This window comes from Rhizophagus irregularis, chromosome 15 (assembly GCF_026210795.1).
Source record: "Rhizophagus irregularis chromosome 15, complete sequence".
Classification (NCBI taxonomy): domain Eukaryota; kingdom Fungi; phylum Glomeromycota; class Glomeromycetes; order Glomerales; family Glomeraceae; genus Rhizophagus; species Rhizophagus irregularis.
This window is the reverse complement of record NC_089443.1, coordinates 1,348,659-1,420,747: the sequence shown is the minus strand read 5'-3', so window position 1 is coordinate 1,420,747 and position 72,089 is coordinate 1,348,659. Positions and strand designations below refer to the sequence as shown.

Here is a 72,089-nt window from a genome sequence, read left to right as displayed (position 1 = left end):
TTTATTGATTAATAAGATTAATCCAATCATACCTTTACCTCCGAACATCACCTCTGAGATTGAAAATACAAGAATTAGGGAAATTATTACTACACTTGAAAACAATATCAAAAAGCAACTAGACAAAGATCGATCACGTTGGGATACAGATCAAATAAACAAATTTATCAACAGAAGGGATGACGACATCAAAAATAATAACAAGCGTATGTTAAACTCTATATTAGAACGCCATCCACGCAAAATCACATTAAATATACAGATGAAGAAAATGATGAAATTAAATTTTCAAATGATAGAGACACGATAACTCGTATTACTAATTCACATTTTCAAAATATTGGGTCAAAAAATAGTGGTGAAAATGTTTACAATCACTTAACAGGTTTTGATACTTTTTGGAACCCTATTTATCAACCGCGAACTAATATTCCATTACAAGAAAAAGAATTCTTATCTTCAACAATCACAATTGAAGAAATGGAAGAAATTTTAAGATTGCTCCCTAATAATAAAGCTCCCTGGATTTCCAAATTAACATACGAGATATTTAAGAAGATACCAACAAGATTCTTAAAAGAGATAGTTTATCTTTATAATTTTTGTATTGACCATCAGGTTATTCCAGAAAGTTGGCAAAAAGCTCTTTTATATCCAATTCCGAAACCACAGTGGTGGGACAATGTAGTTATTCTCTTTTTTATTAATTGTAAATATCAGTAGTTAATCGGTGAATCGAGGTTTGAGTTCTTAATTTAAACTACATAATATTATGAATTAAGATATTAAAACATCTCGTTACTACAACCTTGGTAACAACTGACGAGTGTTCAAAGGATGAAGAAAAATCATCAAAACCAATAAAAAAATTCTTGGACATATTGCAAAAAGTAAAGGTCGAAAGTTAGAAAAATGAAATTGTTATATATTTGCATATTGCTATTGAGAATTCAAGATCCGTAATAATATAAAAATATACAGTATTTGTCAAGCAATAGCGAAAGAAATTAATTTTTTCTCAGCCTACGAACGTCTTAAAATAAAAATTATTTGGCATCCACAGCACTGTTAGCGTCAGTCTCAAGCCTCCAGTCTCCTTCAGGAGTGTTCTTGACTTCTCTGCCTCGTGTAATGGCGCGCAGGTTGTCCGACGTCTGTCAGGCTGGTTGCAGTTGCGAGGTTGTCGAACAAATTTTTCAAGATAAGTAATATTATCCTAAATATGAAAATATTTCGAAATAATTTAAAGTACAATAAGTTAATTATTGTATGATAATTTTCGTATCTTTCCGTGATACTGAAACAAAAAGCTAACGATGTTAACGTGTTAAAATGCAACATCAAATTTACATTAGAAGACTTCTTTTTAACTTTGTTTTAACAATGATAAATAATGGTTTAATTTGTATATAATTAACTTTATACATAATACACATAAAAAAAATAATACTTTAAAATATATATTTTTTTAAAAGAATAATTTTATTTTACTTTGTTTATAATTGTGAAGAACTAAATTTAAAAAAAAAAAATGATCGTGAAAATGAAATATTATTTGTTCCAATATTATTCGTTCTTGTAATGTCTCCAAAGAAAAAACTATATATTAAATCTATTTGAAAGTGACATTATCAATCTAATAATTTACTTGAAACTAAATGAAATTGTTCAATAAATCATATCCTCCTTATCCTCCTTGATTATGGACGAGTATCCTCTTGTGCATTTTCATTTACATCCAAATCGTATTTTATATTTCTATTATCTTTATTATATAGTTTAACTCCATTCGTTTCCATAACTTTACGTAATTCTTCATATGTTTTCGAAGTATAATGAGTACACAGATATGACCTAGTACCAAATGGAAGCAACCAATCACCATCCCTATAAAGAAGATCTTTTCTTAAACATTTTTGACTAGAATCTATTCTTAAAAAGTTTGGACTAGAATCTAATTCTAATGAAATAGTTCTATCTTTAACTATTATCGTTGGAAGAATAGTACTGATACGATCAAATATATAATTCATATTATTCCAAGAAGGTCCAACATCAGGAGAGAAACGAGTACGATAAGTCTCGATATCATTATGCATTAATAAACCTCCAACTTCTACGATATTTTCTATCATCCACAAAAGAGTTGCATTAGTTATTCTTTCATTGCCTTTAAGTGATAAAAAAGTTCCACCACCTATTTCACTATGTACACCCGGAAACCAAGTCTCTTTTACTTTAGTACCAGATTTGTTCGGAAGTATACGACAAGGTTCAAAGAAAGCATTGTTTTCATGAATAGCTAAAGCTTGATAAGCATTTTCAATTATACTAGGTACAGTTTGATCATAGAATTCCAAATATTTAAAACCTTCACCAATTGCATAACCGGGTAAACCATGAGCGCCAACAGTATCCCATAATCCAAGGAATTTTATAGTGTATTTTTTAGAATCAGGATAACTAAAAGATTTTTTAAATTCTTCAGAACCTTTTGCTTCCGGGTGTTTAGCTAAATCTCTATCACGATAAAAACTATAAGCGAGATCAACACTTTTGTCAATTTGATCAGGATTGATTTCTCGATTTATTATTCCACAATTTCTTATCATTCCAGCAATACATCTCGCAGTGTAAGCACCACGACTAAAACCAAAAATCCATATATCATCATCAGGATGACGATAATTATCAACTATAAATCTATAACCTTCTTTGATTTTATTATCAAGACTTAGAGCTATAGCTCCATCAACGATAAAATTCCAGGTCAATTCACCAACTCCAATTCCGTCTATATACAAAACATGTTGTTGATAATCTCTCTCAATTAATTCTTTATATAATGTAAAAACGTTTGTTTGGGAATTTGGATTATTCCATGTTCCATCACACATTACGACAATATTTCTACCCATTTTTACAAAATTTTCTTATTTTTATTGAATATTTGTGGTTATTTTTTTGTATATAGAAAAAAAATAATACTGAAAAGAAATATGAATGAAATTTAAAACGAAGAAATTATCAAGTTCAACGGGGTAATATTTATAACATTTTGAGGATTTACGAAAATACACATGATGATCACCAAATGACGACAGTCGGAATTCAAATTCCAGTAAAATAAATTCCCTAATTTGTTTCAAATAACATTTTATCCAAAACTAAAATTAGAAAACGGCGAAACAACAAAATTTAAAAGGATGATCACTAACCAAAATCAGATTATTGATTGAGAATGATTATCCTTTATCAGTTTAGTCAATTTTTTAATCGGTTTAGTGAATTTTTTAAAGGTAATTGGTAAAAAAACAAATTTATCTTTTTTCTGATTGGTACAATTGTTTATTTTTATTTATAAAAAAATAATAATTTTCTTAGTCCTGTTTTTAAGTATAACTTTTTTTTTAGCATTTAATTTCAATCGGAAATCGGTAACGGTAACTCGTGTGACATAAACAAATCAAACAATTCTTTGCAAATGAATATATGATTATCATATGCCGTCATTTATTTATATCGAAAACAATATGAAAATATTGTGATATCAAACACCTTCGAACGAGTTTGAGGCCTATTCATTCAAAATATCAAAATCATTTTCTCATTTCTTCAAATATGACTCGTCATTTATTTCGTCATGTATTTCGTCATTACTGTATTAAAAGGATTATTCTATTATTCAGCCAATTATAATTAATTAATACTGTATTCAAGAAAAGAAGAAACTTCCTATGTATTTACAATTATGATTTTTTATGAATAATTTTTTATTGTTGTCGTGGGCTTTGATTTTTTTTTTCTAACCAAATTATTGATGTTAATGATTTTTAGACGCAGTAAATTTCTAAAAAAAGAACATAAAGAAAATAAACATAATATTATATCCAAAATTTTTTTGCTAACTAATAATAATTATTATTAAAAATAGACTACATAGATCAAAAGATTTAAAGCGGTGATTTCTAAAGGATATTTTGTGTAACCGCAGCATGATCAATAAATAGAATATCCGTTATAAATTGGTTTGTTTTAGAAAGATATTAACCGGATATGTCTTAGGTTATGTCGCAAAATTGTTTGATTACCGGATTTTCCGTAGAACTATATTTTTTTTCAATGAAGGGTAAAAGGTTAAATGAAAACTGTGTTTAGGTGGTACATAAAACATTTAAATAAATAAAATTTTATTTATTCCAAAAACATAATAATTTCAGAAAATAATAATTTATTGGTATCATAATATATTTGGCTCATTTTTATAACGAATTCGAATTTTCTAATTAAGAGACGCTTGTTATAACGAATCTATCATTAAAATTCTTCAAATTTTCGTTATAAAAAATAAAATCACTTCGCTATAAAACCGACTATGGTTTTAAATTTTAAGTTTAAAAAAAATTGTGAACAAATTAGGCACAGAAACAATTATTATAATTTTTTATGAGCGAAATAATGTAATTATTATTATGTTGTAAAATAGGATCAGGGTTCTTTTAATTGTCCTGAGCATACACTATAGTTTATTTTTTATTTATTTTATGTGAAGCAGGAAAGACTAACTAAGAGAGCATATAATCTAAAAGACATTACCCTACATCTATTCTATCATCCAATACAAGAACGGACCTTACGCCCATTACAAGACCAGACCCTAACTTCTCTTTATATAGACTGTCTAGGGATCGGAAAAGATTCGATTAAAATCGAAACTATCGAAAATCGATAAGAATCGATTTTAAATCGAATCTCGAATAAAAATCGAATCTACTTATTGTGGCGCAGTTTCGTTAATTTGACCGTAAATTATTATTTGTTCATAATAGTTAATTTTGGCCAAATTCATAATTCCGCCCGCGAATCACGTGACGGAACACAAACTTCCTAAAAAGGAAATTTTATCTCCCAATAAAATTCAAGTTGCTATCGCACAAGGTTGTACAAATTTCCAAAAAAGGAAATTTGTTCGTCGATCACTGTAATTTTTCGTAATCACGTGATATGTGTTTAAACACACCTATTATAAATAGTATAAAAAAAAATCAGTATTTGCGAAACGATTAATCACGATTAATCGATTTTAGAATCGATTCTAATAATGGGAATCGATTCCAATCCCTAAGACTGTCCCTAAACCACTACCGGTGAAGGAACAGGTACCCCGGAAAAAAATAAACAAAAAGAGCAAGTACCCAAAATTAAAACTATATAAAAATTATAAAACTATCTAAGAATCTAATGCAAGAGAAGAAGTGGCTAACTACACATTATAAAATAAAGAAGTATCATTATTGTTAATAGGTAAGTATTTCACATATTCATTACATTCCAAATGTTTGAAGAAAGGACCGCTATGTAAAAAATTTGACGAAGTAAATAAAATAAACAAAAAGTCTTGCTGTAATTTAAAATTACGATAATCGTTAAAAGGGTTGATGTATATTGAATCACGACCTCGTCTCATAAATTGATTATCAGGGCGTATATCACCTGGAGTTCTCGATTGATTAAAATCCTTGTAATAATTTTTAAAAGATTTTTTTGACAGCCCTAACTCAGACCTTAGATTTTTCCATTTGGAATTACGTTCCTTCTATATATTAGTTTTAAACAACACGCTGGAAGTGCGCATAAAAGGTAATAAAAACCGCAAAATCATTTTGAACGTATTGAAGTGTGATCTAAATATTCTGACCAAATCGTTGGTGATATAAGATTTGAGAAAAAGTAGTGCCACTGGGTGTATTTCTTCGTTACGATAGGCCCATCTAAAAGTTGGTGAAATTTTAACACTATCAGGTACAACTAAAGAAAGTTTGTCTGCGTTTTTTGTTAATAAATCTATAAGAGTGTTTCCCAACGTGATGAAGCAATTTCTAATCAGACTTCTTGTTTCCGGACAAATCCATAAATGATGGTTAGATTCAGGAGTGTTAAGACAAAATAGACAATTAATGTTATCTTTCATAATTAACGGATAACGGCGATTTAGAATATCCAAAGTCGGAAGGATTAGCGTCGAGCATCTGATTTTCCATTTCAAATCTTTCGTATGTGAGATACTTGTGGAATCATTACGTCCATTGAAGTTAAACCATTTAGAAGATAAGGACCAATCGATTAAGTTGTCTTTAGTTGATTCTTTAACGGAATTAAGTGATGGGCGATTAAAATGATTTTCTATTCGTCTATAATTAAGGATAGTACCAATGCATTTGTGAACATCTTTATCTTATGGAATTTCCTCATTCCATTCAATGGTGAGAGATTGATTTGGTAGGTTATTATGTTTAATAATCGTTGGGGATACTACAACATGACCAACTTTTGCTAACGCATCCGCGATATCGTTAAATGGGTCACCTGAATGTGCTTTCACTTTTATGAACTTTACATTTAATGATAACGTGTTAATGATTTGGTGAATGGTCGACCATAAAATATTATTATTGATCTTGTTGAAACGTCTAGGGGAGATCGAGTGGAGATTTTTGGATTTATGAAATGCGTCGATCGCAGCTTGAGAGTCTGTGTGAATCGTTACGTTGCATTTAGGCGGACAAGTAATAAGCGCCGTAAGTATAGCCATTATCTCCGCTTTAGTTGATGATGGAAAATATTTTACCGATCCTGAATATGTAATATTCGCATTCTCTATGTTTGAAGTGGTCCAACCATAACCCATAGGGTATTCATTAGATAAAAATTCAACATTATAAGAACCATCTGTATAAAACACTAATACATTAAAAGGATTAAGAGTTCTAGCTATATCCTGTAATTCTTTCACTATCATATCATCTTCAAGAAGTTGGTTAATAAATGTATTATTACTAAATGTGGGTCGACTCAACTGAGGAGGAGCAATAGGTCTGTCAAGACGTGGTGGTATTTTCTTTTGTTGATATAAAAAGTCATTGTATGCTAAAATTCTATAATGAGGATGGCTATATTTAAGCAAATGAAAAGAATTGATATTTCTATTGGATGATGTCGATAGTTCTTGTCTCTTCTTTTTACTAAGTACTTCTGTCAACAAGAGGTCTTGATGTTTTAGTTGTAAAATACATTTTGGCTAAAATGTTGACTACATCCTTGACAAGGAATGATAGTGTTCCGTTGAGAACGCGGTGTGTCATTTCTAACTATTATTGAAATATCTCGATGAACCCAATGTTCAATATATGAAACTGGAATGCTATTTGGAAAGTGATTAGTACTTAAATTTTTGCCATAAACAATATCTGATATGCTTGGAACCCAAGCTACAACCCATTTTTGAGATCGTTTCGGATGATGGAGTGTGTCGATTGATATGGGTGGAATAGCTGGTCGAGCAGCTGATGAATTTTGAATTAATGGAACCCTGAGATCGATACTTAGTCTATTACAATTATTAATAGTAGCTATATGTTCTTTCAGGAATTGATACCATCTAGGTTGCGGTCCTCCTTTGTGGATTAGTGACTCTTTGATAACATTATATTCGTGTAAATAAGCGTGATCCTTAGTTATAATATGGTCTAAAAACATGATTCCTTTCTTTCTCAAACTATTGATATGTACCATTAAAAATCTCTGATCTATAATAAAGTGAGAAATAGGATAATTACCTCCTTTAGTAGTAAATTTAAAATTTGTTGAAATAGAAAGATTATAAAATTTAAAAAAAGTAAATAAAGATTCGATACGAGAAAAATATTTTAAGAGTTTATTAAATAAATCAAAAAAGTTAATAATAGAGTTTGGGAGCCAGAATTTTTGTTGACTTAATAAAAAAGGAATTTAAGGGTATTTGAGGTATGAGGACAATTTACTTGAGCAACTAATAATGATGACTGAACTTTTAGTTAATGGTCGAAAAAATTAATAATATAAGGGTAGATGCAACTATGTAAAACAGAATTATAAATGTTTTTAGGTAAGGTTAATGCATGTTTGAGCGTAGATCGTAAAGTTATATTGATTTTGTTACATTGATGATTGGAGAGAATAAAATGTTGCGAAATATATTCGATCCTCGCTTTATTAATGACGTATATCACGTGATCATGGGTAAGTTTCTTTTTCCGCATTAACATAGTGACGTAGTTAATAACATTATAATACTCATTTGATGACCATCATCAGGGTTAAAATATACTCCTAATATTCGAGCCACCTTATTTTTTCCCAATAAAGGTACTTTGATAACTGTTCCAAATTCTATTTCTATGTAAGAAGTAGGAGAAGGTGAATCTCTGTCTATGATCTTTTTTGCGTGTTTGTTGGCTAAGATAAGTGTTTTATCTTTGTTAACATGTATATTAGCTAGTTCATAAAATTGATGTGCAATCTTTAAGTTTTCTTGTAAGTTGTCTAGGTTTCTGCTAGCCATGTCGTGTCATCTAAATATCCTAATACTTTGTGCGACAATGTTTCTTTGATGATGTCGTTATCATCATGATTTTCAGGTTTAGGGAAAAAACATGAACGCGGAATATGTGAAGTGTATTCAATGCCAGGGAAAACTGAATTATTAATTGCCTCGAACAAAGGATCATAATATATGACCCACAAGAGCGGACAAATTGATTCACCTTGGTCAATGCCAGTAAGAACGTCATAAGGGTCTCCAATCCAATCTTCAAAAATTACTTGATTTGTTCTATTCGTAAAAAGATTAATTATAAAAGTAATTATTGGTGACGGTATACAAATACGCTGTAAAGATTTTTCCAATAACGGAATATTTACCCGATCATACGCTTTTGAGAGGTCTTGAATCATGATGAAAAGTGGCTTATTAAGATTTTTAGCCGCAGTAATGGACGCCTGGATATTAAAAATTATTTCCATACATGAAGAACCTTGAACTCCTGCTCTGTTATTTTTTTGTAAAATGCTGTTATTGCTTAAATATTTATTCAATCTATTATTGAAAATTTTTGTAAGAATCTTTCTTATTGCTTCTAAAAGGACTATTGGACGCATATGTTTAATATATATTTAACCGAGGGAAAACCAATCGGTGGGCAGAATTACATAATTCCTAGTCAAGCTTCAAACCCAGAATTAACGTAATTCCTTACCCGGTTTATTAATGTTTCTGAATATTGGCTAAGTTACTATTGATTATGACTTGTATTTTGGAAAAAAATTGGCACTTGTTGTAAGTCATAAGACCATAACGTAACGTTCACCTCTTCTTTTTAAACTATACATGTAGCCGAAACTTGCCGAAAACATGGCCGAATCCGAAAGTTCCGAAATCTGAAACGAAACTCTTGCCGAAACTTGAGATCAATGTCCGAAACTATTTTATAATTCTGGCCAAATTTTTTAGTGCTGGCCAGAATTATATATCACGTGACGCAGGATAAAAGTTTAGCCATCGGGAAAGAATGTTACACAAAGTTATAATGCGGGCCAAAATTCATAATGCCGGCCAGAAAATTTCGGCCCAACTTTCAACTTTCGGCTGGAGTTTCGTTTTGGAATGATTGGCCAAAGGCCGAATCCTGAAATTATTCCGAAATTGCCGAGTTTGGGCAACATGTATATTGTAAACCGTTGGATAATATATATGGGTTGCCCTATAAAAAAAATTCTGGAAAAACTCAAATGATTCATTTTTCTAGTTTTCATTCCGAAAAAACCCAGACACGTGAACATTTTTCTGAAAAATTTTTTAAGGGTTGATAAATTATAATAGATTTAATTTATACACATTTGTAAAAAAAAAATAGATACTTGTACCTTTTTTTGCTCGCCTTAAAGAAGGCACGACTGTTATTTGCTGCTTGCGAATAATTCCAAGTCATCTTCACCGAGTTCCATGTCGTCTTCTTTCTGCAAAACGATTTTTAATATGATCATCCACTAAAGGAAGTGAAGAAGAAATTGTAACACAAGAAGGTGTATTACTAATTAAACCGAGCCATTAATTTACTTTTTTTAAAAATGCTTTATTAAATTGATACCATTCAATTACTGGTTTGGAAATGTTAAGTGTAAATCTTTGTCGTATATATATAATATATTACTATATATATACGTATATGTGTTGTAAAAATAAATTGCCATATTCTATTTCTCTGCAATTTTTTTACCCAGTTTTGCCTAAGAATATTCATTGATTTATTTACTATACAATAGAAAAAATAATAGCCTTAATGAATAGAAAAGCAGTCGGCATTGATTTAGGAACGTCATATTCCTGTGTTGGTGTTTGGCAAAATGATAGAGTTGAAATTATTGCAAATGACCAGGGTAATCGTACAACACCATCATATGTAGCTTTCACTGGTACAAAAATTCTTGTTGGAGATGCAGCCAAAAATCAAGTTGCTATGAATCCTCATAATACTGTATTTAATGTTCATCGTCTCATTGGTCGTAATTTCAATGATCAGGACGTCCAATCTGATATGAAGGTATGTATGTTCTATATAAAAAATGAAATTTTATAAGATAATTAAGAAGTTTTACAATCATATAAAATATTTAATGTATTAGAATTGGCCATTCAAAGTTGTAAACAAGAATGGCAAACCAGTTATCAATATAGAATATAAAGGAAAAAGGAAAGATTTCACACCCGAAGAAATTTTATCCATGGTATTGACTGAAATGAAAAAGACCGCAGAAGCATTCCTTGGCACATGGGTTAATAGTGCTACAATTACAGTACCAGTTTATTTTAATGATTCTCAACGTCAAGCTATAAAAGATGCTGGTTTGATTGCCGGTTTAAATATACTTCGCATTTGTACTGGACCAACTGCAGCGGCTATTGCTTACGGATTGAATAACCAAGCTCATGAAGAACAAAATGTTCTTTTCTTTGATTTGGGTGGTGGTACCTTTGATGTCTCTCTCTTAACTATTGAAGAGGGGATTTTTGAAGTAAAAGCTGTTGCTGGTGATAATCATCTTGGTGGTGAAGATTTTGACAATCGTCTTGTAAATCATTTTGTACAAGAATTCAAAAGAAAATTTAAAAAAGATATTTGTTCCAATGCACGTGCTGTCCGTCGTTTAATAGCAGCATGTGAACGTGCGAAACGTACACTTTCAACATCAATAAAAGCTTCCATTGAAATTGATTCTCTTTATGAAGGTATTGACTTCTATACCTCTTTGACGCGAACCAGATTTGAAGAATTAAATCAAGATTTATTTAATTCTACAATGGAACCTGTTGAGAAAGTACTTCGGGATAGTAAAATTGACAAAAGTCAAGTCCATGAAATTGTTTTAGTTGGTTGTTCAACTTATATTCTTAGGATTCAAAGAATGATATCTGAATTCTTTAATGGTAAAGAACCAAACAAATCTATCAATCCTGCTGAAGCCGCAGCCTATGGTGCTGCTGTACAAGCTGCTATTTTATCTGGTGATACTTCTGAAAAGACTCAAGATCTACTTTTACTTGATGTCGTTTTTTTATCTCTGGGTATCGAAACTGCTGGTGGTGTAATGAAGCCATTAATTAAACGTAATACTTCAGTACCTACTAGGAAATCTGAAATTTTTTCTACATATAATGACAATCAGTCTGGTGTGGGAATACAAGTATATGAAGGTGAACGTACTCGAGTAAGAGATAACAACTTGCTGGGAATATTTCATTTGACTGGAATTCCTCCAGCACCAAGAGGTGTTCCGCAAATTGAAGTTACCTTTGATATTGATGCAAATGGCATCTTGAACGTTTGTATTTATGTATAAATATTATATAATTTATTAAATTAATCGTATTTTAACTTTCTAATCAATTATAGGTTTCTGCTGTTGATAAAACAACAGGCATGTCAAATAAAATTACCGTCACTAATGACAAAGGACGATTATCAAAAGAAGAAATCGAACGCATGGGTTTGAATCAATTTTTAATATTCATGTTTTAATAATCATATGTAATATAAGTTATTTTAATAATTACAGTTACCGAAGCCGAAAAATATCTTGCAGCAGAAAGAGAACAATATGCACAAAAAATAGAAGCACAAAATTGCTTGGAATCCTATGCATATAACTTACTTAACGTTGCTCAAGTAAGTTTCTCAGTTATTAAAATTCTCTCTACTTGATAATTTATAATTTCATTTTTAAAATGTACCTGAATTTAGAGTATCGATAATATAAAGAATAAACTTCATGATGTAACACAAAAATCGGTTGCATGGCTTGAGAATAACCAAGATGCAAGAAAAGATGAATATGAACGTGAACAAAAACTACTTAAAGGAACTGTCGACAAAATAATGAATAAACTTTATAACGTAAATATTTCTTCATAGCTTCCCTAATTCAAGAATATTAAGTACGGTTTATCTTATACTGAATAAAATCGAAGGTCACATTGTATTTAACAAAAAAGTTGATAAGAATAATACAGTATTCAGTTAAAAGAATGATTATTTTATAAATGATTAATTATTTTGGAATTTGTATTTTTTTATTGTTAGAAGATTATACATTAGTCCCATATAGTCTCTGTATTTTTTTTTTTACACTTGTACAACGAATGATGGACTTTTAGCCCATGTAAGCTCCATTTAGAAGTGGAACGAATAGATTCGGGACTTTAACACTAAATTAACGGTTACTAATTTCCTAGTATTATAAGACTCAGCGGCCTGAAAGACTGGCAAAATATTTTACAAGATTTAAATTAAAACCTTGACTCTATAATTATTTTCATAAAATTTTAATACTCGTTAGATTTTAGAAATATGTAGTAGAATTCTTTTTCTAAATCGAAATCAGTCTTAGCCTTTAATTCTCTATAAAGTATAGTAATGTTTGTCTATCATGAATCACGTGTTTTATAATAAAACAATTGTTCTCAACACAACTCTGCGTCCGAATGGATTGTATACAATACAATCATTTTATTTTTCAATGTATTAAAAATGCATTACATTGTGCGAATAAAAAATTTTTAACTGCTCATTAGGGAAGAATTCGAATGTGGATACGGTCTTCATCATCAGGCGTCTCGTTAAAATAGGAAAAAAAACTCTATCTTCTGAGTTCTGGCCGCATAGGTTTCTCTGCGGGATAAATTTGCGGAGGAAGTCGTTACGATTGATTGGCGCCAGCTTCTTTCTTACTTCTTCTTCAAGATCAGAGACTTTTTTATCCTTAGAAATCTCAATCGCGAAAAGTATATTTTTATTTCCCGCATTACGATAGCGGAAGTTAAGACTCACTGGTAGACATCTTGTTTTAAAATAAAAATAAAGTAATGAAATTTTAAAAAATTTTTTTTTTTTTAAGAAAATAACGTCTTTAAATTTACCAAACATAGAATAAAATTAATTTCTCCCAAAATTAGAAGTAGTCCTGACCATTTCACTATTATCACCAATTAAAATGATTATTTCTATCATAGTCAAAATGACTCATCTCCCTTTTACCAATTAAAATAAAATTTAAATTCAAGAATAGCCAATAAAATTTAGATAATAGTTTAATGTCATTTCGGACCAAAATAAGTTCTCCAATAGTTTAGGGCCGGTAATAAATTTAAAACACTTCAAAAATTTAAACACAAAAAATAAATAATAAAACTGCGCCTCATAAATAATATCTACAGTATGAAGCCATATTAAACATCATTAACTATCGTAAAAGCGTTGCGTGGAATTATGATTATAACAGGCATTTCTGAAGGGAGTATGGCAGTTAGTGAGGTTTAGAAGGACCAGGTAATGTCTCCTCGATTCTCCCAGAATTACGTGTAGAATAACGGAAGATTGTGAAAATTTTAAGCGCGCTTTCACAGTGCGGAATTCTTTAAGGCGTTCAGAACTGATCTGAGGAAAGTTCACTTTTATACTTGGAGGAGGAACAATCATCGGAATCGGAGTGAATTGATCCATGTCAATATATACAGTGAAATTCGATATACCGGAATCTTGATATAACGGAACATAAGTAAAGTCTTGATATATCGGATTATCATAATCTATAATTAATTTACCCTCGATATAACGGATTTTTGACAAATTTTACTAATGGAAACGGATGGTTCCATTATATCAAATTTCACTGTGTAACTGGTAACGTTGTCTACGTCGTCAGTTCTTGACGTTTTCTTCTTTTCTTTTATTCTTCGGATAACGGAGTAATAAATGGCCAACTAACTTTGCAGGTAAATGTTGGATTTTTTCAAAATTACACCATTGTTCTTTTACATCAATTGTTCATGTTGACTGGTGTATAAATTTTCAGATAAGTAAGTATAAATAAATTTTTATGCTTTTATTTTATTTCGATTTTAAAATTTCTTGGTTTAATTCTTAGCGATTAATTCCTTTCAAAGGTTAAGAACACTAGGCTTGCTTATATTTGAGTGGAGAGTTCATTTCCATTGATTCAATATCATTTTCTTCTGTAAATTAAGATTATCAAATATTTTAATTCTATAGTTACCAATTTTTTTTTTAGAGAAATTCAACTCCTCCTCTAAGTATTGAAGGATTTTTTCATTTTTTTTTTCTTTTCAAGTATTTCCCTCAACTCTATAAAATTTATCATAATCAAAATCTCGGATTCAGTTTAATAATTATCATGTTTCATTGATGCAGAAATAAGCATTTGAAATTTAGTCCCTCCTACTGGCTAATTGTGTCATCCAACTTGATCATTTTTAGCCGATAAAGTCAGAACTATGGTGATATACTGTATACTTTGATAACCGCATTGAAATATTCTAATTTATCAAGATCATTTTGTTATGAATATTGTTAAGTCTTTTCCAAGAACTGGATCAAATTCATCATCTATGATTTTAAAAAAGAAATTTTTCTAAGCACGTTTTAAATGAAATTCAATAATTTTCTTACGGTAGTTCCTCCGAGCGTATATTACTACAAATCTCATTATCAGTTTTCGGTCTGAATTGGCATGTTTCGCAGCGTTTATGTCACGCGTGAATTCGCAGTTATAAAAGTTATATTAAAAAAAAAAAAAAAAAAAAAAATAGAATAAAATAAAAAAGAAGAGTTTTAAAAAAAAATAAAGAAAGAAAGAAAGATGAAAGGAAAATGACATATCGGTGACGAAATAGCTGATCTAATGGTGTATTCTCATTTTAAATCTTATTGAAATTATGAAAGGAAATTTCTAGTATAGAAATTAGAATCGATTCTGCCAAAATCATGATCAGTGGGCAACACTGGTGTCAGCCACTAATCCACGTGACTAGATAGATTCTGACTGGTAACGTAATATCAATACTCTAATCATCTTAAGTTTGCAACATATTCATTTCTTATAAAGTAATTATTCATAAAAAAACTTCACCTATTGTAAACGAAACGGCAGTTCAGTACGATAATAGAACAAAAGATTGTGATGATAGACTTGAATCCTAAAGTCACACAAAGTTTAAGCGCAATCTCACATGTCAGCATGTCACATTGTTTATTGATCACCAGTAAATCAATGTGTAGTTTTATTTCATGTATATTAATAATACACAGAAATCTGCATAGGGAGAATTCTTATAAAATTATTTGCTAAAACAGAAAATTTTTGCTACCGAACTTATAACATGCAAATCAGAGATTTATTTGTGCTCAAGTAAATAATCTTTGGCGATACAAACGAAAAAGTGCTTTTGTAGTAAACTAATCCAAGAAGTATTGTCTCAAAAATTTAATTATTTAGCAAGATTATTTCTAATTTATTTAATACAAAAAAATTAATACGATTTATAAAATAAATATAGACACAACACTCAGCATAACATACTTACTAAATTATAGTAAAAAGTTAATAGAAAGGTGCTCCATTAAAAAATTTGATTTGCAAATGAATCATTTGTGATTGTAAGGTATTTGACTTAATAATGTGTTTGCATTATTGTCTCGTGCACGTAATTCAATAAATTCTAGTAATAATATTACGTCTTTTACGTTTTACGTAGAATTCGTCGTTGATTTCTATTTGAGTTTATACGTACATTTAACAACATTTCTACACTAAAGATGAAAAAATAATTTAATTGACTGGTATTTGTATTTGTATATGACATAATCGATGCTTACGATTGATAAAAATAACGCGTCGAAATAATTATACAATAATAAATCATAATATTTATCTTGTGATATTTAACAGCTGATATTTCCGCTTAAATAAAGAAATTCTAATAATATTATAGTATACTTATTAATCGTCATTATGTCATTAATATACTCCATAAAGGTAACAACAATTTTTTTTTATAAAGCTAATATTCCATTTAGCGCTTTATTAACAATGCTATTATATCATATTGCGCAGAAAAAGAAAATATTGTTACACAACAAGTGTTTGGTAAATGCACATGCGTTTAGTATCAAAAGAGTTACTAATGAAAAGAGTTACTAATGAAAATGATGATGATTCGTCTCATCATTCATTAAAAATTTTAAATTAGGATCATATAAAAAATGTATAACATTAGCTTGGATTATATATAATTAGATACGTAATTAATTTTCTTTTATTTAATACATACTAGCAACAGCCAATCATATAGTAAATTATGCACACAAATAATATTCTGGAGACAAGCTATATAATGAACAAAATATTAAATTTATTAAATTTATCATAGTTTTAGTGATATTACTGCTGGCATTACTCCTTTTTGGGTCTGGTTCATTTCGCCGAAAATCATTTCACCGACATAAAAAATAAATATTGAATATGAGATATTTTATTATAAAAGCTTTTTTAGATATTTAGTTTAGATCTAATAAGTATTGATACTTACTTCCATCTTAGACGGGTTAGTAGATAAATAAGAAATGCACGTTACTAACAAATATATATATACAGTATATATAAACTTTTTAGTTTTTGATCATCACAACTACATTTATTAAAAAAAATAAACTATTGTGAAAAGTATGTGCTATTCCCCTAAGGAATTCTATAGTAGTAGTTTTTTTGTATTTTATTAAATCTAACAAGGAAATATATTTAATTCTGTATATATGTCAGTGAAATGTTCGTCGGTGAAATGAATTAGATCCGTAAATTCATAGAAAATTCAGACGTACAATGAATCCTAATATCCGTTGATACTTGATATAGCAATTTTAACAAATTCTAATTCCTGATTTTTTTTGAAAAAGGATAAAAATTAAAATTTTGTAAAAATTATATACAGTAACTGATAAACTCTGAATTGGCACATGTGTTTACTGGTCGGGGTTGGATGTTTGTCCATGACTAAAATGGTCAAATATAGCCAAAAATCTACTAAATATCATCGGAGGTGACGATCACGACTACCAAAAATTAGGGTTGAGTTCCGAGAAGAGTTAATTAAAAATTCCGTCTGAAATTTCGCTATGGTGATGATAGGATCCAGAAATATATATATAGGTCAGGTGATGAAAAATTTTTTACTATGAGTTGTACGTATTTTTTCAGGGCCGGAATTATGATAATGTCAGTCGGTTACTATAATAGGAAATAAAATTCTGACTGGCATTATCAAAAATTATCTAAAAAAGAAAGATTTTCATGATTTTTTTAGTACAAAATGCGGCAAACTCAAACCTGACTTTTATATATATTTCTGGGTCCTGTGATGATTACCACTGTGAGATTTAATCTTTTGAACGCCAATTATCATTTGGCCAAAATTTGACTCTTGCAACCTTCAAAAAAAATTGTTAAATTAAATATTCGAATCCTTAAATTTTGTGCATTAAAAGCAGCTTATTGGTGTTAGGCTATAGTCTACATTTATTGGTAACGTTTCAAGTATATGAGTTGTTAATTAATCTTTTTTAACCTTATCTTATTTTATTTAGACTAGTATGTGATACCTGCGTCAATTTAAATTATGCAATTTATCTGTAAATCATATGCTGTGTAAATCATATGCTGTGTGCCTGTGTAATATTTCGATATGGATCTGTATAGCATAAAATTGTATAAAAAGACCATTATTAACTATATTTCAACGTCAACATCTGATAATAGACAATCCTTCTTTAATTCTGCAGTGCGGAAAATCGTCTTTCATTTTTACTCTTAATTCCTTCACCTTTAACCTCCTACCTCCTTTTCGTTTTTTTTTTACGAAACTAGAAAATAAAATTTAGATTTTTTTCTTTCATAAAAATTTGCTTTTATAAATAAAATGGCAAGAATTTCTTGGATTGTACTTTTAGTCTTTGCTGTTTTACTTGTGAATTTTATCTCCAATTCTCCGGTTGAATCCGCTACGAAACGTAGAGCTTTAAATTCTCGTAGTGAAGTATTACGGTAGGCAAGAAAAGAGGCAATTGTTTTTTTCTTTGAGATTTTTTAATAATTTTTTAATCATTTTATTTAGTATGGTAACCAGAAACATACCAACCCCATTCCGTGGAACTAACCAATCTCAATTATTACGCAAGAGAACAACAACTACTAACAGAAAACGTTACAATAATCCATTTCCAAATTATCATAGAAGAAGTGTAAAATAAGTCATTTTTCTAAACTTGAAGAAGCATTAAATAATAATGAAAATTTCGTTATTAAACAGAATCTTTGACTTTTAAAATTATTATATATACTGTAAAAGAGAAAAAATTTTTAATAATAATATGTATATTTTTTTTTCTTTTAATTATTTACTTATTCAAATATTGTAACGGGTCCTTTTTTTTTCTTTATCATAATGTAATTTATAATGTGGCGTATGAAAAAATATTTTAGACTTAAATAAAAATCAATATGTTTATATTTTTGGGGTCCTGGTAACAAATCATAACAAAAATTGTAAAAAATTGTGCATATTATTTACTGTAAATCAAAATTAACTTAATACAAACAAACACAAAAAAAAAAATAAAATAAAATAAAATAATTTTCATATATTTTCAGTAGTCAAAAGTTTTTTTAAAAAAAATTAGACAAATAACTTTATTTGATAAAAGATTTATTACGTTAATTAAAAACCATGAAACAATAATTTTCAACGTGCATAACTAATATGTTAATCCGCATTTTACTAAATTAATGGAAACTTCTAATTTCTAGGTTTTCCATTTATAAATTTTTATTATTAAGTTCTTATAATTTATAATTACTATATAAAGGAATTTTTTTAGGGGGACTTTTTTCACAATTTTTTAATAGTAAAAAAGAAATACGTTTTAAGGATTTGTGATACAAAAGATAAAACATAGTAACGTAATGCTAAATTCTATTGCACGCACAATTGAAACCATGTTTCTTTTATTTTTGCTTCTTGTTATTTTTGTTCTAATTAATGTAATAATGCATTATCAGATATTACAATCAATAATGTACTCATTTAAAATAACTATCCTTTGAGGTTTTCGATAATTCTTTTAGTATGGACAAAATTAATGATTGACATTCACGTGAGTACGAACCTTACTGTATTAACGACTGCGGTAATCGGCATGTACAGTAGAAATTTCTGAGAAGGAAAAATTTTCCGAATATTTTAATTCAAAAACTCCATCAATTCACATGTACACAATAAGATTGGCTTGAGAAACTTTTTTATATTGTGAAGCTGATACGGACTTTATTCCGATTCAAAAGATAAACGTTAATGGTCTACAAATTATTAACCAAATATGAGCTATTTATTTGCCTCATATTTGGAAAATACTTTAGTACGAATTAAGAGGTTCATTTGAAAAAGATTTACAATTTATTTTTATACCTTTTCTTTTTTTTTTATACAGTAGGACAACAAGAAAAAATTGAAATGAAAAAGGGTGAGAAAAGGAATATGAAAGGAAACGAAATAAGGAACTTTCTTCCACAAAGTATTATCAATTAATTTTTAAATAGGTTAGAGTCGAAGGATTATTCATCATAAATATTATTATTACCAATGAAAGAACTACGATTCTATATCAGTTATATATATATATATATATATATATATTGATGATAAATAAAAATTGGCAAGGATCGATCATCATGGACGAATAAATGAACAGAAAGATGAATCTTATTTATTTTAACCTAATTACATGCAGAAATTGGCTGGTCACTCACCCATAATAAATTTTAACGGTAAAGTTTTAAGTTATCAAAAAAGAATTTAAAATTTTATAATTAAAAAATTACATTTCTGCGTTTATTAATGAAAGGAACAATCGCTCAGTCTTCTATCCGAAAAAAAGTTGATTTGCGCGGATAAATTAAATGAATATTACGCTCGTAAATTTATAAATCAAAAGATGATTTTCTAGATCATCGTTTATGAGCATAAGCAAGAATGCGTGTAACCAAAGAGTCAAAAACCTAATACCACTACTTGATTATCAATGTAAAATCATCATTACTTTAATACTAATAATTTTTAAATTTATATTTTAATCTCATAATTTTGTAATTTTAAAATAAAAATATTCTACCAATAGATACTGTAGTCTTGCGCCATGCATATGAATTTTTGGTAATTACCAAGTTAGGTCTATGGCTTATTAATAATTGGTATTTCTTAGTTGAAACGGATGTTCACAAATTTGTTGCTTTTAAATTTACAGTATTAACCAATCGTCAATACAGTACGTAGCCTTCTTTAGAAGAATGAAAAATTAAATGCTTGTTATCAACAATTGAGAAATTAAATTTTTGCGTGTTAGGTTAGTATTTACAAAGGGAACTATTATTATTGGTAAATAAATAAATCAAATGGTCGTAACCAAATTATATTATATATCAATGTACTGAGGTTATACAACTTTGAGCCCCTATAAAAAAAATCGGGAAAAACTCCGATAAATGATCATTTTTCTAGTTTTATTCCGAAGAAACTCAGACACGCGATCATTTTTCTGAAAAATTTTTTATAGGGAGCTCATATAAAATAACATTATTTATGCTTTAGAAAATCGAATTGAAACCAAAGAAAAAATTAATAACTATAAAATGATTCGATAATTTAAAATTATAATCACAATATAACAAAATAATCAAATAATTTTTTTTTTAGCTAAAGTTGATTCAACATTGATCATATTGTACATAATAAATGTAATAATACTAGCTTTTTTTTAAAAAAAGTTATTTCCATTGTCAGTATATATTTTTATTATCCATATTCTTTTGTTATATTGATCGTTCATTGGTCCTAAATATTTTATTATTTGAAAATAAAACAAAGAATACAAAGAATGTACCGTCGTTACTTGGCATACACATACATACTTTATCTATCGGAGTCACAATATTTTCAACTCCGATTAACTCCGCGATCGAAAAAAAATTAAAATGTCTTTTATTTAACAATCATTATACGGATAAAATATTATCAAAAATGTTGGTATGTATATATTTGGTGAACTGATTAATTATGAACATTCGAAAATCATAAGTAACAATATATTATAAAACCAATCATGAAACACACACGTTTCAAACTTGTGATTGAAATCGATTCTACCAAAATCGAATTAATCGAAAATCGAATCGTATCTAGTAGAATCGATTAATCGAATCTAAAAATCGAATCTCAATAAATCAATTTTTTTTATATTATGACGCAACAAAAGTAGTCTTGTCATTTCTATAACTACGTTACGCCGTTACGGTAAAAAAAATAATATCGGAATTATCAAAATTGCTGGAAAATGATCAACATTTGATGATCAACATATAAATAATATCTGATATACATATTTTCACTTTTTCTCACCATTACGAAAAACATGGCTACCACTACAGTTGAAGAAACAGAAGACAAAAATTAGAGAATTGCCAGCTTGAGGAATATGATTCCCTTGCATGGTGGCCAACAAACAAAGCCAATATCCTATATTGCATAAAATGGCAATGAAATATCTTTCCATTCTGGCTACCTCAATACCAGCAGTTACTCAAAGAAATCGCCTAGATTCAAGCATCGTTAATAAAATTATGTTTTTAAAAAGAAATAGAAAACATGTAGATATATTTAGGGTGAAAAATAACTGATTGGTTTGGAAACGAATTTTAAAACCTTGATTTTTTTTTTGATAAGTTTGTAATAAACAATACAATATATCCAAATAAATAATAACTTATTATAAAATAAAAGATAGATTAGTTAAATCACTTGAAATTTTGTGCTGCGAGGTCATCGAAATTGCTGCGCCACTAATACATTTAAAAAAATTAATCGAATCTTTAATCGATTCTCAAGATTCGATTTTCGATTGAATCGATTCCAATCCCAATTCAAACGACTACGAAACGTCTTAAATGAGAATTGGATCAAGCGAGGTTTTGTAATTATAATTATAATACTGTAATAATAAAAGAACTAATTTAGAAGTTTTTTAAAAAATAAATTTTATAATGGACTATATTCATTTTAAATCAATATCGACGAATAATAGATAGTTCTCGAGTTTGAATCCAATTTAGAGTATACTATAACGTCATAATGTGACACGAAAGATTCAAAAAATGTTTGGATGATTTTATTTTTAAATATTTGATATCTTTTTTTGGATTTATTCACTAAAAATACAATCACATATATTAAATATTTCTATTTCTCGTTTTTCATAATTATTCATAATATATACCATATTTTGCGGTTAGTAAGCACCCCCAAAAATAAGTACCCGGCCAGAATTATGGCGATTTTGGCCAGAATTATGAGGATCTAGGCCAGCATTAAGTGCAAAAAAGGGTGCTTATATACACAAAATACAGTATTTAATATTTATAACGGAAAATGTCAAGTATCATATTATAAATAGGGTCGAGTACATATTATCAAGAACCGGTAATTATTACAAATAACCTAAAAATTTTATAGTGATAACGGAATTAAATGCTTAATGCATCTTTATTTCAAAAAAGGTTAAGTAATAATATACAAAATTACGAAAAAACAATATTTATTTGTTAGAACGAATAATATGAATTGTTTTCTTTTAATGGTATTAATTATTAGCATTAAACGTTTAATGATTTATTGATTGTTTCAATATTTCATATACCTTTCTGTATTACAGTATTACAAATATTTTTATTATAAATTTTTTTACGTGCCGATATTATTTCTTATAGAATGTTTTGACATTGATGAATAAAAAGTTAATGTAATTAATCAAAATTACAGTATGAATTGCCGTGATAGGGATTTGAATTTTACTCTGAAAATAGGATCGAACTCCTAATTTTCTCTATATAATACAAAGAAAATAAATAATCTACCCTATATTTTATTTAATATGCTATAAAATATCGAGATTTGATATACAATTTATTTGAAATACTTTTGATTGATCCACATTCATCACATTTATTCTAAACTTTTTTTTAAAATTGTTCAAATCGATTATAACTACAAACAATCGCTCATTAATTACTAATAATCTAAAATTTTCCATTTTTGTTTAAAAGCATTTTTAGAAAAAATTATGAAGTATTTAACTAATCAATAATACTCTATACATAGGCCCCATAAAATTTAGACATCTCAAGCTTCAAAACGTGCAAAATTTAGTCGTATGATTTCTGTGTTACTCAAAAATCATCTCTAAATTAGTCATGACCAGTTTTGCAAGCATACGTGTCAAGTGAATTACACAACTGCAAATTTATTTGGTGTTCATATTATGTTACATATTCGTAATTATTCTTATGATCTTTATAAGGTTATGATTAAAAAATAGTTGAACATAGTAAATTATTTGAACTCAATTTTTTAAAGAAAATTTCCCCATTGACTGTTTAACGAATATATAATGTAAATATTTTTTTATTAGACAGCTTTCCAAACTCCGAATCAATTTCTGATTCTGATAGAAAATAAAAATTGTCATTCCTAATTTCAATGACCAATTAGTAATTCTTTTTATCATTTAATTGAAATATTTCAGGTAATTTTGTGAAATCGATCTCTCAGTCGATCGAAATTATTAGGAGGACCCAAGCAATACATAAAAAGGTAACAATATAGAGTAGAATGAACCTACGTGTAGATCTGGCTTGAAGCGTAGAGCTAAAGTAAATGAGTACCGATCTCTTGTTACCTATTTATGAGGTCTTGGGATGAATTAACCAAACATGTGATTTAAAATTGAGTTGGGTGATCACTGATCACAAAATTTAATAATAACCAATGATTTTCTTATTTTTAAATTGCGGTCCAAAAATAAAAAATCTATTATTTATCCATCATCCCAAATCCATCTAGGTCCTTCCATCCAAAGAGCTGAATAAACACTAAATATACCCTTACCAATATATTTAACAAGTTCAAAATTCTCAAAAGGTACTAGTATCCAAGTAATCACAAGCTTGAGTAGCAGCATTTAATTGAGTGTAGCGAATTAATTTGTCAATCTCTTTATTTCCTGATGTCCAATTAGGGATGGCAACGGTCGGTCATGGTCGGTCATCGGTCGGTCATGACCGGTCAAGAACCTTTGACCGACCGACCGACCGTTTGACCGACCATTTGACCGATCATTTTTTTTATATTTTCGCAGTGTTTTTATTAAGGCAATTGAAAAAACGTGCGAAAACGTTTATTTTTTATTAAATTATTAATAAAAAACGTTTTCGCAACGTTTCTATTAAAATAATTAAAAAAACGTTGCGAAAACGTTTTATTTTAATTATATTATTAATAAAAACGTTTTCGCAACGTTTTTTGTTAAAATGATTAAAACGTTTGCAAAAAACATTTTTTTTTAATTAATTATTAATAAAAAACGTTTTCGCGACGTTTTTTATTAAATTTTTCATAAAAAAATTTGGTCGGTCAAACGGTCGGTCAAACGGTCAGTCAAACGGTCGGTCAGAAGTCTTGACCGACCGATATCGGTCACGGTCATGACCGGTCATAATCGGTTAATGACCGTGACCGTTGCCATCCCTATGTCCAATGTCCAATATGGCAAGTTATGCTTCATTCAAAAGAAATTCGAGGTTTACCGCATTCTGAACAATCTTGGAGTAAATTTGATTCTTCCAATTGTTCAAAGTTATCAATTATATAATCACGCGTAACACGATGATCTGTTGAATTCTGTAGAAGAAGAGAAGGTCTGATTTTAATCTTACTAATTTTACTAATTGAAAATTGTTGGAAAGGGAATTAATTATATGGTGTCCATATATTATCAAAATTTATTATAATTCCTTGAATGGCAAATCAATTTGTATTCTAATGATTAAAATGACATAATTCTTTGGCTTATAAATTAACTGGTTTCGACTGGGTTGATGATAAACTCTAATAAAAGCCAAAACCAAACATTTTCTCGTAAAAAATACAACTGGGTGTTCATACACGTATCACGTGACTTTATTAAAAGTTGCGTAAAAAAAAAAATTTTTAATAAATATAATTTTAAAGGAATGCCGACAATTTTATCTTTATTCCTGAACTTTCAGACGTTGGTCCTCTTGAAAGTGATATTCAACCCGAAGATATTATAACTTCAAATACTTTCTTTGATAATACTCCTTCTTCCCCTAGTGTGGATAATTCTTTTCTCGTCTCTTTTAACAAATTTCACGTGACCAGAAATAAGAAAACTGGGTTTTAACAAGATTTATGAATTTAGGCGTTCAAAAAAGTTTCTTTTTTGAGGTTGTCGACCAAATACCCGACACCAATGAAATTCATCTTAAGATCATGTCATCTACCACTCGTTATTATTCCACGAGTCAAGTTCTGAATTACAAATTTCAAATCAGCAAAAGCCTCACTCACTTTTTTTCTGCACAAAGAGTTATTCCTCGGCGTATTCAACAAAAATATTTTAATCTTATTCGTAAAAAAATTACCGGAGCGTATCTTATTATAAGATCACGTAGACAAAATCACATGTCGAAATTACAGGACAAAAACATTCTTTAATTTTTCGTACAAACGATATAGGTTTTTACTTTGGCATTTTTCTTCCATGTCAGTTCGCTGTTCCTCATCTACATAATCCTAAACAGACTTGTGTCTGTTCCGTACCTAGCCCTCTTATTATGTCAGCAATAGATACGCCTGCGGGATTCATTTGTCACAAGCATTTAAGGAGATTGTTATCTCGAAGGCTCCAAAAGTTAAAAAAGATACGACTGTGGATTTCACTAATGATAAATCAGCCCATGCTAATCTTTTATTTTGTCGTTGGCAATATGGCCGGACAAAAGAGGTATTTTCTAATCGCTTAGGTATATCTTATAGTAGTGAAACTTATCACGCTGCTCGTGATGCTACTTCTATTTTACATCTTGGGAACAAGCATATGTACCGGAAAACATTATCGAATTTTCGAGTAACTACAAGTACTAATTTATGTACTAAGAAGAAACAAGAAAAACGATTTGAACGATCTTGCAGACGTGTTTTTAACAGAACGAAATCTCAACCTGGGATCGATCACTCTCCATCTGATCGACTAGCTATCGCTAAAAGATACCATCTTTTATTTCTGCCATCGCAGTATATCAACAAGCCCGTGAAACATATCATTGTTCAGGAAGCGCCCCGGACGCCGAAAAATATCGTTTTCTTATTCCTTATTTTCTCAAACGCAAGCAAATAAATTTTGCTTCGCTTGGTAACAAGATCTCTTCGACAGAAGTTGACATCGCACCTGTTGATTCCTCTTCCTCATCATCGACTTTATGCTCAGTTGCACCTTATAATCCAATTCCGGATAATGTTCATTCCTCATAAATATCGTGATATTATTCCGACAGAGCCGTTATATAGTACTCCTGATGGAGTCTTTATTGTTCCAGGTTCTCGTGAATGGTTTACTTATATGTCCACTTTAGAAAAAAAGATACGAGCTGATATTACGTTTCAACGAACTTGGGAAAAAGCTTTGGCACATCAACGCCGTGCAGACGAACTTAGAATACAACATGAATTGGATAAATCTATATAATTGGCTCGTTATACAGCTGAATCCGCTAAAAAAGAACTTGAAATCGCTCGAGTACAGAAAGAGCGTGCTGGTTATCTTGGTATAAGTGTTAAACATCTTCGCGTGCGTGAACGAGAAACGTTACTGTTAACGGGTTTTAACGACCGTTATTATGAAGGGAATGGCGAAATATCGCTCAGTACATCAAACATCATGCTAATCTTACAAAGCAAGAGCAAATACGTGAGGAAATGTCTTCTTAAATACTCTTCACCGGAGTATCTTCAGAAATATACTAAACACCGCAAAGCGCATACACCTGAGGATGATTCATATATTTTAGAGGAGACTCAAGCCCTCGAATTCCGTCCTAATAAACGGGACGTGGACCATAATTCTAACCTTTTATCATATCATGTTTCGATCAAACAGAAACGGCTTCGCTCTGTTCCCATTTTTATTGAAGACTCCACCATCTACAAATTTAAATTAGTTTTAATTAATTGTATTAATAGGAGTCAAGTACCCTTTTAAATAGGTTTTATTTCTAATAGTTTTTATTTTTCACCCGAATGGGTAAGGTTATATATTAACAATTTAGAATAGTGTGAACCACTCCACCTATGACAGTATTTACAGGTAGCGACTTCTGTCGAAATAAAGAAAAATACGGATCTTTAATTTTTTTGTTTTGGGTCATTTTTTTATTTTTTTATTTCGTTTTTATTTCCTCCGCTGATTCGGTCGTGTTTCAGTTTGAGTCATTTTCTAAATGTAGTTTGAGGCCTGATTTTTTTGGACGACTCTTTATTTAGTATTATTTTAACTGTTCTCATTTTTAATGCTTTCAGTTCTTTACTATAGTAATTGTCTCAACTATCCATAAAATAAATATAATTTTAAAGGAAATGCATTATGTGTATTTATTTTTGTCTGTTATGCAAGTTTACTTAAAGCGTCAAAGTTGATTTTGTATGCCAATTTTGATTTATTTAACAAATTCTTTTTTCTTTTTTTTCGTTAAATTTAATTCTGCCCAACATTAAATGATCAGCATAGAAATTTACTTTTTTGGAAACCAATCGTCGTTAAATATTAAGCTATTTAAACAACCACATAAAAAACGTACAATACCATGGTGAATGTCCAATAAATGTCAAGTAAATGTTCGAACGGGTCGATTTTCCGAACAAAAAACCGAACAGTGTTTGAACAATATTTTTTATAGGGTTTATGTAATAAAATTAATAAACCAAACTAAAAGACTGACAGGGCTGTGATCAGTGATCAGCATTAATAATGTACTGCACAGCCAAAATCTCGACACAGCCCATTAGAAGCCACCTTATTAAGTAAATTACTTTTTTTGATTGGTTTGAAATCAAACATCGGAAATTTTATTTACTTAACCGTAACAACAAAGCAGTGCCCCGATTTTAACGCGTCCATTCACGTTTTCTGTTTCAAAATACCAAGACGCAACAGAGTTAGACCGATTATTTTCTTTTATAAAAATCTTTAATAATCGTTCATGTAATAAATTAATAATAAAATTAATATAGGCAATGCCCCGATTTTAACGGTCCATTCACGTTTTCTGTTTCAAAATACCAAGACGCCAAGAGTTGAACAGATTATTTTCTTTTACAGAAATCTTTAATAATCGTTCATATAATAAATTAATAATAAAATAATAATTATAGGTGCAAAAACCACAATAAAGCAGTGCCCCGATTTTAACGCGTCCATTCACGTTTTCTGTTTCAAAATACTAAGACGCAACAGAGTTAGACCGATTATTTTCTTTTATAGAAATCTTTAATAATCGTTCATATAATAAATTAATAATAAATCAATATAATCAATGCCCCGATTTTAATGGTCCATTCACGTTTTCTGTTTCAAAATACTAAGACGCCAAGTCGCCAACAGAGTTAAACAAATTATTTTCTTTTATAAAAATCTTTAATAATCGTTCATATAATAAATTAGTAATAAAATCAATATAGGCAATGCCCGATTTTTAACGGTCCATTCACGTTTTCTGTTTCAAAATACTAAGACGCCAGAGTTAAGACATTCTGTCTGCAATTGGTGAATTTCACTTTGAAAATTGGAAAATTATATATAGTATATTTATTCGGATCTTAGTATTTTAAAGTAGTATACATGTTTATTGCATCAATTATCTGTCGTTATCTGTTATTATTTAATATGTAGTTTTGTGCAATATTATAAATATTTAAATGTTATAAATACATCGTTTTTTTGTATCTTTTTTTTCTTCTCCTTTAAATATACACATATTATTTTTTATCTCCTCCTTAATATACGTTATACAAACGAAAATGCCTTCTCAAAAAAGACAAAAACAACTAAGAAGACAAAGAATTATAAGAAGACATTTTCGACCTAGCATACCCATTAATAATGTGAGGCTTATCGCAAACCTTCCACAACAAAGTACAAGCGTTTTATTAATTGCTCAATTTTTCAGCGGATTTTCTTTTTATTGACAAATTATAGTCAATTTTTTTAAAAAAAATGAATATACTTGGCAAGTAAATAAATTTATTTATTAATCAGATTTTTTTATTTATACTACAAACACTAAATTTCTTCTCGTTAATGCATACAATATTTGAATTTCTTAACTAGTATTCTACATAAACATGGTTTCTTTTTCAAGAATATTGTATTATGCATTATACGTATCTTTCTTATTCCATCCATTATTATAAGTCTATAAGATATTACCCATTATAAGATATACCGGATCGTATTTTTTTTATCTATATAGCCTTTTTATATTTAATGGTCATCATGACAATTTCACCTTAATTTCCCTTATGTATCAATATGATTTATGGTTTATAATAAATTATGTATACTTAGAATATTTATAAGTATTATTATAACAAACTATTCAGTTTGCGAATGAATGTAAGAAAATCACAAAATCACATGCGAATAATGGTATCACAGCTTTAACTGTCAAAAAAAAAATTTTTTCTTTCTATCAAAGTACATTAGTTCGTTCCGAATTTCCGAATGGCAAAGTAGATAGGGTAAAAGTATGACTGATTAGTTACGTCTCTTTTCCTTATACATCAAGAAAATATCACACAACATGCATATAAATAACTGGTATTATCTCTATCTTTCGTATCCTTTTTTAATAATTAGTGGCTAAAGGGGCGAATTGGGATTTTTTTTCCACGTTTTACCAAAGGATTGTCTTTAATATTAAAACAATTGAAAAGTAAATAAAAAATACGATTATATAAATTTTTTTTTCAAAGATACGAAAAATCAAAAAAGTTTAAATATTACATGTTAAAAAAATTTTATGGAAATTTTCAAAGTCAGGAGATGAAAATCGGAACTAAAAATAAATAAATAAATAAATAAAAAGGATTGATCAAAATAAATTATATAAATATAAATTATTACACAAAATGAAAGAGATTTGAACCGAGTAAATAATAATTTTATAATAATTTTTTTTTTCGCACATATGTCGTTTATTTTCTCGTTATCTTCGATAACGGATGAACAAAGAATAAACCCAAAAAACTTTAATATTATTCTACAAATTACTTTTTTGTCCTCTTTTTAAATATCCATGCAGTATCAATACATGTTTTCCTGTTTCGTATTTGCAACACTTAATCACATGTTGAAATTATAAAACGTGAAAATGAAGGAGAAAGCAGAGAAATTACTGATACCAAAATTGAAAGATAATCCAATTAAGGACTTAATGCTTTCATTCAGCAAATATATGCCTCGTCTTTGTGATTTATATAAATACATGTGCGTTATCATTGCTTAGATAAAAGGAAGGAGAAGAAAAAAAAAGCTGTCAGTTGTGCGATATTATTTAAAAAATTCAATAACATTTCCATTTAAAGAAAATTAAAAAAGTTCGTTAAAAAGTAAACTTAACAATTATAATGAAAATTTACGCGACGTATCAAAAACGTGTACCGTGTACGTACGAGATACCCTAATATGGAAATGAAATTACAACTATGAATGCGATTAGTAAATTTCAAAGTGATAAAAACATGAATTTTAAACCCGAGATCTGGTTCAAACTACAGCAAGTCACGTGGTTTGTTCGAATGACGCTAGGAACCTTATTCTCAAGTATCGTGCTTGCACGAAAAAAAGTTTCGAGAAACAAATAAAAGGTCTCCTAATGGATCTCGTTATGGATTTCGAGGAATTTGACTGGACAAGGGCACCGCCGAATCAACCGTACCGCTACTGCATGTCGGACGACCTGCTTTTTGCTTCGTCGGTGTTCATATGGTGAGTTTAGTTTCTTGGGGATACATACTAACGTTTTTTTTAAGTTGAGTAAGGTTGTGGGTATTCGACATTGGAAAAGAAGTGGTTCTATTTTCTGAACAAGTGATAAGTTCGCTATTTGTTTAGGTTAGATCACATTTCCATATAACGGAGATATTCCCAATTCTACTTTTAGGTAGTTTAGTTCGTTTTGAGGACAAATTACTTGGTTTCTAGGTTTTGTAGGAGGGCACGGCAGGTATGGGCGTACCATTGCACTAATGGCTCGTGTAAATTCCTAGATAGTTGACGAGGGATAGTAGGAAGAGCAGAAATTGGGTAATTTTTTCCGGTCTTCAGTTTATTATGTAGAGTGAGGGTAGATCGGTTTGTTATGGGTCATATCATATGAGTATGAATGCCTCCGTGTATTTATTTCTGTAATTAAATAGGTATTTATCCATAAAGAAATGCGTTGCCAATCAAAAAAAAATAATAATAATCTTTGGAGATTTGCTCGTTTCGTGTTATTCTTATAATAGTAGACGTCATTAGAGAAACGCTAAATCAATGTAGGTTTACAAGAAGTCATGCACCGACTAATAACGCAAACGAATTATTAAGTCACAAATTAAAAATGATCCATCAAATCAAATGTAATAAATATTTAAATTCAGTAGTTGTATCCAATGATCATCAATTTAGTAGTAGAGTTACAAATTTATTTTTTGATGTCGATGGGATTAACATAACGAATTTTGTGAAATTAGGGTTATCAGTTGGAAATTAACGAAATAAATATTTTAATAAAGAAGATACGTCAACTTATCAATATACAAAAATTGGTAAAGTTTACTTTATATATCTGAAATTCTGAATATTATTCATTTATCTATTATTTAATATTTCAATCTAGCAACCACGTTAAATAAGTTGTTGATTTTAATGAAATAACAATAATATAATTCGTATATATATATTTTTTTTTAAAAAAAAAAATAATAATAAAAACAATATCTTATGCCTCAAATTTTCCTTCCGCTTTTCGGCTAAAAGTCGTATAATAATCTTCTTCACCGCTATGGTTTTTTCTGTAATTTTAGGAATTCACTTTTATAACCTTTTTAAAGAATAATTTTAAAGCTGAACATGTCAACACAATCTTGATCCCTTAATATTGGTTAGAAAAAGCAAATATTTATTAGTAGTTTAATTGCCGATCCGTCTAAGAAACGGCTATCGTATATATAAAATACATATAGCGAGTGAAATCTGGCGCGCGTACAATGTGAAGTCATTTTTTTTCTTAGTAAGTTATAATTATTTTAACATATTGTATTTCCTTGGGGTTTTTTACATATATCGTATGATTTTTATTAAAAAATATTAAGTTATAGCGGTTTCAGTATTTGTGAATTTATTGCCAACTACGCAATTTTCGTTAAATTTCACTCCGAACATATAATGCTAAAAAAGTAAAAATTGTGCCAATCTTAAACGAATTGACAATTAAATAATTAATAAATATTTTTTTTTTAGTAATTTGGAGTTGGTTGATTATTACTATAAACCATTTGTTGATATTTAAATTTAATAATATAATAAAAAGTTATCAAAGTTCGCATGTAAAAAGTGGAATATGACGCGCGTGAAATGTAGTTATTTTTTTCTCAATAATAAAGGTATAATTATTTTAACATATTATTTTCCTTGGTTTTTTTTTACATTTATCATATGATTTTTATTATATATAATGAGTTATTCCCTTCTCTAGTATTATGTAGTTTTCTCACAATTGTGAACCCCCGAAAAACACTGCTGATTTGAAACGAAAAAATTCTATCTCAACTTTACAAAAAAATTAATAAAAAGTATTGACCCTAAATAATATTAGTCATGTAACAGAATAATAACAATAGAATACTTTTAATTGCAAAGGTAAAAAAAATATGTAAGATCGTACTGGAATTACATAACTCCGGCTGGAATTATGCTTAAATCCATTTGCTCATTTGATGATAGACAATACGATCAAGCCCATGTATTTGTCACATGATTAAATTTCTCAACGTTAAAATTATTGGCGATACTGAGTGAAACATTAAATTACATAATCCGGTTTCACAACCACTTTTTCCATTCCTCCACGTGGATGAATATGCAACGGTTCCGGGTAAATTACGGACGCAAGTCCGGATTATTTTCTTTTTTTGGTACGTACAGCCTAAGCCTAAGCAAGCATGACTAACTGCATGATTTACGTCATTATGTAAATGTTATCATCATCCAGGAATTCGGGATTTTCACATTAAGCATACATACGTACTCTTATTATCTATGTTGGAATTTTAAAAATAGAGGATGATAGGATAAACAAAATATTGTTATTAAATTGGAACGGTATTGTAGAAAAATGAATTCACTTGTTCCATACAATGCATCTATGACTTTATGAATTTGTCTTATGAGTCAATATTATTTTTTCAAAAGAATATTACATTTTGTGGAAAAATTTATAATCCTAATTACCATACTACTTAAAAATATAAGATATTTGATTGGATATTTAAAGAGATGATGAAAATGTTAAAGACTCCCCCTTATAATATTTTAATATTAATGAAATTCATTGTTTGGTCACATGACTAGTAATTTCTTAGCGATACTGGTTCCACGTGGTTAAATATGATGTAACGGACACCGGATAAACCATGGCCGCAAATTCTTTTTTTGGTCTAAGCATGACTAAGTGACTTACTGCATAATTACGTCTGTGCAAAAAAATTTTGTTATAATCCAAAATAAGACCTATCCGCAGAGTTTTTTAGTTAATTTCAGAAATTCTGAATTTTTCACATTTTAAGCATACATACATACTCTTATTAACTATGTTTATTAATGATAGAATAAACAAATATTGTAATTAAATTGGAACGATATTGTAGAAAAAATGAATTCACTTGTTCTGCAAAATGCACTATGACTTTATGAGTTGTTCTTTATGGGTCAACATTTTTGTGAAATTCCAATTTCCAATTTTCCATACTACTTCAAGATATCAAAGAATTATTATAGGATATTGAAGATAAAGACTTTTCTACAAGGAAATATTTTACATTAATTAAAGGTTTACCCTTAAATCCATTTGATTTATTTGTTCATGATTATTCTTGGCAGAAGCGATAGTCACGTGATTCGCTACGTCCGGTAAATTTTAACGGACGCAAATTTTTTGGTCCATATAGCATGACTAAGTTATTGAGAAACTGACTGCATAATTTACGTCATATGTCTGTGCAAAAATTTTTTATCATCCAAAATAAGGCCTTTCCAGAGTTTCGGAAGGAAAATTCCAGGGATTCAAAATTTTTATTAATAATTTATGTTTATTGGAATTTTTTAAAAATAGATGATGACAGGACAAACAAATATTGTAATCGAATTGAAACGGTCTAATTGATATTGTAAAAGAAAATGAATCCACTTGTTCAGCACAATGCACTATGACTTTATGAATTGGTCTTATTGAGTCAAATATTATTATTATTTAAAAATACTACATTTTGATAAAAGAAATTTAATATTCTTAGTTCCTTACTACTTCAAGATATCAAAGAATTATAAGATACTTAATTGGATATATTCAAAAGATGATAATGAAAATGTTTTAAAGACTCTCACCTTACAAGGAAATATTTTAATCAATTAAAAAGTTTAGTTTTATGCATCAATAGAATAATAGAAAACACATGTTTATGAAACTTTAAAATAGCGTGTAATAAAAAATAACTAAAATTGTGCAATAACAGGAATTTTGAGATCAAATTTGGCAACGATCTTTTTTTTTTTTTTTTTTGACATAAGGATTTACATAAAAGTAAAGAAAATAAAATCCCATTTTTTTTACTGAAAATGGAAAATGCAAATAGTTTTTTCTTTATATTAAAGTAACTAGAATTTCTTTTTTTCTTCTAGAAATGGAGAATGTAAATAAGGTTTTCTTTGTTCCATTTTATTACGAACGATAAATTAGAATATATATCTTAAGGATAATATGTGTACTGTGTGACTAACTTTAATTATAATTGATATGATTTTCAAATATAGTTTTAAGTTTTGATATTTTATTATGAAAGGAATTTCCGTTAATTAAAAAAAAAAAAAAGAATCGAACCTATAATTACTATTTACATTGACGTCTAACTTATTTTAATGAGTGTCAAAAATTTTATAATTAAAATAAATAAATAAAGTCACATGAAATTTTGTAGTTCTCAGTTCTCACGATAAGAAAAAAAAGTTCAGTTACCGTAACCGTACACGATCCCAAATGCCTCAATTGGTATGGTTTGTCAATCATTATCTTGTGAATAGATTATTATTTCGATTGTTATTAATCAACATAATGCGAATATATTAAAGATAATTGTCGGTGCACTCATATACTTTTAAAAAAAAAATTATTACTAATGATTATTTCATAATATATTTTGAATAAAGGCAACAATAATTAGTCATCATTTTACTATATACTGTATAATTTTATTATATTCACATATAAATTGAGTAAAATATAATAGAATGCAGGGCGTTCACATTTGTAATACAAAAAGTAGATCATTGCCGTTTAGAGCATTATTCTATTTTTTTTTATTGTCACTATCATTATATCATTATGGGAAAAAATTTTTTTTTTCAATAATGCGGCTAATGTTGATGATAGATTGATATATTACTTGTATATTATAATATAAAGGATTCTTAATTTTAAAGAGAGGATGTTAAGATTGAATGAATTCCAACGCGAAATAATAGCGAAAAATTATAAATAAGAAAAAAAATGATACAAAAGAAAAAAAATATAATATTTACACGAATTAATAATATATATAACGAAAAAAAAAAAGTACAGTAATTTCGAAAAAGAAAAATTTTTTAAGCATTTTACGCATTGTAAATACAGATCAAATGATCTTCGACGATAACGAAATTTTTTTGTTTGGATTTTCCTCGAGTCATAATAAAAAATCTTATGAATGTAAATTAATACATTTTCGCCGATAATGAAGTTTCTTCTTGTAATTGTTGTTGTGGATTCTCATAAATACTTAGATTGGAACAAGGTTCATAAAATTGATAACAATTTAAAAAATTTTGTAAACATCCTTCGTCGATAACCGTTGTTGTTGTTATAGGATTTTCTACGATTTGTAGATCGTAACAAGGGAAATAAAATTGATTAAGATATGATTCTGGATTGTAAATGAACTCTTGGCAATAGTTAAGTTGTGGATTTTGAATATTTTCTGGAGGAGTGCTAGGTTCATTGATTATAGTAACTTCTGTGTCATGCTTTTGTGAGGACGATGAAGTTATAGTATCAGGAAATGTTGATATAAATTGATAATTACGATTTGAATGAATAACCTCTGTATTAATTTTTGGTGATTTAATTTTTTGAACTTTAGTTGTCTTCTTTTCTAATCGATTTCGTTTATGTGTAGAAGAATTCTTCCAAATGAGTCTATTCGAAACGGTTTTTTTACGTCGTTCGACTAATAATTCTTCTACTTTTTTTGAAATGTCACGATATGCGTCTTTTACAGTGTTACTTTCATCTTCCCAGTACTTGCTCACTAATTTTGATACATCAGTCATTTTAAGATTGCATTTTAGGTGTGAGAGATGGTCTAAGAACGCTTTACGATATATAAGGAAAGCATTTGGGCCTTTCGATTTAACTTTACAAGGTTTACGTTTTTCTACAATATCATTTGGATCGATAGTAGGTGGGAACGGAAGTTTGAATTTATTAATTGTGTTGTTGTAAGTTTGGCAAGACATTTTTTTTTTTTTGCTATTTCAATTAATAGAATGAAAAAATTTTGAGATGATGTGAAATGTTTTTTTGACCGTGTATTTATATTAAAAAATTTTTTAAGATTAAGTTTCGGGAATTAGCAGGAAAAATTCGAAAGAATTCAAAGATTGCGTCAAAAAAAAAATTTTTTTTTTAAAAAAAAAAAATAGAAAAAAAAAATTCTGCATAAACACACGGATTTAATCAGTCCAAAATTAGAAAACAAATCTATTTTTAAAATTGTTTCATTATTCCAATTATTTCGTGGAAAAACTTTTTTTATTATATTCTTTCAAATTTAATTTTAAGCAAAAAAGAAGGTTTAACAATACATTAACCTACTAGAATGCCTTTTACTTTGTTTTTATGTCGATCTTAATGAATATATATTGATAAATCCAAATTTGGGAAATAAATTTTTTTTTTTTTTCCAACACGTTTCTGTTATGTATTACATATTTTGTGGAACCAGTTATTTTTATCTCCAAATTGATTCGTTATTGATGCGCATAATATACTTGAACTAGTTGTTGTTGTTTATTATATATGATGAATTCTAAATATTTAATAATTTTTTTTTTTGTATTATTTTCTTAATGTAAATTTTAGAATGATGCAATGTCATCCCCAATTGTTATTGTTACACGCTGATTGGCAACAAAAATTTTTTTAAAATAAAGAAAATCGGATTTCAATACCCGATAATGTAAAAATTTCTTATAGAAATTCTTTAAATTGAATCCATGCAAAAATAATTTATACGTATAATAATGTAATATTCTATTATTATCATTTTTTGATTATATTATTATTGCATTAAGATTATCAAACTGAATATCTTTGAGGTTCTTATGACGTAATAGTACCAAACTTGAAACTTCTTCCCGTGTACAAAAAAAAAAAATAATTTTATTGACACCTTCTAAACAAGGATCTGTTGTGATAGAACCTTCGTGATAGACGCGTTAGATATTTTTGGTTTCTTTAAATCGTTTTTTTACATTGTTAAGGTATAATTAAATTTCTATTTTAGTCCCATTAAAACAAAGCAATCGATTTAATTCGTAAAAAAAATAGTTTTCATTTCTTTGTTCTCAGAAAGTTTGGAAGTTGTGTGTGAAACGTAATAATAGTTCCCCCTTCGTTATTTCGCCTGAAAAATACATCCATTATCAGTGATGGCTCATGAATGTCATATGATGCAAAATATTTCATCTTATAATAAACAAAAACAAAACTTTTTTATATATTTATATAAATAATGAAAATATTTACCGACGCTATTCCAAATATTATTTATTCAAAATATTTTTAATTTTTTTTATATATATGATAATATATATATATATATATTAATGCAAGAAATGTTTTATCATAAATATCAAAGATGAGATCATAAATTGTAATCGATAAAGTTAACGAATATAATGCAGTATATTCTGTAATCTGTATAAGCCCGATAACCAAACTTAGAATATTTAAATGATTTAAAATTGGATTTTTTTTTCTTAATATAAATTCATTTCAATTTGTCATCATATAATTGCATTTTTGAACCATAATTTAACCTTGTTTAAGATTTATTATAGTTACTATTAAGTTTCATATCCTGAAATTAGTAATTCATTGTAACAAATTTGGTAAAACCTTTTAATATAAATTCATTTAATATAAATTATGGCGTAGATAAAACAATATTATCGATTGGAGTAAATTTCATTTTGTGCGTGTTTGAGTTTGATCACACAATATTATATATATATTATATTTAAGCTAATCTATATAAATAATTATAAAAAGACGTAAATTATAAATAAAATATGTATAAATTAATGAATTGTTATCCGCAGAAGTAAAATAATAAAGAAATTTCTATTTAAAACAAATATATGATCATATGAAAAAAAAATGATAACGATCTATTAAAACCTATACAGTAATAAGCACAGTATCACATATTCTTTCTCTTGTTTCTTGTTTCACTGTTAATCTTACTAAATTTACATATTAGAACGAACTACAATCACTACAATCACTACACTTTATAAATAATACATAATAACTGATCCATATAAGTATTTTTTCGCTTTATATTTTTTTTTATTATGTATTTATAAAGGTAAATAAATATTAAACGATCTTTTTAAGTTACTTTTAAATCAAATTTATTATCGTTATTAAATAGGATAGCCCTTACCAAATGTGATCACACGATCATGTTACACAAGATTTAAATGGTATACAAAACGCCAATAATATTATTTGATTCCATTGTTTGTATGTCAATTTTAATAAGTTATTGAAAAAGGCAATTTGAAATCAGTTCGTTTGAGATCGCTTCTTCTCAAGAAAGCTTTCTTTATTGTTCGCTTCCTTATTTTTTTTCAACAAATACATTAATACCCGTATTGTACCTTATTAAATTTATTAAAATTTAATATTAAATCTCAGATTAAAACCCCGTAATGCATGAATAATATTTAATATTCCACTACTTTTGGGTTGAAAAGTTAATGAATCGATAATTCGATTGCTTTTTGTTTTTGTAGATTATTCTCGTTTTGTTTAGTCATAATCGTAGTTTTTTTTTTTTGTTTCGAAATTTCCTTTATGGTTTTTTTTTTGTTTATTAGTGAATTGTCTATTGACCATTAAATTTGGAAAGCGAAAATCCGGAATTTTTACGATATTTATAAAAATTCTTTTCTATATTATCGTTATTATTAAAATATTTATTATAATAAAAGAATATGATCAACTATATATTGTAACAGGATTTCTTAATCAAATTATTTAGAAAATTCTCTATTCTCTTTAAAAAAAACTAAAATTTGTGTTTTAAGAAATGATCTTAAGATTTTCCAAAGCCACATTTCCTTCAAAAACTTCTATCTTTACACATTTAATATACTATATGTAATTGGTTATAATTCTAAATTACCATATTCAGAATAACTTCTCAATAAAGGATTATTGTAAAAGACGTTTTTGTGAAATGTTTGTATTTTGTAATCCGCCAATAATATGTGTAAATCATGATTTAAGTTTACCCATGCCTAAATAGCAAAATTAAATAGCGATTTTCTTTTATTTTTTTTTCAACTATAAAAATAACGACTTTTTTCCAAAGCAAAAAAAAAAGTGAAAACTGTGATGATAAGTATGTGCGTGCACGATACGTATGTTTTTGTTTTAAAAAAAAAAAATTTCTTATTAATTTGTCGATTTCCTTCGTCAAATAGATTATCATAAACCAAAGGTGGTGGTGATAGTAGTGTATTTATGAATGACAAACAGTAATATAAAATATATTAAATTATTATTATAATTATTTTGTTTTAAAGAGGAACAAGATAGACTAGAAGAATTGGAGTGCTCGACAAAATTTTCATCCGGATCTTTATAATGTTAATGAGTTTTCTTGGCGATAACGTATTCCGGATCTTTATAATGTTAATGAGTTTTCTTGGCGATAACGTATTCCGGATCTTTATAATGTTAATGAGTTTTCTTAGCGATAACGTATTTTCAAAAATTATATATGTTACAAGTTATTTCATTTGGTCTTGAAGATATTCATAGTAACGGATTTATTCAAAATTACGTTTTTGAGTGTTTATTAGATATGCAAATATTCTTATAGTAGTATTAGAAGTCATTAACCACTCGACATTAGTTGGCCACTGAACTGGATAAGTTCAATTGAACTGTACTGGATTGGAGCGGGCATTTATTGGAGAGTTATTAGAGATAATAAGACTGTATTATATCACTTTATAGGATTATATCCACGGCGACCTCCGTCTAAAAGCTAATTTCATCATCGTCTCGATTATAATGATCAAGATCGTATTAAATTACACACCATAGAAGTCTATCTATTTACTTTTTACTACACGAACATAAAATCAAGGCTTTATTGGTTAAAATTTAAAAAAAAATTCTATAACTGGAAGCGTTAACAATATCCTTAGTAATTTTCGATATTCTTTCGTATTTATTTTCACTGATTTTAAAAGTTTTGATAATATCTATTCTACAACTGGAAGCGTTAACAATATCCTTAGTAATCTTCGATATTCCTTCGTATTTTTTTCACTGATTTTAAAGTCTTGATAATATCTAATCCGTTCCTCAACAACAGGTTATATTAGAATGAAACAACTCTCGCTACTTGCCAACTTAGTATTGGATGGATCGCAAAATTTCGATTATATACATATAATATATTGAAAGTACTCCTTCCAATTCACAATTTCGCATGTAAATTCAGTTTAATAGGTATAATAAGTAATACTGTATTTTATATTATTTATTTGTAATAAATAGATTTAGAACCATATTTATTAATTTATTCAATTTAGAATTAATTTAGATTTAAATTATGAATTGTATTTAATACGAACCAATATACCTTTTTTACTTTTTCATGCTAACAAAAATAACATTAGAAATTATTTTGTCATTTTACAATATGAAATAAGCTGGTCTTTATGTAGAGATCTATACTTCACTGTGCCGTGTATGTATATCTAATTTACGAGCTTTTTTTGATTTCACATGATTTGTGTTTATCTTTTTTGTCTTATAATCGTTTTTATCACAACAGATAAATTGTAAAGTGAAGATCAACAAAGTACAACCAAAATAATATACAAAATTCAAATTTTTTCTTTATATAACCCTTCCGTTAGCGGTTAAGTCTGTAGGAACGTTCGAACGAGTTGATCTCGGTAGACCAAAAATATTTAATTAAAATTATGTCTGTATGTAATGAACCATATATTCAATTTAGAATTAATTCAAATTTTTTTTTTACTTTTTCATGCTAACAAAAATAACATTAGAAATGATTTTGTCATTTAAATATATGAAATAAGCCGGTCTTCATGTAGAGGTCTATATTTCATCGTGCTGTGTATGTATAATATCTTGAAATTTACGAGCTTTTTTTATGATTTCACATGATTTGTGTTTATCTTTTGTCTAATAATCTTATTATAATCGTTTATATCACAACAGATAAATTGTAATGTGAAGATCAGAACCAAAGTACAACCAAAATAATATACAAAATTCAAATTTTTTCTTCATATAACCCTTCTATTAACGGCTAATTCTGTGGGAGTTGATCTCGGTAGACCAAAAATATTTATCAAAATTATGCTTGCATGTATCTAAAATATAAATCACCATTGTTTCTTAATTCCGAATACCCTAACATAGAATAAAATTTTATTTAGGTTTCTCGTCATAATTGGCTAAAAAGATCCTCGATAGTTATCAATCTTTCATGTGAATATAAAAGATAATAATTATACAGTAAGTTCAAGAAAATTACATTTATTCTTAATCAATTACCCTTACTTACAAGTAAAATTTAGTAAGCATAATTTTGAGAAAGTAAAAAATATGTCTTTCAGAATTTCAATAAAGAATATAAAATTGATTCTTACACATCATAAAATTTGTATTGTAGGTATATTTATTTATTTACTCTGTGTAATCAAATATTGAAATCGGCCATTTTCGAACCACTATAAGTTGAACCACCATAAGCTGGACCATAAAATGATCAATTCATATTCAGGATGTTACAAGATTAGCATCTGGATATAAAGAAAATAGGAAGTTTCTTGTTGGCTATTCTCCTTTCCTGATAAGCTGATAAGGTGGTCTTCAGTTTCGTAGCATCGCGCTTCAAGAAAACCGATTTCAAAGCGTTCAGAGTGAAATATTTAGTTTTGAAAATTTCTTTTTAATCCTATTAATATGAGATAATGACAACTTTATTAAAATATGAATGCATATACTACTCTATCTTATATTTATTTGATTTAGATTACCGTACGTTCATAATTTCAACGAGATGTAGATTTTCACGACATAATTTACTGTTAGGTAATGATAAATTATTTAATAAAACATATAAATTTAATTTAATTAATTAATTTTTTATGAACAATTCTTTTTTTTTTCTCCTTATAAATACGTTGATGCCTAATTGTGGTACACTTCGAAACTGTAAAAATTTCGACGGGATGATAATAAACACAACTTGGCACAATTAGATTGTTCTGTAACATTTTTGTACGATGAAAGAATTGTACGCTAAGACTTGGTAGTTATTTAAAAATTATCATATTTAATGCGATGTATTAGTTCATCAAAATTCAATCAAGCTGGCGAACTTTGCTTATTAAAGGATCGACGAAGACGATATAGTATCGATACACTAAAGGAAAAAGAATCGTCATTTTTGTGTAACACAGATATCTAGGCTGATAGCTCATAACAAGCTAAGGTAAGTTGGTTTTCAAGAGCAGCGCTGTATCATTTGAACATAATTGTCTTTTAATTAGTTTATTTATGTGTCACTTTTACCATATAAAGAAGTTGACACTTGGATTATGGCATATAGTTTATTTATCTAGTATTTATTGTTATAAGCAAAGGAATGCTACAATATATAAATAAGTTGGTAAATGGTATGTTTTTTTTCTTTTTAGTAACGTTTATCATAGCTATTATCTAGCTATTATAATGAACATTAGACTAATTTCGTTAATATTAGTTAGTCTTCGTTATCCCGTAAAACGATTAAAGAAAATTTTGGCGTATATTATGTATTGCGTATATGTATTTGGTACAGTAAGTATTTTACATCATGAAACCGATATATCGAATTTTTCCGCCAAAACCAAGTAATCACTAGTGGCGTGGAGTTTAGTTGAATTCGTCGATCCCTTTGTACCTGTGAACGGGGAAAGTTTTCTTTCATGGCACTAATTTTGCATTCCAAACATTCCAAACACTATCCAAAAGTAATTAGAGGTTTATCGCATTCCGGACAAATCAATCTTGATCGACCAAGTGACTCGATTAAAGACTCGTACCCGATCAACACGACCTGGAAAGGGTTGCCGGAGAAATTTTATGGTCATTTCAAAATTGGCTTCAATAGTATAAAATAAAATTAAAGGAGAATGTTTTAGGCTATACATTTATTAGTAAAAGTGTCATTATTCGATGTAGGACAAAAACATTGAATTCCGAACTGTTTTTTCATTGCACCGCTAATTTATATATCAATTTTAACATAATATAGCTTGTTTGAAAAACAAGGGCTTATTTTATATAAATTTAAGGTAATATTATTATGAAAATTTTTTTCCTGCTTATTTCGACTATTAAATTAATAATCAATTTCTTTATTATTTTACCAAAATTTATTTGAATTTCCTTTTTTAAAACCATATTGCTGCAACTTGGCAATTTTTTTTTTTTGATATTTGTTTCTCAATATTATGCTTAACAATAATATAAATTTTCAAAAGAATCGGACTCTTTCATTAAATAAATACTTATCAATAATTTTCTTAAGAAATCAGATCTCACATGATCAGGTCATAGGGCAGTTCGTACTTGTAATCTTCTCATTAAGATATCTTGATAGTTATTTGGTAAGTAATATTGACTTAGATATGGAATTTGGCATAAAATATTCTCATTTTATATTATTTAAGATAACATTAATTAGTGATTGCGTTTTTATAATCATTAATTTATTAGATTTATCTCATTCTCATTTAGACGGACATGCCAAAATATGCCATTTTAATGTTGAGTGCAACTTTGTCCATATCCGAATCGTCCTAAGTTACAATTTTACTTTGACAAACGTGAAATTTGTTTCACAACCCCTAATTTCAAGGTTTTAACGTTCCGATGGGTTTATAAGACTTTCTAGTACTTTGTGTAACAAGGCTTACTATACAATAAGTAAACTTTTTATTTGTAGCATGTAGTAAAGTTTCAGTTAATAAATTGTAAAAAGCTTAGAATTTTAAGCAAAATTTGGTATGATTTTATTTGTTTAATTATTTTATATCATAATTTAAAGAATTTTAATAACAAAATTTTATTATTATTTATTTTAAAGTTAGGCTTATTCAAAAATCTGAGAGAGGATACTGCAAGTATTGAACTTTTTAACTCCTTGTCAATAATAATTTTTTTGTTTTTAATATCGTTAGAATCATCTTAGTTAAAGATTTATTTTGATATAAATTCACTTGATTTGAATCATAAGTTACAAAAAAAAAAATTTTTTTTTAAATAATATATTAAAAAAGTTAATAATTCAGCTAATATTAAAACTATTTTTATGAAAATACTATAATCAACTAGAGCTTTATAATTGAGTATAATTTTGTTTTGTTCAAATAACAGGTTGCCAAATTTCGCCGTGCATATTTTACGCACGTGATAGTAATGTCCATCCAATTCATTATAAGGCATTATAGGGTTTCAATTCCAGATCAAACCGTGTGAAACCCAATGTGCCGTTAATGTTATCAATGCCGTAACTTTTACTGTGGCCAATGACGCCGTAGAGTTTAAATAGTCTAAGTAGATAGCATAAAATAGTTTAATAGTACATAGCTTAACAGTATAAATTTTTTAAATCTCTCCGAATTTGCTATAAAAATTAAAGTTTCCATGCTGATTTAAATAACTTTGATTATAAATTTCATGGAACAATAATTTTATTAGTAATTAAGGAGAAAAAGAATGAATAATTAGAATGGTATGATATATTATAAAGTATAAAATAAAGTATGTAAATGTTTTTTAGGAAAATTTAAATTAATAAATATTACACACAAGTTATAGTGACTATTTACTGCACATACAGTATACCAGTTTACGGCACATACTAGGAAACCATTGATGTGACATATTTTCGATCAATCACAGATAAAAAATAATACCAAGAATTAAAAGAATTAACCAATAGCAATAATGAAATTTTGGTTAGCGTAGTTAATATTAATTGTGAGAATGATATAAAGTACAACTACTAATAGGTCATCTAGACTGCTTAATGAAACGGTGAATATATCCTAACTACAAAATTACAATTTCTTTATTTTTAATAATTAAAACATATTACAATCTGCTTCATTAGCTACCAACAACCAGTTATTGATTTTGTACTACGAGAACGGAGGCTCTATCAATAATTTGAGGAATTCTTTCATGTAGAAATATGATCGATATACTATGGGGAACGTTGGAAATCTGAAGAATTTATTCTGAGGTTCACGGAAATTTCGTGGAGAAAATTTACTTGTTGAAGACGAAAAGGTTTCTACTGTACAGATGCCCGTATTTCCGACATGGGTTTTCATGGTCCATGTAATAATGATATAAAGTATAAGATATAGGGTTTTTATATGATGCGCCGGAAGATTTACATGCCGAGAACCATAATACTAATTCTAATATTTATTCATTTGATATTACAGTAACACCCCTATAAGTGCACCCTCTATAAGTGCATTCCCTCTCTATATGCACTCCATAGCTTGATCCCGAGCTCGGGACTTAGAGCTAAGTGCACTCCCTCTATGTTCTGCACGTGCAAGCAAATCTGAGTCCCGGGTATATTAGAATACCCTCCATAAATGCATTCACGTGACTATTGCAAAATTTTGACCAATCATTGATAACGGTTAATTTTTAAATTAATTTAATTTATCAATTTAGAAGTGAAATCATGGCGAACTATATAACAGTAAACTTTTATTTTGTAGTTACAAGCAATTACATTTGACTATGAAATTCGTTAGTACCAACTACTATAACATCATCAATTAAATTATAGATGAATTGGAGTAAATTACAAGCGTGTGAACATCTTACTTGATCAATTATCCCAAATTAGTATAGCAAGAAGATTTTTTTTTAAGGAGACAGATAGTGGGAAAGATTGAAAATTTTTTTAGGGCCAAAAAAAATAGTTTAATGCGGCAAACTGACATTAACACATATTTTCACTAAATTTTCGCAAAATATGTTGTTTTATTTGGATTTGAGTTTAATAAAAAAAATTTAAAACTTATAAATAAAAATTTTTGTCAGAAACCTAATTGTGTAACAAAATCTATTTTTCTATTGGCTGTTCTATAAATGCACACCCTCCCTAAGTACACGTGCATAGTCGGTCCCGAGGTGCGTGCACTTAGGGAGGTGTTACTGTATTATGAATATTTTGCAATAGGAAAAAGACATTATGTTTAATTGATATATACCCGAAATTCCTGAGGATGCATTAACTTTTATGCAGCATTATTTCTACGATGTACGAAAATGAAACATTCGACAACATTCTATTAGAAAAAATGGGTCATTTAATTTGTGATGTACGAACGGAATTATAATTTCGACCAAATATGATGTCGAAATGTCCTCCAAAAAAAATTACGCCGCTTTTGGCGGTAACCGACAACATTAGCAAGCAGATTTAAAAATTATGAGTGCGAGTTGTCTTTACATTTTTTTGTAGTTCCATCAAAAACGAGAACTCTTACTAAAAAATCTATCATCCGATTATTCAGAAACAAATATCTAATTATAACAGTAAGATATCACTTTTTAATCTATTATATAATTTTAATTATAGTGACTAATTTTTTTTTGTTATTTATTATTATCTTACAATAAAAAGATCGAAAATTTTACATCATTTTTTATGGAATCATCAATAATATGTTGTTAATTATCTTAACGTCGGTTTCAAAGCAACATTCATTGGCCCAGCTCGAGTCATTCTTGTGCACCATCATCCAAAATCCATCTAGGCCCTTTCATCCAAAGAGCTGAGTAAACGCTACTAAATCTACCCCTTACCCGATATATTTGATCATTTCGACACGTCAAAATTTAATAAAATGCCGTTTTGAGCAAAGGTACTATAATTTTTATTTAATAATTTTTGGATTTTGTTTTGAAATTTTTTTTTAAACAGTTCATTAATCAAACTTTACCACTCACGCTCGACAAATAACAGAGATTATCAAAGCTACGAGAATTTTTTTTCACTGATGTTCGAACGAATATTTAATGGAAATAGAGGGATGTATGAGAAACAATTCATAGTCCTTGAAATAATATTTGATAAAGAAAATATAATTTAATGGTTATAGAAGTAACGTTTATATAAGAATCGCTTGTATGAAGTGGTTGTTTTTAATTCTCAATAAAATCTTTTTATTTTTGTAAGATATACATCAGAAATTTTTAATACCATTTATATATAATATTAAACAAATTTGATTACAAAATTGGATTTTAATGCACATATGAAAAATTAAGGAAAATAATAAAAAAAAAAATAATAATTTTCTCTTATATAAAAAAAAATCCTTTTAGTACATTTATATAATTTCGGTTAGAATGATTGAATTTAATCACTTTTTAACCGATCACGTATATTTGTTGTGCCCCAAGTTGATGATGTGCCTAAATCAACGATCGGCTTAAATTATTGGCCAACTTTTATAATGCCTTAAGAATTTTCTAGCATTACTTTCACATATAGTAAATATTATGTGTCATAAATTTTAACGCTACTCGATTTCGAATTAATCGAAAATCCAATCAAATCTATAACGAATCTAAAAATTAAATCCAAAAAATGAATTTTTTTTTGGAATTCATCGAATTATTAAAAGTATTAATGTTAATAAATTAGAGAACTTAATGATTGCTTCCTGAATTCCTGAAAGGCCAAATCTAAATGACAGATGGAATTTCGACTTAGAGTGACAATAAAATTTTATTCATTTGTTTTAATGATTTTTTTTTAAATCATGATCAAAAGATTTTCTCGTATGATTTTTCGCGCTTTTATCTGATTAGCAACTATTTTTTCTTTTTTATGAAATATAGACTAAATTACAAACTAAAATATAGAATAAAGTATCATAAACGCAAAAAATGTTTTCTTATTTACGCTTGGAACAAAATTATTGAAATTGATGCCGATCGTCAATTTTTTTTTTATCTAAATTCGCATCACGTTCGTTTCTTACAATAAAAATTTTAAAATTTTTAATACTTATTTGTCAAAAATTTTTTTTTGATATTTGGATAAATAGACAGACACTATTGAAAATTTTTTTTTTTTACAATAAATCACAATAAAATCACACCGAAGAAAATAGGAATCACAGTGAAGTTTCATAATGGCAGTTACTCTTTAACAGTTTAACCTATTTAGAAATGATAAAATGGATATTTGGAAATGTTTATTGCATATTTTTCTAAAAAATTGATGGTGTTAGGGCAAGTTTCATTTTATAAAATTATAATAAAAAATGTTTGTGCTTTCTGATAATAGGAACGAAAACAATTTATAAGATCAAGTAATGTGATATTGAATAATTATGGTTTTATTTATCTCGTTGTGCTTTTTGTCTAATAATAATTACATTTTCTATTTGCGTTAGATACTGTATGACATAAATTATTGGATTGAAATTGAACAAACTTTTATAAAACTACAGGTTAACCGGTTAACTGGTTAAGATCGAGGCGTCTTAAAATCATTTGGACCATAATTCTGGTCAGAGCTATATAAATGCGGGCCAGAATTATATAACTGCGGTCGGTCACGTGTTCCCAAGATCGAACTGATTTTTTGGTATGCTAATCAATCGACGCACTTGATACACCTCGTTTCATAGACTGGTCTAGGCCTTTCCTTTTTCGGTATAAGATATATGTAGATAGGACCCCGAGCTATATGTATAGAGGTAAGGTGCAGCAAAAAAAAATTACTATTAGCTCTACGCATTTTTTCAGGGCCGGAATTATAATAATGCCAGTCAGTGTCTAAAAAAGGAAATAAAATCCGGCCGGAATTATCTACAAAAGGAAAGATCTACATGATTATTTTTGTCAATTCTACGCAAACCCTTACCCTACCTTTATGTAGATTACTGGCTAAATATATGTCGCACCCGATTGGCTAGCATTCCAAAAATTGGCCGATGAACGAAATTAATAGCCCTGTTCATTTCTAGATCGGACCAGATTGATCGCAAATTTGTACCCCAAAATAATTGGTTACTGATGCGGTCAGCGGTCAGTCAAGCCGATCTACAAAAATTGGTGTTTTTCCCTGATCGATTTTATAATAAACATAATAAACAACAACTACGTGTTTTTGCCCTATAAGCTATTATGGATATATAAACCAATCCGATCAATCAAAAATTGTGCTCAATTGTAACTATGATCTGATTGGTTATACATTTTTTCGGTCAATCCGATACGATCTAGAAATGAACAGGGCTAATGTTCCTCTCTATAACTAAATATGTGAGTAGAATCAAATAGATACAATTTACGGCCAAAAAATATTTTTTAGTATTAACCGGGTAAGGTTTTTTTTGAACGGTTCCAACCTCTACTACGAAACTATGCTAAATATTTTAGGTATTTAAGAAATAAGGATATTAAAGGAACAAAGTCGATCCCTAAGGAAAGATGAAAAAAAAATAAATATTTGACGATTAATAAGATGTACAACATGACTTGCCAATCAAGCGGGTCTTAACTATAAAAAATACGAATCAGTTGTTTATAATTAGGAATTTAATATAGTAATAATTAGTTAACAAAAAATAATAAATAACATTATTAAATTATATTTATAATATTAGAATGATATAAATTATATTTACAATAATATAGTTTATATTAATGATTTGACGTATTTTCACCCTGGGCGATTTGGCGATTTAATAATTTTTCACCTTGGGTGATTTAACCTATATAATTTACCCGGTGATATTTACCCGGTGATATCACCTCATTATTAAATTTGTGCATTAAATTTTATTGGCTAATCTTTGTAACTACTAAGGTATGTTTTTTATTTTTTTGTTTTTGTTTATTTATTACATGTAATTTCCGTTCCCTACTAACTCCCTACTAACTTTATCTCTTCTTTTAATTTTATGGGTTTGGTTTTTACTTGGTCCCCCTGTTTATCTCATTTCCGTCCCTTCTCCCATTTTTTGTTTTCTTTTTGTCTTTTCATTTCTTTTGCTCTTTTTATTCTTCCCTTCCTACATTTTTTCCGTTGTTTTTATTTCCTCTTTGTTTCTTCGTCTTTTCATTCCTTTACATTACCCTTTGTTCCTTTCATTTTTATTCCATTCCCACTTCATCTTTTTCGTTCCTTTATCTTTATACTACCCTTTGTTCTTTTCATTTTTTTATTCCCTCTTGCTCCATTTCGTCCCCCTCCATTCTTTTCATTTTTTTTCATTCCCACTTGATCTTTTTCGTTCCTTTTGTTTCTTTCACTCACCCTTTGCTCCATTTCGTTTCTCCCTCACTCCCCCTTCATTTCCCTTTTATCTCCCTATTTTTTCATTCACCCTCATTTTTTTTGATTAATTTTTTAGAAGTATTTTCGAAAAACTTTAATATTATGAAAATACTACAAATATTTTTAATTAATTATAAATTTTATAATTATTTCTTATTTTATATTACGTCAATCTTAAACTTATAACCAACTCAAAAAAAATATTTGAATAATTAAATGTATTAGAATCTATTCATTTCATTTATTATTATTCTTTTGGTACTTAATTTGACTAGACCAATTGAATTAAAATCTTTATTCAAAAATCTGGTAGTTATTTAGAGAATTTCGGATATGGATTTGGTTATAATAATCTATTATTAAATCAACAATTCAAAAAAAATTGACATTTTTACATATTTTATAATTAATTGATTGATTTTTATGAATTTGAAAATCAAACTATTTATCCAGCGTTCAATTTAATTGAAAAAATCTTACTCATCTTTCTATCAACGTCGGTCAATTTTCCTATATCTGATATGTTATATTGATTTTTTTAAAAAAAATAATAATTTTGTAAATATATTTAATATAATAAAAAAATTTGGTGGAAAGAAAAAGGAAATCAGTTTAAAAAAAAGGAATCCGAAAAAAAAGATTAGTACGAAAATTTTTTTTAAAAAAAAAAAATCGGACAAATAATTTTCCGATTAAGGTAAAATTTTATTAACTGAAATTGGATTAGTTGGAATGCACACGGATTTTGACCATAAATAGATCAGTGTCACGGGTTTTAATTGTATGGCATGGGATTTCAAGTTACACAATACCAAATTATTCACACAGAGACTATAAATCCAAACGTCAGACAAATTATTTTAGTTATATAGATTTTTTTTTTTTAATAATAATTTTATTTTTTAAATAATAATTTACTAGTGAATAAAGCTTTACTATTTTGTTTCCTCTTTTAGATGGTTCTTATTATCTTATAACACAACCCTGTAAAAAATCTGATCCGTGTTTTATCTTTCCATGTTTTTTCCGTAAATGTATCATTTTAATGGAATTTATAGCCTTAAATCATGGAAATTTTCATCTCGCTAACACGGATATCCGTGAATGTATCATTTTCACAGAATTTTTACGGAAGACACGGAGAAATAATGGAAATATTCGGATAAAAATTTTTTATAGGGCAATGAATGAATCGAATGGCAGCTCCCCTGCTAATAAGTCAATTTCTTGTATTTAAGACAACATTAATTAGTGATTGCGTTTTTATAATCATTAATTTATTAGATTTATCTCATTTAGACGGACAAGCCAAAATATGCCATTTTAATGTTGAGTGTATATCGGGTGTGTACACAGGAATTTTACTCGACAAATAGATAAATGGTAATGTCTGTTACAGAGCAGAAAAGGAAATAGCGTTTCCACTGTTTATATTTATCTGAGGGTTTTTTCAGCAAAATTATTTTTTTTAAATGTCATGGGGTGAAATTTTAATTATGAATGGTACCACACTACCTGTGATGATTTTGTCACATCATCACGTGCTGACGTGTTTTACGTGTTTCTGAGGGACAGTTTTGTCACCTGCGCAAACTGAATAGCTTATTATAATACTTTATAAATATTCTAAGTATACATATTTTATTATAAACCATAAATCATATTGATACATAAGGGAAATTAAGGTGAAATTGCCATGATGGCCATTAAATATAAAAAGGCTATATAGATAAAAAAAAAATATGATACGGTAATATCTTATAATGGGTTGGTATTATATAATGGATGGAATAAGAAAATCAGGGGAAGATACATACAATGCATAATACAAGATTCTTTGAAAAAGAAACAATTTTCATGTAGAATAGTTAAGAAATCCAAATATTATATAATAAATAAAATTCTGATTAATAAATAAATTTATTTACTTGCCAAGTATATTCATTTTTTTTTAATTGACTACAATTTGTCAATAAAAAGAAAATCCGTTAAAAAATTGAGTAATTAATAAAACGTTTGTACTTTGTTGTGGAAGGTTTGCGATAAGCCTCACATTGTTAATGGGTATGCTAGGTCGAAAATGTCTTCTTATAATTCTTTGTCTTCTTAATTGTTTCTGTCTTTTTTGAGAAGGCATTTTCGTTTGTATAACGTATATTAAGGAGGAGATAAAAAATAATATGTGTATATTTAAAGGAGAAGAAAAAAAAGATACAAAAAAAAACGATGTATTTATAACATTTAAATATTTATAACATTGCACAAAACTACGTATAAAAGATAATGACAGAATTGATGCAATAAACATGTATACTACTTTTAAAATAAGATCCGAATATATAGTATTCTATATATAATTTGGCAATTTTCGCAAATTTTCTAAGTGAAATTCACCGATTTCCAGACAGAAATGTCTTAACTCTGGCGTCTAAGTATTTTGAAACAGAAAACGTGAATGGACGCGTTAAAATCAGGGCACTGCTTTATTGTTTTTTGTTTTTGCGCCTATAATTATTTTATTATTAATTTATTATATGAACGATTATTAAAGATTTCTGTAAAAGAAAATAATCAGTCTAACTCTGTTGGCGTCTTATTATTTTGAAATAGAAACGTGAATGGGCTCGTTAAATTCGGGCATTGCTTTATTTGTTTTTACGTCTATATTTATTATTTTATTATATGAACTATTATTAAAGATTTCTATAAAAAATAATCTGTTTAACTCTGGCGTCTTAGTATTTTAAAACAAAAAACGTGAATGGACTCGTTAAAATCGGGGCACTGCTTTATTGTTTTTTTGTTTTTGCGCCTATATTTATTATTATATTATATGGATTATTATTAAAGATTGTAAAGAAAATAATCTTAGGTTCGATACCGATCTCTATTTAGATCATCAGAATGTAACATCAGAATATTCTGTCTCAAATTCGTCTTACGTGCGTTCTTTCCTTTGCTACATAGATTTATGAACGGAGAGAAATTGGGATAAAAAATTATTTTTTCAAGGAAGTCGTATACGATTTCGTTTGCATCATTAAATGTCTTTCACTTTTGATTATATAATTGAGTAATAAATAAATATGCATACGGTACACAGATTATTGGAAATTACAGATATAGGAAACGAGAAAAAGATATTTGGGGTAGATCAACTAAAAATGATAATCAGTCGAATGCAGGAATGTACAAACAATATGCAGAATTTTTCTACAATATTAGTAAATTCCAATAGTGTCAATATTGCCCAATGAAGGCTAAATTATTACTTTTAATGGAATAATTAAACAAGAAATGAATCTTAATATGTTGCACTTTCGATGTACCGTCGGTAATAAAATAAGATTTTTTTTTTATCAATTGTGAAATGGAACACGGAAATTCTATCGGTCCAAGTTATGTCAATATTACATATTTATTTACGCCTTTCTTCACGAGATTTATGTGTATACTGGTCAAAATTTCATTTACGCAAATAAAAGATACTTACCAAAACATCTCAAGCTCCGAAACATGCAAAATTTAGTAGTACGATTACTCAAAAATCATTTCTAAATTAGTTATTACCATATTGTCATACGTGTCAAGTGAATTACACAACTACAAATTTTATTTGGTGTTCATATTATGTTACATATTCGTATTATTCGTATGACTTTTATAAGGTTATGATTAAAAAATAGCTGAACACAGTAAATTATTTGAACTCAATTTTTAAAAAAAATTTCCCCATTGACTGTTTAACGAATATATAATGTAAATATTGATTTATTAGACAGCTTTCCGAACTCCGATCGAATCAGTTTCTGACTCTGATAGAAAATAAAAATTGTCATTCCCAATTTCAATGACCAATTAGTAATTCTTTTTATCATTTAATATATCGGGTAATTTTGATCCGATCGAATTACTAGAAGGACCCCGAGAAATACAATAATACAAAGTAGAATGAACCTACGTATAGATCTGGCTTGAAGCGTAGAGCTAATAGTAAATGAGTACCGACCTATATATATATTCTCTTCTCTGATCGTCAGGGTTTTTAATCAAATTAGCGATAGTATGCTTTTGGATGATAAATTTCTGACGATCATCTTCCAAATTTATTCACTTTTTCGCTTAATTTGTAGTTTGTCATACGATCTACATGCATTTTTTCATAATTTCGGAAATGCTCAATGTGAACTTTTTTGATTCAATTTTATATAGCTATATATATTGCTAATTGCAATTGCAATTGCTATTGCTATTGCTATTGCTATTGCTATTGCTATTGCTATTGCAATTGCAATTGCAATAGCTATATAGCTATAGACGTTGTTATTGCAATATTGCTTCTTTGATATCATTAGAATAAAATTACAAAATATTCATTTTTGTGCCACTTTCGCTACATATTAACTTGAGGCATCAAACAATAAGTTTTATATTTGTATTTGATTTTGTTGATCTTTATTGATTTTCAATAAAAATAGATTCAAATATATTTCTTTTTCGTTAAAAAAATTGAAACGTGTAGATGATCATGTAGATCTTGTGATAAAAAGTGTTAGACGAAAATTTTTTTCAAAATTTTTCTTTTTTTATAAATTTTTTTACATTTTTTTCTATTTGTAAGATTAAATATTTGGATATTACATAATCACAAATTAAATTTATAAGTGTATTTAAGTGTATTTTTTTTAGAAAATAATGTGATATTTCATAAAAAATATTTTTTCTTACTATTTTTATTTTTAAACTACTTGAATTTATAATTAATGAAAAAATTAATTAAAAATTTATGTCAGGTCATTTTCAAATTTTTATCATCTCAGTTCTTAATTTTTATATTACATTTATTTTTTATATAAAATTTTTTTAAATTAAACTTCTTTTTCCAAATATACTATAATCTCCACTTTGGCCAAATGAAATCAACTTCATTTATTAATTAAAAGTTGTTCAGGCATGTTGAAACCACTTGAATATTAATTTTCATGAATATAGGTATAGTGCTTAGAGAAAATTGCATTTCTTGATGATATTAACTCTCTTTTCTGTTTTTTAATTTAGAGCGTAATATTTCCACTTTGGGCAAATGAAATCAACTTTATTTATTAAATGAAAGTTGTTCAGGCAGGTTGAAACTACTTGAATATTAATTTTCATGAATGTAGGTGTAGTGCTCATAGAAAATTGCATTTTTCTTGATGATATTAACTCTCTTTTCTGTTTTTTAACTTAGAGCGTAATATTTCCACTTTAGACAAATGAAATCAACTTTATTTATTAATTGAAAGTTGTTCAGGCAGGTTGAAACCATTTGAATATTAATTTTCATGAATGTAGATGTAGTGCTTAGAGAAAATTGCATTTTTCTTGATGATATTAACTCTCTTTTTTGTGTTTTAATTTAGAGCGTAATATTTCCACTCTAGACAAATGAAATCAACTTTATTTATTAATTGAAAGTTGTTCAGGCAGGTTGAAACAACTTGAACATTAATTTTCATGAATGTAGGTGTAGTGCTAAGAGAAAATTGCATTTTTCTTGATGATATTAACTCTCTTTTCTGTTTTTTAACTTAGAGCGTAATATTTCCACTTTAGACAAATGAAATCAACTTTATTTATTAATTGAAAGTTGTTCAGGCAGGTTGAAACCATTTGAATATTAATTTTCATGAATGTAGGTGTAGTGCTTAGAGAAAATTGCATTTTTCTTGATGATATTAACTCTCTTTTTTGTGTTTTAATTTAGAGCGTAATATTTCCACTTTAGACAAATGAAATTAGCTTTATTTATTAATTGAAGGTTGTTCAGGCAGGTTGAAACTACTTGAATATTAATTTTCATGAATGTAGGTGTAGTGCTTAGAGAAAATTGCATTTTTCTTGATGATATTAACTCTCTTTTCTGTTTTTTTTAATTTAGAGCGTAATATTTCCACTTTAGACAAATGAAATCAACTTTATTTATTAATTGAAGGTTGTTCAGGCAGGTTAAAACAACTTGAATATTAATTTTCATGAATGTAGGTGTAGTGCTTAGAGAAAATTGCATTTTTCTTGATGATATCAACTCTCTTTTCTGTTTTTTAATTTAGAGCGTAATATTTCCACTTTAGACAAATGAAATCAACTTTATTTATTAATTGAAAGTTGTTCAGGCAGGTTGAAACCACTTGAATATTAATTTTCATGAATGTAGGTGTAGTGCTTAGAGAAAATTGCATTTTTCTTGATGATATTAACTCTCTTTTCTGTTTTTTAATTTATAGCGTAATATTTCCACTTTGGGCAAATGAAATCAACTTTATTTATTAAATGAAAGTTGTTCAGGCAGGTTGAAACCACTTGAATATTAATTTTCATGAATGTAGGTGTAGTGCTCAGAGAAAATTGCATTTTTCTTGATGATATTAACTCTCTTTTCTGTTTTTTAATTTAGAGCGTAATATTTCCACTTTGGGCAAATGAAATCAACTTTATTTATTAATTGAAGGTTGTTCAGCAGGTTGAAACTACTTGAATATTAGTTTTCATAAGATTTCATTTTTTTGTAGCTGTATTAACTTTAGAACACTTATTACAGCTTATGTCATTATTTTAAATTATAAAAATTAATTTATATTATTGGCTAATTATAATCACATGATACTATTTGATTTAATAATTTAATAAAATATTATTATTTAAAATTAAATTCATATAAATGCAACTAATATTAATAATTATAATTTAAGCAGTAAATTCATTGACCAATTCTTGTAAATTTTATGCTCAAATTATGTAATTTCTTTGATCAAATCAATATAAATTCAGTATAAATTATGGTCAATCATACAAATGGTGCATTTTTGTGATATGGAATTGTGCATTTTCCTATATCCTTATATATAGTTTAGATACATTATTTTTAAGAAAAAATTGTATAAATCTTATTAAAACATGATTTTTTATAGGGTCTAATTATAATAAAATTTTATTATTCGGTAACAATTCAATTTATTTATATCAAAGAATTTTTTTAATTATAAATGTTATATTTGGGGGACGAAGTCCCCCAGCAAATCGCATATTCTAGTTAATCATCACAAAATTTAATAATAACCTTATTTTTAAATTGCGGTCCAGAAATAAAAAATCTATTATTTTATCCTTCATCCCAAATCCATCTAGGTCCTTCCATCCAAAGAGCTTAATAAACGCTAAATTTATCCTTACCAATATATTTAACAAGTTCAAAATTCTCAAAAGGTATCCACTCCAAGTAATCACAAGCTTGAGTAGCATTTAATTGAGTGTAGCGAATTAATTTGTCAATCTCTTTATTTCTTGATGTCCAATATGGTAAGTTTTCTTTCATGGTATTAGTAAAGAAATTCGAGGTTTACCACATTCTGAACAATCTTTCAATTCTTTTGGAGTAAATTTATTTCCTTTTTGATTCTTCCATTTGTTCAAAGTTATCAATTAGTATATAATCACGCATAACACGATCTGTCGATTCTGTAGAAGAAGAGAAGGTTTGATTTTAATCTGAAAATCAATTACTCATTTAAAATTGTTGGAAAGGGAATTAATTATATGGTGTCCATATATTTATCACAATTTATTATAATTCCTTGAATGGCAAATCAATTTGTATTCTAATGATTAAATGACATCATTCTTTGGCTTATAAATTTACTGGTTTCGACTGGGTTGATAAACTCTAATAAAGTCAAAGTCAACCATTTTCTCGTAAAAAAATAATTTAAGAAATTGTTAAATATTACAGAAATCTTAAGCTATTTAAACATGATTATAATGGAAATAAATAAACTAAAAATTTGGAAAGAAATAAAAAAAAAACTCTCGGTGATAATAATATTTACTTTTGATATAATCGACTTCTTTTCTTTTAATGATTTGATTATGATACAAATTATTTTTCTCTTTTTTCTCGATTACAGTACTCAGAGTTTATTTCCGTCAAGATTTAACTAAACTCGATATTTCATAGTTTAATACCTCGTGTTATATTCTAGAATGGGAAAGTTGCATTACAGCAGGTTGTGTCAGAACAAAAAGATTAGATCATTTATTTGGACAATTGCCTCACTAATTACACGTTCTCCCTATAAAAACGAAATGTGTTAAACTTATTTTAAATTCGTGCTCATGTGTAATAAATGTCTAAAAAAGCACCATTTTGTTTTAATTTTTGTTTTTTTGTAATAAGACATAAATCGGATAAAATGGTGCTTTTTTAGACATTTATTACACATGAGCACAAATATAAAACAAATTTAGCACATTTCGTTTTTATAGGGTCTATATGTTAAACAGCACGAATTTTATGATTATGATATTATATAATGTTTCATTATAAAATTTTTAATATACGTATATCACGCACAACCGGATTTATTTGATTTTTTCCTTGATCCAGTGTTTAGTTTCTATAGAAAAGTTTCATATATTTCTAAAGAAGAAAAGGTAAAGTTTGTGCAATTTAAACAAATGTGGTGTTTATATTGGGCCCTCTATTATTCATTGATTTTCAAATGTATTTCATAAATTCGTACATTTGTTAAAATTATCTGATAAATAATAAATAAAAAAGATTTGTCCAAATTAGGTAAATTGATAAATATTAGTAATCTCCATTTTGTAATGACCCGGTCATTATTTAAAGGATTACAAATCATTGTCATTTGATGATTAAGTCACACAAAATGAATTGTGGTATTCGGCAAATGATTTCAATGACAAATGACGAGTCATTTCACTTTTTGAAATGATAAATTATCTAAGTCATTTGAGATTGATGTTGACCAACACTATATATGATTCCGGCCTGCATTATACAAATTTTTTCTTTGGTTTTTTTTTTCGATTAAATCATGTGATAATATGTCAATCAAATGGGTTATTTCCGAATATTAGCTTGCCGCAGAATTATTCGCAGCACAAATTGGTATTTATTTCGTAGGAATTTAAAGAACATATCTACCGGCGATTTCGGCTATTTTTTTCAATTTTGTAGCGTTATAAAAATTTCCGTTTCAAGGAGCCATATAATCTTTTTATAATAGTACATCACTTATCATTTTATCATGGAAATACCGATATAAATTAGCTTTTATAAAAAAATTTATAGCTTAGCTTATTTTTTATTTATTTAAATTTTTATCAACTTGGTAATTATATCATATAAGATTTAAGAATTTATTTTAGACGAATGTAATTTTGATTACTTGCTCAGACAAAGTGAATAATGAAAATTAAGAATTGTAAAAAATACATAACATGCAGTAGCAGAGAGACCAAACAAAAATTTTAATAGTAGAAGTTGAATTTCTATTCTTGAAAGAATTTTATTGATTTCTATAAACAGTCTGATACTTGTCACATATTAATAGAAATCTTATTCGTCAGATAATATTACGGCCCTGCCACAAGGGACTTCCGAAGAAGCGCACTATGCTCCTCCCATAAAAATTACGCATAGCACCATGCCGTACCACAACCAACCGGTCCTATCGCAGGACTGCAGTAGAAACTGGTACCCACGAACTTACTAAAAGTAAGCGTCTATGCTCCAACCCTCGCATAGTACTATACCGCTCCAAGAAAATTCCAACCAGCCCTACTGTGAGACTGCAGCAAAGCTGGTACTCACAGGCTTACAAAGTAAGCACGCTATGCTCCCACCCGTGCATAGCATCATGCTGCTCCAACTTAAAATTCCCAATAAACTTACCTTTGGCCGCTATACCGCTCCTAAGAAAAATAAGAGTCTGAAAAACAAGAAAAAAAAAAAGTGAAAGTTGCAAGCTATTCGTTTGTTATCCAAGCCTGGGAAGCCTGGGACAAGGTTAATGCTGAAATAATTCGTAACTGCTGATTTCACACAAAATTTCTTTCCGATGTAACTGTTGATTTTGAAAAATATTTCAGAGGATATTCGTTATTTCACAAATGCACCTCAAGCCCTTAATCTCCACAGAAAAAAAAGAAAAGACCTAGAAAAAGAAAACCTGAAAAAAAGAGTCCTAAAAAAAATGAGAAGACTGAAAGAAAGAAAGACCTAGGAAAAGAGAAGATCGAAAAAAAAGAGAAGAGCTAAAAAGAAAAACTGAAAAAAAAGAAGACCTAAAGAAAGACCGATAAAAAAAGAGGGGACCTAAAAAGAAAGTCCGAAAAAGAGAGGACCTACTAAGAAGAAAGAAGTCCGAAAAAAAGAGAGGATCTGAGAAGAAAGTCCGAAAAAAGAAGGACCTAAAAAAAAAAATAAATAGTTTTGTAAATAGTTTGTAAAAATAATAAAAAGGAAGTAGAACCTTTATATATATTTTTTTCAATCGGAATGACTCATGACTTATTTGAATGACTCATAATAATCATATACCTTTCAGATTATGAAAAACGAGATCAATCAATGTTATAAGCTCAGATAGTACGTGTAAATCACATGATTACTTTGCTGCAAAAAATTGATGTCATGTACTATAATATTAAGTGCTGTGGAAATTATGAAATTTTTTACAATCTGATGTTGGTCAGGGAAATAAAATTTTATGACTTCTTATTTCCTTTTTATATATTCAATTAAAGAATGGTATCTAACGTGATCTTGACGTTTTAAGGCGGAAATACGTTAAATTAAGTGTGAAATATAATTTTAAGATGACTATTGACACGAAATATCAAAAAAAAAAATACCGATTAATTCAATTAAAAGAAAAGGTTAAGGATACAATAATTGAGTTTGTTCAGATGACGATCCTTAAAGATAATTAATATATTACAAATTTCATTTTAAATTGATAGATTCGTACAAACCGCCAAATCAGATTATATACGAATGTATATAGAGAATAAGTAACTTTGGACCCGGTACTGACTCAGTATAAAAATAAATATAATAATATTTTATATATATACATATATTAAATCATGTTTTTACTATTAGAAGTTTCTCTATTTTTTTATATATTACAAATATATTATATATAAGAACTATTTATTTTATTTTATTTATTTTATGTAATAATAACGATCGAAAAATGGCTTATTTTCGAAGATTGTTCTCCTATATTTCATGTATACTTATTTACTGTATTTAAGAGAAGGATTATCCGGTTCCGGGGAAAAAAAATTTCGAAGTTGTAATAAAATTAAATTTTTATTACAACATAATTTACATCAAATTACAGTAGTGGGACAATCATCATGTTAAGTACAATATTTTTCATCCTTTTACACATGTAGAACGTGGAATTTTTTAGTTAGTGACGCAATTGTCTAAATAAACGATCTAATCTTTTTGTTCTGACACAACTTTCCCATTCTAGAATATAGCACAAGGTATAAAACTATGGAATATTGAGTTACTTAAAAAACGGATTTAGTTAATTTTTGACGGAAATAAACTCCGAGTAAATATAATATTACTGTATCGAGAAAAAAGAGAAAAATAATTTGTATTAAAATCAAAAGAAAAGAAATTAAAGATAAATATTATTATCACTGAAGTCTTGTTTTTCCAAATCTTTAGTTTATGGTCATGTTTAATCCTGTAATATTCGTAATATTTAACAATTTCTTAAATTATTTTTCACGAGAAAAAGTTTGTTAGAGTTTATCAACCCAGTCGAAATCAGTAAATTTATAAGCCCAAAAAATGATTAGAATACAAATTGATTTGCCATTCAAGAATTATAATAAATTTGATAAATATATGGACACCATATAATCCCTTTCCAACAATTTCAATTATTAATTGATTTTCAGATAATCAAATCTTCTCTTCTTCTTATCAACAGGTCGTGTTACGTGTGATTATATAATTGACAAATGGAAGATGATTTATTTTATCAAAAAGGAAATAAATTTACTCCAAAAGAATTGAAAGATTGTCCAGAATGTGGTAAACCTCGAATTTCTTTTGGATGATGCGAATGCGAAACTAATGCCATGAAAGAAAACTTTCCATATTGGACATCAGGAAATAAAGAGATCGACGAATTAATCCGATACACTCAACTAAACGCCACTCAAGTGGATTTAGTAGCGTTTATTCAGCTCTTTTTGTGGAAGTACCTAACAGGATTTAGAATGATGGTGCGATCTGGACCAATGAATGTTGCTTTAAAGCGTCTCGATAATTCACAAAACATTTCAAGTTCATACATTAATCAGATAACTGATTTCAATCTTAAAAGGAGATTCTGATGTACAATTCCTTTAAGCAAATAAGTAGTAATGTCAGTGCAAGTTAACTTCAATTTATTATGCATCACCATTTTTGCATCGTATTCTCCACTCAACCGTCCAAAACTTTCATTATCTATCTATTTTTCGATTCTCTGATGACACGTTAAAATTTTTCTCTGTCTTCTGTCCTCTTCTAAGTTAACATGTTTGTTCCCAACTTTCCTGCGATTGAACTTGATTGTTCTACTTATGGCAATCTTGATGCGAACTGCGCATTAGTTTCATTAAGATTAAGATTTTCCCAATGTTCTTTTGATTGTATTCGATCCTTGATTCAACATTAATTCCTTCGTTATTAGTTGTTTCAACTTTCCTGTATTCTTTTATTACTTCTACTACTTATCGTCTCTATCATAAAATCTTTGTCTATTAAAGGAGGTATCGTAAATGCTTGTTCCGTTGATTTCTGAGGAATTCACGTAGTTTTGTATCCTGGTAGAGATTTCTAAACACCATCAATATCCTTTATATGACCGCTTTTTCTACAGCTGCTTCGTAATTAAATTTTGCTATGTAAACTAATTTCTTATCTATATATGTACGTTTTCAAGGCCATATATGCTCCCATACTTCTATACTGTTCATTACATATATAACATATATCGGTTAATCTTCGTGTTTTATTTTTATTTTTATTATCGCAAATTAATAATACGATAAAAAATTAAATAATAAGTTTTTTTACTTCATAAAAATGAAAATGACTAAATGAAGGTTCATTGAATACTAAGAATTATTTATAGAACATTATTTTTAAAGATTTATATTTCTTAATCACGTGACGGGAGGTGAATCGTCAGGGATTTTATATAGCCTAATAATACATTATACATTAATACTGTATAACAGCAATATATTTAAAATTGCGTGTACAGATCACGTGTAACCTCCAGCTGCACTTTTACTATTTTGTGATTCGTAAGCCAATCCGTCCAAACCAGGAATCGTATACCCCTGTATACCTTCATATACAATAACCGATGGTCCTCAAATAGTATGGAGTATGATCACGCGACCAAGCTTTTTTTTAATTTAATATTAAGTGCTGATGATTTTTTGTTATTATTTGATATGATAACGAATATATTTTTTATTTTAAAATATTGTATTTATTTAACTATATAAATGAATGATTATAACTATAAAATAATCGATTATATAAAAAAAACATGTATATGAATGAAATATTATCTGATTTCACGATAATTAGAATAACATTTCATATTTGATAATTCAGGAAAATACAAAGGTCTGCTTGTATAATACGCTTCGGGATGTACTTCTGGATGAGTTAATCTATTATTCAGTTTGGAAATCATCTTCCATCTCTTTTCCTCCGCAATAGAATTCTCGTCCGAAATCTTTGAAGGATTTGGATCATCACAAATTAAAATAATCCATTCTCCTAATTTTTCATTTAAATAGGATGCAGTTGGACGTTTTTCCGGATCACCATCCCAACATTGTTGCATTAATTCTGCATAAAATTTGGGCGTGTCATCAGGGATTTCAAGTCTTTTACCATCGCAAATATCCCTCGCCAAATTAATATCATGTGCTCTATTATACCAAGGTCTTTTTCCAGTTGCAAGAGTATTCATGACAATACCAAATGAATATATATCAGAAGCAGTATTGTGATTTTCACCACGTAAAACTTCCGGTGCAACATATGGTAAGACCCCATATATTTGACTTCTACTTTCATCATTATTACATGGTCCATATAGTCCAACATCGCTAATACGAGCATCTGTAGATACTTTTTCATCTTCGATAAGTAAATTTCCTCCGTGAAGATTCCCATGGATTTTTCTTTCGGAATGAATTCTTTCAAGACCTCCAGCGATTCCCCATAACATATCAATCATATCTCTCCAGGAAATAATTCCGTTGCAATGGTCAAGATATTGATAAAGATTTCCGTTTTCGTAATACTTCATTACGATCATATAACTTGATGTTGGATCTTTTGTAATACCAAACGTTCCAGCTAATGAAGCAGATTGTAGACATTTGTGATATGCTTTAATCTATTAAGAAAAAAAAATATCTTTATAAAGTTAAAAGAGAATAATTTTAAATTTTCCACCACAATTAGTTATTTAAACACTAATTAGAGATGCAGATTTCTAATTCCGGCCAGAACTAGTAATGAAATGTTGATAATGGGCCCGTTCAATTCTGATCGTTCGGGTTTTTTGATCGAAAATCCATTAACCAATCCTAACATGTGATCAAAATCAAAATTAAGTAAAAGATGATAGTGCTATTTATAAGGATTTTGAAGAGAAATCTACTTTCACGAAACATGCTTTTGGAAAAAAATGCTATGATAAAATCTCAATTTGGAAATATGATGATGATGATGATGATATTGAGACTGAAATTAAAACAATCGAAATGATGATGAATAATTTAAATGATAATATTGAAAAACTGATAAATAAACTCAACGATCGAAAAAATAATAATAAGCTTATTGAACGGTTAACCTTGGTAAAATGGCAAATAAGCAATACCGTAAAGATATAGTAAACTTTTTGGGTTGTTGATCAAGTCACAATTTCATCAGCCAATAATTATCAGATCAAAATTCCGAACGATCAGAATTGAACAGGCCTAATAATTCTGGCTGGCACTAAAAATTTGATCATCATACCTGATTAATGTAAGAACTTGAAATGTTTTGTGAATTATCGAGACGTTTCAAAGCAACATTCATTGGCCCAGCTCGAGTCCATTCTTGTGCCCCATCATCCCAGATCCATCTAGGTCCTTCCATCCAAAGTGCTGAATAAACGCTACTAAATCCACCTTTACCGACGTATTTAACCATTTCGAATTTCTCAAAGGGGATCCATTCCAAGTAATCACAAGCTTGAGTGGCGTTTAGTTGAGTGTATCGGATTAATTCATCAATCTCTTTATTCTTTGATGTCCAATATGGAAAGTTTTCTTTCATGGCATTAGTTTCGCATTCCAAACACCATCCAAAAGAAATTCGAGGTTTACCGCATTCTGGGCAATCTTTAAGTTCTTTTGGAGTAAATTTATTTCCTTGTTGATAAGATATATTTTCCTCCATTTTGTCAAAATTATCTAAAATATTAATAAATAAATTATTGTTATTAATTACATAATCACGTGTAACCCGACCGTGAGAGAAAAAGCGTTGATTTTTAAAATCCGAAAAAATTATGAAGGGAACTATGATGTTTATTATATTTATCAAAATTTATTATAAGCCTTTAAATGGAAAATCAATCAGTATTCTAATGATTAATATGTTATAATTTTTCGGACTTATAAATTTACCGATTTCGACTAGTTTGCTAAATTCTTATAAAAGCCAAGATCAGACTTTTTTTCGTAAAAAATAATTAAAATCATGAAGTATATCAAGACGAAATTATTTAAATATTATAGAAATTTGAAGCTATTTATAACATGGCTATATGGAATAAAACTAAAAGTTTGAAAAAAAAAGACTTCGGACTAACCAAGCTAACAGTTAGATAAGAAAAAATACGCGATATTAATAAAGTATCTACCTTTGGTTTCTTTTATTTTAATTTTATCTGGTCATTTTTCTCCAAATTCTTACGATTAATATTAACTTCTTACGGGAGGACATTCTCCGCTTAACTCGTTTTTAAGTAACCTCAATAGTTTATTGGTTCTCCATAAATTCCTTTTTGTTTTTAGTTATATAACTCGTGGCAAATTTCGATAGGTACAAATTACGTCAATATGGAAGGATTGGGCTATTTATTTGGACAACAGTATTACCAACAAAGGGATTCCACGTTCTATACGGATAAAAAAGGTTGAAAAGGTTGGGGTAAGTGAAAAAAAAAAGGTAATCTAGTGTGATACAAGATTATCATCTTCTGAGAATACAAAATGAATTTTGGAATTCTATTAATACTATTGTAAATTTGGCGAAAATTCTAATAAAAAATTTTTAAGAATAATGATAATATAAACTGTGAAAAAAATTTTCTTTCAGAGATATATTTATGTTAGATTTAATATTCGAAAATAGGGTTGATCTTATTATTACAAAAATAAAATAAAATAAAATAAATAAATAAAACAATGAAATACATAAAAGTATAAAATAAATAGATAAATTAAAATAATGAAATACATAAAAGTAATAAATAAATAAAATAATGAAATACATAAAAGTATTTAATACATTTTGTATTACAAAAAAAAAATGAAAAAAATCTCGAACCTAATAATGAAAGATAAAAATAACAAAAATTTAAATTTGTAATACTGTATATTATATTATTTCATGTCTCGATATTGAAATCTCTCTTTTATCTTTTTAAATTGCAAGCCACTATAATTCCCTACAAGACAACTTATTTAACAAGGTAAGAAAATTTCTTGATTTTTTACAGTACAATAAAGTATCAAAATTTCAAGGTACGATGTACTTTGTTATCGATCTTCCGATTAAGGAATTCACTTCTTCAGATTATTACGTTGACATAAGCTGCAACATCCAATATAATATATATTAATCTTCTTCCTTTCTCTACTTCGCTTTTCTGTGCTGTGTAGTAGTTGTATAGTATAAGTTCTTGCCCGCTCTACTGCGCTTTCTTTGTCATCTACATTTTAATGTGATTTGATTTTGCGTAACCGAACGTAGTAAGTCTCGAAAATTTTGATCGAAAACATTAAATTTATTTCTGTATACTATAAAATTCATTTTTTATATAAATAGAGAGTTCAAAGACGAAGATTACTAAAAGTAGAATTAATTGACCTTAATTTGTAAATGAATGAAAGAATGAAAGTAAATTCGAGTCAATTTTTACTTATTGTTCGACACTTTTATAAATATTATTGTTTCCTTTTTTCTCGAAACTTATATGTACAAATTAAAATTTTCATTTACACAAATAAAATGGAAAAAGGGATATGTTATCATCAAACGAAATGGTACTAGCGATTATGAGTGAAAACATTCAAAACTATTAGGCCATGAACATGTGATAAAGTCATTACCACATGACTAAGCTAAAAAACTTATTTCGAAACAGGTTTGCGTGTGATTAGCAAAATGATATTAGTAATGGTTTTAACCTTGTTGTATTTAAATGGAAAATAAGGACTTTGTTCAATTTACACAATCGGAGTTAAAAGTTGCTATGTATATGTAATATTCGATAAGGTTGTCGAAATAAAAACCAAGTTTTTTATGCCGATCCATATTAGTCCCACGGTGATTTATTTTTCTTTATTTCATGGAATTACTGTGGCTGCGCCGTGAAACTATTATTTTTATTTCGATTTTGATATCTAATAAAAAATTTATGTAAATGTAAAAAAAAAACTTATTTTGGGGTGAGTGGCTGCAATATCGGATATAGCGGATAAAGGAACATCCGGCAATCATCCTGTTTGTCCATTATCCGAAACTTAATTTATCAGCTGCATACGGATCGAAGCATTGTTACAGATTCCTTGATTTATCAAGAGTAAGTTAGAATACACAGACCAGCCAAATATTCTTGCTTATTATTTATTATGCAGAGTATTATAAGATTTTCCGGTTTGTAATACTCCATTACAAGAACGTGGGCAGATTAACAATTTTAAGTTATAAGTAATATAATTTTCTTGTTAATTTGAGGATATTTTTTGTCCTCATAATTTTGAGGACATTTTTATCCACAAAATCTTGTCATTTTTGTTTTAATCTGATAACGGGCAATTTTATCCAAAAAAGTCTCAATTATTCTATATCAGATGCTTCGAAAATTCCAATTCGAAGTGAAGATCATATTTAGAATGTTCTATTCCAAGTTCTTATTTTTTATAAAGAAACTTTTAAGCCTTCGTTTGCATCATTAAGATTATCAGAAGTTTACGAAAAGAATATCTTAGTAGTCGAGTAGATAATCATTTAGAAGTTCTCAGTTAAATTCTAATAATGTCCAATTCTAATAATTATACGTTAGTCACTGTACTCATTACAATAGAAAACACATAAATTAAAGATGTAATATATACCAATAAGAATAAGACCCATAATCCAACGACATATTTTCCATAGTGTTACATCTTCATTATCAATAAGTTTCCTTCTATTATTAGTATTCCTTCTTATTTCCATTCTGTTTTCAATTATTTGAAGTAAATGAAACAAATATTTACGTTAATAAAATTCACAATATTGTTTTTCTAATCTTACAATTTAGTACTTTCATTATTTTTTTTTTCTCATATCGTCAATAAATTTCCTTAATTGAATTCCCAAAAATTGAAAGAATCCATTATGCGGAATGGTAATGTAAATTAAAAAACAGAATACCAAGAAAGGAAATTTCGTGAGCTCAACCTAGGGACATTTCCATAAAGAGTTTGCATAATTTAACACCAAGTTCTCGAGGATGAATTGAATCCACAATTTTGATTGAAATGTTTGGTTTGTAAAAGACGTTTGTTTGTTTTAAGACAAATAAAAATGCATTAGATTTACGTTGTACGGCTATTTTGGAGGTCGACCTTTCTTTTTACGGTAAATTAAAATTGTTAAGATCGGTCAATACTATATTGGAGAATCCTAAGTTCCGTTTGACAAACTATTCGCAAGTAAGATTTGTTAGGTGAAAGCTCAACTTTCTTCGTTTTTCCTTTACACTTTGTCTGTGCAGTAGCGTGCAGTTTTATAATATTTACGTTATCACAATTTTTTTACGTGAATCAAAATAACTGTTGATATACTGTACGTTGACGTTACACATTTATTGAGATTTTTATATGTGCAGCAGTGGTTAAATTTCATTTACATAAATAAAGATACTCTTTAAAGGTGTCTATAATAATAATTTAGTAATCAAACAAATTAGATTTACCGCTTTATATACTGGGATCAATCTCATTCGTGATTTATAATTTTTTTTGCTTATATTTTGTGACATGTTACTCATACTAATATTTACTGTTCTGAATAAAAGGCTATTTTCGTGTGCAAAATAAAAGAAATTATATAATAGATTATCTAAAAAATAATCTAGTAAATATTACCATTGTTAAATCGATCTTAACCATTATTGACACCTCAACACCTCGTGTTACTTTCTTATACCAAAAGTAACAAATAATAAAACATTTTAATTAGTCCCACTATTGATTGTTTGATAAATACATGATATAAATATTTTTTATTTTATTTTTTTTTTTTTACTATAGACGACTATCTGTTTCTGATAAAAGGAAATTCCGACGATAACATAAAGTAAGAAAAAACAGAAATTTATTTTTTCTATTTAAAATTTAAATATTAATAAAAAATAATTATTTTAGATATAAAACGTTAATTTTTGTAAATATATTTACATATTAATAAAAATATTTTTAAAATTGTAAAATTGTTAATTTTTTGCGACGTATTAAAAAAAAAATATTAATTTTTACAATAAAAATATTAATTCTTGCGAAACATTAATGTATTACGTACATAAAAAAATAATAACGTAAAATTAGAAAAAAATTTCGGGATCGCTTTGTAATACTTTTTATCACTTTAATTGGTAAAAATTGATCATTTCGTCAAATAAGTCGAGTGCAAAATTTAGCACAGCAAACAAAGGCTCAGAAATATACATAGAAAGGTACGCGCTTCAACATGGATCCCGAAAATGCATCGAGATTAGTGACACAATGCAATAAAGCCCGGCCGTTACTATTTAAAAAGGAAAATTTTTCCATATTTTGTCTCTCCATAGCTAAATAAAAAATTTATTTTTATTAAATTAAGAGAAATTAATTGAAATTAATTAGAAAAACATATTATTTGGAAAATGTAAAGGCGTACTTGTAAAATACGCTTCCGAATGTATTTCCGGATGAGAAATTTTTAGATAATTGAGAAATCTCCTCCATCTTTTTTCTTCAGAAACAAAGTTTTCGTCGGATTTGGATCACAAACAAAAATCATGCTCGCTATTACAACTCTTATAATGATCATGTGGATTTATTCACAAAGTTCAAATTTCTATACCCTGTAAAAAATCTGATCCGTGTTTTATCTTTCCATGTTTTTTCCGTGAATGTATCATTTTCATGGAATTTATAGCCTTAAATCATGGAAATTTTCATCTCGCTAACACGGATATCCGTGAATGTATCATTTTCACGGAATTTTTACGGAAGACACGGAGAAATAATGGAAATATTCGGATAAAAATTTTTTAAAGGGATATAATTTACCATGGCTAATTATTTTATTTTAACATTTACCGTATAGCGCTGCCTAAAATACCCTGGGTATATATCAATTTCACCAACGAAAAATTGGCCAGAATTAGCCGAATTCTTACCAGAATTAAGATTTTTTAACCACATATCATACCCGGGTATATTATAGTGGGGGTACGCGGATAGGGGGGTCTCTTAGGCAGTGCTATACGGTAATTTTAATTACTCTTCGGTTAGAACTACTGTAGCGACACTGTTTCTATAGATAGTTTCTTTTTATCGAAGGGTGGGTTACTTAAGGGTCTCTTAAGGGGCGATTGACTTCGTTAGCATGTGAATATCGTGTATCTTTTTTACCTCTTGTATTTACTATTGTATATGTCAACCATTCTAAAATAAAAATAAAAATAAATAA

General features: G+C 28.1%; 8 protein-coding genes across 8 annotated transcripts; 4 read left to right on the top strand and 4 right to left on the bottom strand.

The window, feature by feature from the left end:
* Nucleotides 1-1,535: 1,535 nt before the first annotated feature.
* On the bottom strand, nt 1,536-3,017 carry OCT59_007041 (uncharacterized protein). The gene has a single exon (XM_025314728.2). It carries the CDS (start codon nt 2,916-2,918, stop codon nt 1,701-1,703), a length of 1,218 nt encoding a protein of 405 aa, XP_025184600.1. The 5' UTR covers nt 2,919-3,017; the 3' UTR covers nt 1,536-1,700.
* Nucleotides 3,018-8,077: 5,060 nt separating this feature from the next.
* OCT59_007040 (uncharacterized protein) lies at nt 8,078-8,380 on the bottom strand (the record flags this gene model as incomplete). The annotated part of the gene is made up of 1 exon (XM_025329534.2): nt 8,078-8,380. The coding sequence occupies one exon, from the start codon at nt 8,378-8,380 to the stop codon at nt 8,078-8,080; it is 303 nt and encodes a 100-aa protein (XP_025184601.2).
* A 1,777-nt stretch (nt 8,381-10,157) lies between these two features.
* OCT59_007039 (Homospermidine synthase 1) lies at nt 10,158-12,287 on the top strand (the record flags this gene model as incomplete). Its single annotated transcript, XM_066144184.1, has 5 exons — nt 10,158-10,418; nt 10,501-11,697; nt 11,769-11,862; nt 11,932-12,041; nt 12,117-12,287. 5 exons carry the CDS (start codon nt 10,158-10,160, stop codon nt 12,285-12,287), a joined length of 1,833 nt encoding a protein of 610 aa, XP_065998463.1.
* A 5,848-nt stretch (nt 12,288-18,135) lies between these two features.
* On the top strand, nt 18,136-18,748 carry OCT59_007038 (uncharacterized protein). Its single transcript, XM_025314729.2, has 2 exons — nt 18,136-18,267; nt 18,338-18,748. The coding sequence occupies exons 1-2, from the start codon at nt 18,143-18,145 to the stop codon at nt 18,471-18,473; spliced, it is 261 nt and encodes an 86-aa protein (XP_025184603.1). The 5' UTR covers nt 18,136-18,142; the 3' UTR covers nt 18,474-18,748.
* Nucleotides 18,749-26,642: 7,894 nt separating this feature from the next.
* On the top strand, nt 26,643-27,386 carry OCT59_007037 (uncharacterized protein; the record flags this gene model as incomplete). Its single annotated transcript, XM_066144083.1, has 2 exons — nt 26,643-26,826; nt 26,890-27,386. 2 exons carry the CDS (start codon nt 26,643-26,645, stop codon nt 27,384-27,386), a joined length of 681 nt encoding a protein of 226 aa, XP_065998462.1.
* Nucleotides 27,387-36,191: 8,805 nt separating this feature from the next.
* OCT59_007036 (uncharacterized protein) lies at nt 36,192-36,992 on the bottom strand (the record flags this gene model as incomplete). Its single annotated transcript, XM_066144008.1, has 1 exon — nt 36,192-36,992. The coding sequence occupies one exon, from the start codon at nt 36,990-36,992 to the stop codon at nt 36,192-36,194; it is 801 nt and encodes a 266-aa protein (XP_065998461.1).
* A 26,156-nt stretch (nt 36,993-63,148) lies between these two features.
* Nucleotides 63,149-63,406, top strand: OCT59_007035 (uncharacterized protein; the record flags this gene model as incomplete). Its single annotated transcript, XM_025324173.2, has 1 exon — nt 63,149-63,406. One exon carries the CDS (start codon nt 63,149-63,151, stop codon nt 63,404-63,406), a length of 258 nt encoding a protein of 85 aa, XP_025187740.2.
* Nucleotides 63,407-64,504: 1,098 nt separating this feature from the next.
* On the bottom strand, nt 64,505-67,075 carry OCT59_007034 (uncharacterized protein). The gene is made up of 3 exons (XM_066143881.1): nt 67,003-67,075; nt 66,111-66,550; nt 64,505-65,481 (listed from the first exon to the last, which is right to left on the bottom strand). The coding sequence occupies exons 2-3, from the start codon at nt 66,534-66,536 to the stop codon at nt 64,636-64,638; spliced, it is 1,272 nt and encodes a 423-aa protein (XP_065998460.1). The 5' UTR covers nt 66,537-66,550; nt 67,003-67,075; the 3' UTR covers nt 64,505-64,635.
* Nucleotides 67,076-72,089: the final 5,014 nt, after the last annotated feature.

Coding starts and splice junctions, on each gene's coding strand:
- OCT59_007041 (XM_025314728.2), bottom strand. CDS start 2,918: ATGGGTAGAAATATTGTCGTAATGTGTGATGGAACATGGAATAATCCA.
- OCT59_007038 (XM_025314729.2), top strand. CDS start 18,143: ATGGCAAGAATTTCTTGGATTGTACTTTTAGTCTTTGCTGTTTTACTT. Junction 18,268..18,337: donor TCTCGTAGTGAAGTATTACG/GTAGGCAAGAAA, acceptor CATTTTATTTAG/TATGGTAACCAGAAACATAC.
- OCT59_007034 (XM_066143881.1), bottom strand. CDS start 66,536: ATGGAGGAAAATATATCTTATCAACAAGGAAATAAATTTACTCCAAAA. Junction 65,482..66,110: donor CAAGTTCTTACATTAATCAG/GTATGATGATCA, acceptor TTTTCTTAATAG/ATTAAAGCATATCACAAATG.